This window comes from Ceratotherium simum, chromosome 18, assembly GCF_057802395.1.
Source record: "Ceratotherium simum simum isolate JZ-2026a chromosome 18, ASM5780239v1, whole genome shotgun sequence".
NCBI classification, from domain to species: Eukaryota; Metazoa; Chordata; class Mammalia; order Perissodactyla; family Rhinocerotidae; genus Ceratotherium; species Ceratotherium simum.
The window spans coordinates 17,853,799-17,925,887 of NC_141917.1; the positions used below are offsets into that span (position 1 = coordinate 17,853,799).

Here is a 72,089-nt window from a genome sequence, read left to right on the forward strand (position 1 = left end):
ATATGTTGTTCACAAAAGATATTATAGCTGGATATTATGATTCCTATTCAACGACAACACATTAAACATTATGTAATCTCTAGTTAATTACTTCTATAATAATCAATGTCATTCTCCAATTCATTATTTAAATACGTAAAGGACTAAAGTTAATGTCACTTTTACTTCTTGTGTGTTAATCAGAAATTATCTTGGGTATAGCTATGTACTAATCATTGAATTATTTAGAGAATTATTATTTAAGTATGAAGTTACTTAGTTTTTAAAATTCCTATTTGATGCTCCCAGCCAAGTGTCTTCATAGTTTAATTTTGTCTATATCTAATAAAGAAAAAAAAACAAGCATCAATGTTGTAAAGTGTTATGTCATGTCAATCTCAAAACAGTTGCAAAAATTTCAGGTGCTAGGTTCAAACACAACAGGATAACTAACAGTTCATTGTGACTCAGTGAAATATAGATAGTAATGGATAGGAATTGAAGAAAGAAACATAAGAGAGGATGCACAAAAAAAACTTCACTTAGAAAATCTTTATAGAAGTGGAAATATATTTTGTCTCAAAATTTGAGGTACAATCAAAAATGATAATATTCCATTTCTAAATGAATGTTTATTTTTATAAGCCCCATTTGTATAATGATAGAAAATAATTCAGGAAATATCTGTGCCATTGCCCCTACTTGTTGAAAATTTGATGTGTTTTCTTAAGATGGATTGATGTGACAATGTTACCAAGAATATTTTTTAATACAATCTAAGTTTTTAACTTTTAGGATAAAACATTTGAAATTATAAAATTATGAATAAAATAAAAACATTTAAGAATAATGAGTGAGTTCATTAAAAGTTACCCTTTAAGAAAGAGAAACATTAATGAAATTTTGAAATAGAAAATAGAGCAAGACAGCAAATGAGTTCAGAGATGTAAAGAATATCTTTCCTGTTTGATTAGCTGTCTCTTGGAAGAAATCAGTTTGCAATTGTACTATTATAGATATCTATATAGTTCAACATATCTGATTTGAGGAGCAATATACCTTGACATTCTCAGAGAGAAATAATTCATTCTGTTATTATGGGGCTTCAGAAAATACATCAGAAGAGACCAAAATAACACAAAGTCAATTTTTTAACATTCTTTGAATTAAGAAAATATTTCATACATAAAAATTTCCATCATGTGTAACTTTAAATAATAATATAATCCTAACAGAAAAGATATTAGCAGAACACAATTCTAAATATAATATCCACTGCTACTCACTGTCTGTAATTGATTATCCAATAATTATATATCCTAGAAAGTGCTAGTAGTTAATTTTTCATCATTTCTGAGTTCCTGCAAATAGTTGCAATAGGAAATTTATTTAGCAATGTTTTGCACAGTCATGTACACGATCCTCTTGTTTTCTTCTTATTACATTTTGTTTCATTTTGCTTTATCTAGTTTACTTAGTAGCCAACGTATTCTGTTTGATAATTAATATTTCATTCTTTTGAGAAAACTGAATAATAGCAAACAGTATAAATCCACTCTCAAGACAAAGTTGCATCCTTCACTCGACTATGTGCTTTTTGTGGCATTGTTCATGCTTTGATATATTTTTTTGCATGCTGAGAAAATCATGTTTTCATGATCAATAGGGCAGAGCCACACCTTCTTTCCCAATGGAGTTATCTATTTGTTAGATGACATGTAGATAAGGGTCAAAGTAAAAACCTTGAAGTTACCTCTTATCAGAACCAATTATATATTGTATTGAACCAAGAAAATATCTCAGTATCACTACATGTCAAAGTTATTGAAAGAACCTCTTTTTATAGAAATGCTGTCCTCAATATTAAGTAATCTTCTCTGCCTCAAATTGTTCGACTAAATTCTGGAGATATTTTCGCTAAAATATCTGCTGGTCTGCTCATGTGATACTAACTTTTACTACAATCAGATATCTGCCCCAGTTTGAATCTTTTTTTTATTAAGCCACATTTATTACCCATTTCTTTAGGGTAACAAAATTGTCCTGTTATGTGTATGGTTTCCAATATTTGCCCTTGGCTTAAACAGGAAATGAAAGGAGTGTCCAGTTGAGAAACTGCCAGAGGCATTCAAATGAGCCATATGCCATTAGCAGGCATTATTTACTCATAAATCCCATATTTATTGGGTGCATTTTGCAGTTCCAGAAGTGATCATAAACTTGGCTATGTGTTGCAACAGTAGCAAACAGGAATTGCTCTCATAAAATCACTAGACTGAAGATATGTCTGATGGCCTGAAATAGATACTTATGTTGAAAAGAACATCAAGGACTATGGCCCTCTCCAAGCTACTTGATACAAAGATGGAAAATGGCTAAGTACTCTGTCAAAAATTCATATTGATCTTCCAGGTATATTACAGTAAGAACACTTGGATTGTTTTAGTTGCTTCAGAATGGTTTGAGTGAATTCTATATCCATGTCATACCTTCATTGTGGCAAGCTGTGTTATCCCAGGGTCAATTGGTAGAAACAGAAATATCTCCTCTAGAGCCATCTGCTATCGACTTTGAAGCTAAGTCTCTCAAAATCTCATTCATCAGTAGCCGAGAGAGAGAGAGAGAACACGTACACATATGCACTCTTCTTAAAGTATTCAAATGTTAAAGTATTAAACTAGAGTCACCTGTAAAATGGAGCATTTCCTACCCAGCAAGTGGGAGTGTAATTATTATATACGCATTTTGAAAACCATTTAGAAGTATATATGTTGACTTGTTTGTCAAGAGGCTTAAAAATGAACACAATCATTAATCTAATCATTCCTCTTTTGGAAATCTGTTCAAGTGAAACATTCTTAAAAAATGTTTGATACAAAAAAATTTATTGTAGTGCTTCCTATAGTAAACATAGTTTGAAATACAATAGTGGTAATAATAATAAATTATTAATATTTATTGAGCTCTTATATGATTGATCGTTGTCTATACTTTGCCTTATTTACTCTTGTCCACAACCTAATAAGTTTGATCCAACTATTACATGCATTTTGAAAATGAAGTAACTGTGCCTCAGAAGGCTTATGTAAACTAAGCAAGTCTAGCATATAATATATGATTTGAACACAAATCTGATATTTTTAATATTCATGAGATAAAGAATGCTAATGCCAGTTAGACTACATTGCAAAAGTCTTTAATAATAAAGTTTATTGTAAAACAACAATTGTTGGGTGTGTCTGCTTGTATGCATGTTTCGTATGAATGCTTCTTTATAACTAAAATGTGCAAGAAATATTCACTGTGCTCTTAAAATCAACCAATTGTCTGTCCCCAACTTCATCAAGCAATGTGTGTGATGAATTTATTCTCAGTCATTCATAGGATTTCTCTCTATCTCCAAACAGGATTGGATTTATGGGCGAGCCACTAGTGCAGTAGCACAGGGCCTCACCCTCAGAATGGCCTGAACTTGGAGTTCAACGCTCTGCAGTCTTGAAATTCTTAGTAACGTTATCTTTAAATTTGTATTTTGTAAGCGAATTCTGATGGAACGATGGAGCACGTGTTGGAAGTTTGAAGACACAACTGTCTCACAATCCCATCAGCTGTTCCCTCATGGCCTGGGATTCTGTACCCCAGAGGACCCCAGCCTCACTCCCCTCCCCCAGTGACCTCTGCCCCCTCTTCCTGTGTGTGTTGGTATCTGAGGTAAGGTATAGCAGTGGTAGTCTTTGCCCAGTGCTGGCAGTGCAAAGCTGGGTTTGCTGGATGACTCAGCCAAGTCGAGCCTCTTGCCAACTCCCTGTCCAGGTACTGAGTGCACCGGAGCATGGAAATTCTTGGCTATTATGATGTGAAAAGAAGCAACGTGGCCATAAAATTGTGAATGATGTGGCTTCTGCAAAGACACTAACAGGCACTGGCAAGGATGTTTCTCTGACGTGGCCACACGTCCTATGGCAGAAAATCTCCATGGAGGAAGACCACATACGGTGCAAAGAAAGGATCCCAGCTGCCAATGATGCTAACAGAATAGATGGAGGGTGACATCAGGTCTCACAGCAATCAGGTCCCCAACCATTTTTATGAGAGTGGCCCCTCTTGACATTTCCTCATGCAAAAAAGTGAGATTTTTCTCTTTAATATTTTATGCCCCTTCCAGCTTTTCACTCTCATTATGATTTTTTAAGGAATAGTAATATGAGGAGAGAATGAGGTTAATTTCGGTTTGCCTTTTACAAAAGTTCATTCTAGGGCCGGCCCCATGGCTTAGTGGTTAAGTGTGCGTGCTCCGCTGCTGGTGGCCTGGGTTCGGATCCCGGGCACACCGACGCACTGCTTCTCCGGCCGTGTTGAGGCCGAGTCCCACATACAGCAACTAGAAGGTTATGCAACTATGACATACAGCTATCTACTGGGGCAATGGGGGAAAAAAAAGAAGGAGGATTGGCAATAGATGTTAGCTCAGAGCCAGTCTTCCTCAGCAAAAAGAGGAGGATTAGCATGGATGTTAGCTCAGGGCTGATCTCCCTCACAAAAAAAAAAAAAAAGTTCATTCTAGACACAATGAATGATTATATATATATCTATACATTTATCCCCATATATATTTACAAAGATTGTTACAAAAATATATCAAAAATCCCTATTAACAAAAGTTGCTTGACCTCTTTTCTCTGCTTTCATGTTTCTATGCACTCTGTAATACTTACCACAGCAAAATTTATTTGTGGGGTACTTACCACAAACTCTTGCTTTGTGGTCAAAAAATTCTTATTAACTTCTAACTTTTCAAAATAGTATTAGATTCTCTCTCTCTTCCTTCCTTCACAATTAAATTACCATTAATTATTTATTTCTTTCTCTAAGTTAATATTTTCTTTTTCCTTTTCCTTCCTTTTATTTCTACTTACGTTCAGAATGCTTATATTTTATCATTTAAATATGTTTTTTTCCAAATACATACACACACACACACACACACACACACACACACACAGTCTTTAGCTGCAACTGAGAAGGCTTGAGTAGGAGAGAAGACTGGGAGAGGCCAGTTTGTTTGATATGTCTGCTACATAGTCAAGTAGAAAAAAACAGACTTAGATTAAAAAGAAAAAAGTCTGGAATTTAGGGGAGGACACGCAGTTGGAGATAGAAATGGGAGTCATCATAAAATATTTTATGAGATCCTGGAGAATGGATCATATTTTTCTAGGAAGAAAATATAGATGAAGAAGAGAAGAGAGCTTAGGACAGAGCCCTGTGGTACTCTTCGGTTAAGGACGTGGCTAAGTGAAAAAATCCATCAGAGGAGACTATGAAAGAGTATTCAATGTTGTAGTGGGGGAGGGGGAGAACCAGCAAAAAAACCCACAAAACAGCAAGACCAAAAACAAAAACAAAAAAAAACATAGGTGTGTGAGTCTCAATGAAACCTGAAGAAAACAATATTTCAAGCAAAATGGGGTGATCAACTATGTCAAATGCCACTATGAAGACAAGGATAAAGGAGAGAGAGTAACGATTACAAACGCTGGCAAAATACTAATTATTTGTGAGTTGGATGAGAGTTATTTCAGTGCTCTGTGTGGTCAAATTTGGAATTGTTGGGACAAAGAATAGGTGATGGGGAAGTGGAGACAGTATGTTTATACCGTTCTTACTCTGAGTTTTGTTGTGGAAAGTAGCAGAAAAATGAGGTGGTAGCCAGAAATCCACATGCATGCAAGAGTTTGTTGTTTATTTCTATTTTTCTATTTAAGATGGGGGATATTAGATATGTGCATATGATGATGTGGAAAGAAAGATAATGACTGCAAGAGTGAGGTTCATAAAAAGATAATAAGGGATGAACCCCAGAGCACATTTAGGATGGCTGGGCTTAAATGTGAGAGGACTACCTTTTCCAAGTCACAACAGATGTGCAGAGTACATGGGTTCAGATCCTTATAGGCTGTATCCACATATTCTGCACCTGCTTTGTCTATAAACTATGGTTTGAGCAAAATGGGGTGAAACATTCCTCTGGGGAATAGAAGAAGTAACATACAAGGGAACTGCCAGAGAATTGTCTGGGTTTATGGAGTTCAAATTCAAGAATGTTGTCATAAATTTTAAATGAATCCAGTCTTGATGGTTCCTCTGGCAATAATAATTTACTTAGGTGTAGCTTCATAAAGTGAATAGCTAGGTTTACCCAAGGTCCGTATTTTGCCAGAGGAGAACAACAGAAGAATAAAGAATCCAGGGTAATAAAGAGTGAATAAAGTCAGTGTTTAGAGGGCTGCCCCATGCAACCTATGCCAGGTAATAAGACGAAAATGTAAGGGCCTGTTGAGGCCCCATCTCACATCTTAATTCTAATGTAACCTGCAGTGAGCAGGTCACGTTCATGCTGTCAACTTCCCACTCCAAGTGCCATTGGTTCTCATCTGATCTGCATCAAGTCTTTCTCTAATGCTTCAACAGTTTGCTCAGCTTATCTTCAGCACAATCTGACAGTAAGTGACAAGAATTTAACCCCCAGATGCAGATCTTAATCAATGCGGAGCCATTGAGTAAATTCACCAACTTCTACATCCTTCTATGGAAAATTCTGAAGTGTGCTTCATGCACTTCCACAAAGTATCCCTAGTAAAATTGTGCTCCATTTGTAAAACTGTAAACAGCTCCTTATTGCACACTTTATTGGCTTTTTTCCCTTCACTGGTGCGCTTTCCCCACATCCTTAATTGTTCTTCCTGTGATCACCTCCCAAATAAACTACCTGCACCCAAGTACTTGTCTTACTGTCTGCTTTAATAGATCCCAAAGCAAGACAGATGGTGCTGATGGAAAGTGAAGTGCTAAGTGGATTAGAATTACTGTGGGGTTGAATAACTGATTACCTTGTTGTACTAAATTATGTAACCTGGAAAGGTGGGAAGTGATGCTTGGAGAATGGGAAGTAGGAAAATGAGATTTCAGAGGTGGTGGAACTCCAAAGTTCTACCTCCAAAGATGTTTGCAATATAAAGAGATGAGTATTTTGCTGAGGTGTGGCTGGAAAATCCTGGTGAGAAATACTGGTCAGATGATCTATACGGATGGTGAAGCTGCCAAGAACATAGCAGGGATTTGGTGGTTAAGACATAGAGCTAAAATCATGGTTAGAAGATGGGGATGGCAAGGAAGTTGGTAGAAAATTTAGGCTGATGACATTTGCTTCATAGGAGAGAGGATATATGAAGTGGGAAGAAAGAAAAACTGTTTGAAAGACACAAGAGAAACCAAGAAAGACATCAAATCCAACATGGTGCTCTAAATTATTGGGATGCGGGTTTAAAAAAAATGCTTGCAGTGTGAGTGCTGCTATAGATCAGTGTAGTCTGGAGTCAGGAGACTTCTTGGGGCAGTGGGCTATTCAAGGTGTTCAGATATTATGTCTTGCCCTCAGTGAGAAGCTCATCCATAGCCCACTGCCAGGAATGAAGGCCTGGCAAAGTGGGTATTGGGCTCTGCCGGGAACTTGGGGAGTAGCTGGGTGTAAAATAAGATGTGACGACTCCAAGGCCATTGATCATTTCAATAGGAATGAGCAAAAACTCCGTACCAAGCCATAGGAATTGCAAACAGCAAAGTGTTCACAATAAGATTATGGTTTGGGTTTCATTTAGCAAAAGATATTAAGAGGTCAAAAACAATAATCTTTACTGTGCTACTAATGTGTTGTGATCCTGGGCTAGGTTCTTAATCTTTATTTTTCCTGTTTTATATTCTTCAACTTGTGAAATGTAGATGAGATAATGTTGTGTGAGTTAATTAGTTAGTGCATCTAAAATATAGAACATTGTTAAATCTAGTCAGAAGCACTAATTACTCACATTGATACAAGGGCAAGTTTTGGGTTAGAGGACACTGGGTTTGTGATCAGAGTAGCAACTGGCCTTTAACTTCTTAATTTTATTTAAGTGTCTTTTCTTTGTTAACAAAGATGCCTCGGGCTTTGATGCTGATAAATTGAACAAATCCTACTATCTCATGAACGTTGGTATCATCCAAGTAGACATGTTGTTAATGTTCTCCATATAATCTGATGTAATTAATCCTATGATAATAGACAATGTGATGTGGCAAATAGTGCTTGTGATCTGGGCTCAAAAGAAACAAATGTAGTGCTCCTTAGTTGTGTGACCTTGTATTAATCACTCACATGCTCTGAGATTCTAATTTGTAGTAACTCAAATATGCATAATCTTCTTATTCAGGATAGTTGTAAGACTTTAGTGAAATGCTGTTATCTTAAAATATTTTTTGAATTGCTAATTAACATCCTTACTATATACTTGCTCTGATTCTTCCAATCAAACATAAGAAGAGATTGCTGTGCTTGTCTTATCTTTCCCTGCCCCTTACTTTCCTGAATATTTTTATTACTGTAATAGAGAGAGGGGCTGCATTCATTCATTCATTCAATGATCAAATATTAAATGCTTTAAAATTTTAATAATTGATCATGGGGTAAAGAAAAAAATAATGGACAGGCATGTAAAAAAAAAATGATAATATAATGTACTATTTAAGAGAGGAAAGCACCAGAAAAATTACCCAAGAATATCATGTTAGTGTTTTACATAACAAATTGGTGTGTAACAAATTTCCACAATCTCAGAAGCTTAAAAATACCCACATATATTATCTCATAATTATTGTGAGTCCAGAGTCCAGGCATGATGTAACTGGATTTTCTACTGTGGATCTTACAAACTTGCAACCAAGGTATGTGCCAGGCTGCATTCTTATCTGGAGGTTCAACTGGGGGACAATCTGCTTCTAAACTCATTCAGATCTTTGGCAGAATTTATTTCCTGGTGGCTGTATGATTTAGGGTCCTACTTTTTTGTTGGCTATCAGCAGGAGGCTGCCCACAGTTTCTAGCGAACAATCACTTACTTCATCAAGACAGCAAGGAGGTTTGTCACCTTAGACAGTGTCCTGTTCCTCTCTTTGGAACATTAACCTGATTATGCCAGGCCCACCTAGGATAATCTCCTTTTCGATTCACTCAGAATCATCTGATTTGTAAACTTAATCATCTCTGCAAAATCCCTTCCTGTTTGCCATATGCCACTGACTACAAGCGAGTCACAAGTCCTGCCCACACTCAAAGGGAGAGGATTCTACAGGATGTGAACACCCTGGGAGTGAGCCCGAGGGTCTGGCCACCACAACTGTGGAAGTCTGAGCTTAAAAAAGTGAAACTTCAAGTAATTTTAATATTAACAATAAAAATAACTAATGTTATGAGCCCTTACATTTTGAAAGATAGAGACTAAGTTAATTCAATTTTAAGTTAGTGATATTGAATCTATATCACAATGTTATGTAGTACTATGTAAAAAATAAAATAGGGTGGCACAAGCAGTTAAGTGTGCACGCTCCACTGTGGTGGCCTGGGGTTTGCCAGTTCAGATCCCGGGCCGCACTGGTGCAGTGCTTGGCAAGCCATGCTGTGGCGGCGTCCCATATAAAATGGAGGAAAATGCGCATGGATGTTAGCCCATGGCCAGTCTTCCTCAGCAAAAAGAGGAAGATTGGCAGATGTTAGCTCAAGGCCGATTTCCTCACAAAAAAAATAAAATGAAATAGGAAGGGGATAGGAATGATGTGAGCAGGAGCAGCTCTTGTTTTACACAGGATGATCAGGGGAAGCCTCTCTGACAGTTAGATTTAGGCAGAGACCTTAAGTATGTCATGCCTTCTAGGTTGAGAATTATACTGGATGAGATGTCGCTTGTGGCTGAAGAGGTGTGCAAAATGGAGGAAGTGGTAGGAGATTATGTGATAAAGTGGGTGGGTCATTTTGAACTTGCAGGCCAAGTTTAGGTCTTTGACTTTTACTCTGGAGAAATAGGAAAGCATTGGGGAAGACCATCATGGATTCATAGTCTGGAAGAAAGGGAACGGAGAACATGGGGTTGGAGGGAAGGAGCAGTGAAAGACAAAGCGTTGTGATGCAGAGTGCTAAAGAGAGAGAACTGGAAAGATAGGAGGTGAAAGATTGGAGTGTGGATGCAGAAATGCAGTTACCAGGAATAGCAGAAGAATAATTTAAATTCGGTTATTCCTGGGCCCACACTTCCAATCCAGCATGATGTACTGTTTTACATGTTTACATGATACCAGTGCATCAGGAGGACAAATTCCCCACGGCTCTGTTGCCTCTGGGCCATGCTTGGGGACTCAGGTCACTATGTGTGCTCCTGCACATGGATTCAGCCTCCATACTGCTCAGTTGGATCTTTCACCATAAACTCAAGCCCACTCCCTACCCCACCCCCAGCAAACTGGGGATTAGGATTTTATAAAATATTGGAAAACTCTCTAACTTTAAGCAGCTTCTTTCCACTTCCCTGCAACAAATATCCATTAAGCTAGAAAACAGTAAACCATTATCCGCTTGAAATTGTAGGAGCAAATTTATGTGGGGAAGAATATATAGTTAAATACTGCCCCATCAGCATGCGTATTTCTGATCAGAGCCATTCATATTTGGGGGCAAAGTAATGTGTAGTGATATTCCATACCCTGAAAAAGATTTTCAAACAAGAGACCTCTGAATACTTTGTCAAAGATAACTGCACCTCCATTATTAATTGTTTATTCCTTTGGGCTAACATGAAGTCCCTACTGAAATGCAAATATTTTCTGAGAAAATAGTACTGATATTACCAGTTACTATGCCTTAATGTAGATTAATTTGTCAGCCCCGAGACTACGACCACTGACAGCTAGTAGACTGCAGCTTGTTAAGACTGGATATAAAATAGTGTTTTGCTCGAGGGTGGGGAAGAGGGAGTTTCTGAGCCTAATTGATATTCTTAGCCTAATTCACAGTGTGGTCTTGGGAGCTGTCCCTGTCTTTGGAATAGAAGCATCCAGAGTGTGAAGAATTACAGGCATATTTACTTTCTTCGTTTCTTCTTTAGTTCTAAATATATCTCAATGTCTGAAAATAAAAGGCCATATAATATATTTCAAATTTATCTATATTAAAAGGATCAGTAAAGAATTAATAAAAGCAAATTAAAACATAACCTGTCACAAAAAAAACAATCATTTGTTTCACATTAGTGAACAGCCTGGCTTTTAATATAAAATATTTTTCGAAAGAAAATTACGCTGAATTGCACTCAGAGTAATTAACTTTTCAGATGCAATAGCTTTAAAGTATTTATGTTTCTTGAAAAAGTTACTTCCAAGTAATTTGTTTCAATTTTATGAAGCAGGGCCCAGTTATTATAGGTATTACAGAGGCAGTAGTTGCTGTTCAGCCGAGTGACGACAGTTTGCTCTCTCTGTCCTCTCAGTAACTCCTGGCTGGACTCACAAGGGCACAGAATTGTAGAAAATTTTTAACTGCTCTGCTTTTAACATCTTTACGATGCAGCTGAAAAGGCTGCAAGAGATTATTTTGTAGGCTATGGGAGTCAGGTGAAGAATTTGAACCTACACTGTAAAATCTCTTAGCTCTACCTTCTTTACAATATCTGGAAAATCATTTCTTTCGCTAGGTTTATAGAGAGCCATTTAATAAAGTGAAATGGATATCCTATGGATCAAGATTTAAGAAATGTCTATTACAGTCTAGGGCATCACAGAACTAACTTCCAGCTCTTCTCTCCCAGAGTCTTGTATTCGAGTTGGTGATGTGTACGTCTCTTCACAGTTTCCCATTCCAATAAATTGTAAGGTCCTTGAAATTGAAGGCATGACTTAGCAAAATTTTTTTCAAGGAGCAAGCAGGCATTCAGAATATGAGTGCTGATTACATTTCATAATTAAAGTCTTTTTTTTCCTAATATAAGCATTGTGTCTCTCCTGAGTTTTTGGACTGAGAATGACTGACAAGATTTGACAAAAAACTCACCTCTCTGATTCCATGTTTATTTGCATATTACTTTTCTGATATTAGAATGAACATAGCTAAATACACTTGTGCTGTTTTTTGTACACATGTAGAGAAATGAAAGATAAAGGGTGTTTCTAGAAATGGATGCTGATAGCTGGAGGAAATGCAAGAGGTACTTAAAGGACAGCCACTGTTATTAGTGGTGGAGCTGAGGAGGCTCTGTATTCCAGCGATGTTTGTTTTCATTCTGGTTTTCTTCCTCAAAATTTGTGTGTCTTGGGGACAGCCCTGTGGCATAGTGTTTACATTCAGCATGTTCTACTTTGGCGGGCTGGGTTTGTGGGTTTGTATCCCAGGGGAGACCTACACCACTTGTCAGCCACGCTGTGGCTGACATATAAAGTAGAGGAAGGTTGGCACAGGTGTTGGCTCAGGGCTAATCATCCTCAGGAAAAAAAAAAAGAAACAAGGAAGATTGGCAACAGATGTTAGCTCAGGGCTAATCTTCCTCAACAACAACAACAACAAATTGTGTGTCTTACCAGCAACTCCACCATAGGGTAAGAATTAATTATTAATTATTCACTAATTGTCAATAATTAATTAATGCAACATCTCCATATATTTTGTAACAATTTATTTATATTTTATAAAATATCTTTTAAGTTATTTATTAGTTAAAATATTTTTGTAATCTTGTAAAAAATATAGCAAGCGTTTAAAAGATGATCTAATTTTTTTCTTTATAGCAAATATATCCCAGATTTTTGGGAAAAAGGACCATTTTTATGTATGCAATTTTCCTAAACTGTGGATGTGGGAATCCATGTGAAAATATCAGGCTTGCCCAACTTGTTAGATAAATAAATATATACTAGTTAAGATGTTGCATAATGGTTCAAAATTATGGTGGTTCAGATGGGAACCATGACTAGATGGAGTAGAGGATAATGGTTAGTTAGATAAATATTAACTTTTTCCAAAAACATCTGGAAGTCGGTACCTTGTTAAACAGGACACGCGCAAGAGTGATGTGAAAAGGAATTGTAGTAAAGGGGCTTTTATTTTTCAAATTTGGTTCAAGATTATAAACCAACTCTGGAATCATCTGTGAGTCACACCTAATCATTGCTTGTTGCTCAACCTATTGGACCTAACTCTGAGAAATATATTTTGGAGGGGCAAAAGGAGAAAAAGTTTGCAACACTAGGGTTATGAATTAAGCCTGCTAAGTTCTCTTTAATTTTACTGTATACCAGTATGGTATATTTCAAAGTATTTTATACAAACTGCACACCAAATAATTAACACTGAAATGTAGTTATTGCATTAAAAATATCTTGCCAAAAATGACTCTCCATGGACAAGAAATGAATGCATGTTCCCAAACTTGTAACTCAAAGTAATAACCTTTTAAAATCCTGTGAATGTTGGATGTGACCAGTGTGTAAACTAGATAGTCTCCTATTCAAAGATGATCTGGAGAATTTCCTCAAATAGATGTACTTATTTAGATTTGCTATATTTTCCATTATTCCCTGTCTGATTTTCAGCAATAATCTCATAATTTAACTGACCTGATTTGACCTTTGTCCATCTCCTATGACTTCTCTCTGTGGTAGCCAGAATTATCATTAAAAAACTTAAGTTCAGTCTTTCATTCTTTTGCTAAAAACTTTGAATTAGCTCCCCATTTCACTCTGAGTATAAGCCAAACTTTTTTTTTTTTTTTAATTTTTTGTTTATTGCAGTAACATTGGTTTATGACATTGTAAAAATTTCAGGTGTACATCATTGTATTTCTATTTCTGCATAGATTACATCATGTTCACCACCCAAATACTAATTACAACCCATCACCACACACATGTATCAAATTATCCCTTTCACCCTCCTCCCTCCCCCCTTCCCCTCTGCTAACCACCAAGCCAATCTCTGTCCCTATGTGTTTGTTTATTGTTGTTATTATCTACTACTTAATGAAGGAAATCATATGGTATTTGACCTTCTCCCTCTGATTTATTTCACTTTGCATTATACCCTCAATGTCCATCCATGTTGTCACAAATGGCTGGATTTCATCGTTTCTTATGGCTGAGTAGTATTCCTTTGTGTATATATACCACATCTTCTTTATCCATTCGTCCCTTGATGGGCACTTAGGTTGCTTCCAAGTCTTGGCTATTGTGAATAACGCTGCAATGAACACAGGGGTGCATGTACCTTTACAAATTGGTGATTTCAAGTTCTTTGGATAAATACCCAGCAGTGGAATAGCTGAATCATATGGTAGTTCTATCCTTGAGTTTTTGAGGAATCTCCATACTGTTTTCCATAGTGGCTGCACCAGTTTGCACTCCCACCAGCAGTGTATGAGAGTTCCCTTCTCTCCACATCCTCTCCAACACATGTTGTTTCCTGTCTTGTTAATTATAGCCATTCTGACGGGCGTGAGGTGATATCTCATTGTAGTTTTGATTTGCATTTCCCTGATAATTAGTGATTTTGAACATCTTTTCATGTGTCTGTTGACCATCTGTATATCTTCATTGGAGAAATGTCTGTTCAGGTCGTTTGCCCATTTTTTAATTGGGTTGGTAGATTTTTTGTTGTTGAGATGCATGAGTTCTTTATATATTTTGGAGATTAAGCCCTTATCAGAAGTATGGTTTGCAAATATCTTCTCCCAATTGTTAGGTTGTCTTTTCGTTTTGTTGATGGTTTCCTTTGCTGTGCAGAAGATTTTGAGTTTGATGTAGTCCCATTTGTTTATTTTTTCTATTGTTTCTCTTGCCCGGTCAGTCGTGGTGTTTGAAAAGATGTTATAAGACTGATGTCGAAGAGCGTACTGCCTATGTTTTCTTCTAGAAGTTTCACAGTTTCAGGTCTTACATTCAAGTCTTTAATCCATTTGGAGTTAATTTTTGTGTATGGTGTAAGGTAAGGGTCTACTTTCATTTTTTTGCATGGGGCTATCCAGTTTTCCCAACACCATTTCTTGAAGAGACTTGCTTTTCCCCATTGTATGTTCTTGGCTCCTTTGTCAAAGATTAGCTGTCCATAGATGTGTGGGTTTATTTCTGGGCTTTTGATTCTATTCCATTGATCTGTGTGTCTGATTTCGTGCCAGGACCATGCTGTTTTGGTTACTATAGCTTTGTAGTATATTTTGAAATCAGGGAGTGTGATACCTCCAGCTTTGTTCTTTTTTCTCAATATTCCTTTAGCTATTCGGGGTCTTTTGTTGTTCCATATAAATTTTAGGATTCTTTGTTCTATTTCTGTGAAAAATGTTGTGGAACTTTGATAGGGATTGCATTGAATCTATAGATGGCTTTAGGAAGTATGGACATCTTAACTATGTTAATTCTTCCAATCCAAGAGCACGGAATATCTTTCCATTTCTTTGTGTCGTCTTCAATTTCTTTCAGAAATGTTTTATAGTTTTCGGTGTACAGATCTTTCACCTCTTTGGTTAAGTTTATTCCTAGGTATTTTATTCTTTTTGTTGCAATTGTAAATGGGATGGTATTCTTAATTTCTCTTTCTGCTACTTCGTTGTTAGTGTACAGAAATGCAACTGATTTTTGTATGTTGATTTTGTATCCTGCAACTTTACCATATTCGTTTATTACTTCTAAAAGTTTTCTGGTGGATTCTTTAGGGTTTTCTAATTATAAAATCATGTCATCTGCAAATAGTGACAGTTTCACTTCTTCCTTTCCTACTTGGATACCTTTTATTTCTTTCTCTTGCCTGATTGCTCTGGCTAGGACTTCCATTACTATGTTAAATAGGAGTGGTGACAGTGGGCATCCTTGTCTGGTTCCTGTTCTTAGAGGGATAGTTTTCAGTTTTTCACCATTGAGGATGATATTAGCTGTGGGTTTCTCATATATGGTCTTTATTATGTTGAGATACTTTCCTTCTATACCCATTTTATTCAGAGTTTTTATCATAAATGGATGCTGTATCTTGTCAAATGCTTTCTCTGCATCTATTGAGATGATCATGTGATTTTTATTCTTCATTTTATTAATGTGGTGTATTACGTTGATTGATTTGCGAATGTTAAACCATCCCTGCATCCCTGGAATAAATCCAACTTGATCATGGTGTGTAATCTTTTTAACATATTGTTGTATGCGATTTGCTAGTATTTTGTTGAGGATTTTTGTATCCATGTTCATCAGTGATATTGGCCTGTAATTTTCTTTTTTTGTGTTGTCCTTGTCTGGTTTTGGTATCAGGGTAATGTCAGCTTTGTAGAATGAGTTAGGGAGCTTCCCCCCCTCCTCAAATTTTTGGAAGAGTTTGAGAAGGATAGGTATTAAGTCTTCTTTGAATGTTTGGTAGAATTCACCAGGGAAGCCGTCTGGTCCTGGACTTTTATTTTTGGGGAGGTTTTTGATTACTGTTTCGATCTCCTTACTGGTGATTGGTCTATTCAAATTCTCTACTTCTTCTTGATCCAGTTTTGGAAGGTTGTATGATTCTAAGAATTTATCCATTTCTTCCAGATTGTCGAATTGGTTGGCATATAGCTTTTCATAGTATTCTCTTATAATCTTTTGTATTTCTGAGGTGTCTGTTGTAACCTCTCCTCTTTCATTTCTGATTTTACTTATTTGTGCCTTCTCTCTTATTTTCTTGGTGAGTCTAGCTAAAGATTTGTCAATTTTGGTGATCTTTTCAAAGAACCAGCTCTTGGTTTTATTAATTTTTTCTGTTGTTTTTTTTGGTCTCTATTTCATTTATTTCTGCTCTGATTTTTATTATTTCCCTTCTTCTACTGATTTTGGGCTTGGTTTGTTCTTCTTTTTCCAGTTCCTTTAGGTGCATTGTTAGATTGCTTATTTGAGATTTTTCTTGTTTGTTGAGATAGGCCTGTATCGCTATAAACTTCCCTCTTAGAACCGCTTCTGCTGTATCCCATAAATTCTGGCATGTCGTATTTTCATTTTCATTTGTCCAGGTATTTTTTGATTTCTTCTTTGATTTCTCCGTTAACCCAGTCATTGTTCAGTAGCATTTTGTTCAATCTCCACGTATTTGTGGCTTTTCTGATTTTCTTCCTATACTTGATTTCTAGTTTCATACTGTTGTGGTCAGAAAAGATGCTTGGTATTATTTCAATCTTCTTAAATTTATGGAGACTTGTTTTGTGGCCTTATATGTGATCAATCCTGGAGAATGTTCCATGTGCATTTGAAAAGAACGTGTATTCTTCGGTTTTTGGATGGAATGCTCTGTATATATCTACTAGGTCCATCTGTTCTTGTATGTCGTTTAAGGCCAATCTTTCCTTATTGATCTTCTGTTTGGATGATCTATCCGTTGGTGTAAGTGGAGTGTTGAAGTCCCCTACTATTATTGTGTTACTGTCTATTTCTGTTTTTATGTCTGTTAATAATTGCTTTATATATTTAGGTGCACCTACATTGGGTGTGTAGATATTTACAAGTGTTATATCCTCTTGTTGGATTGTTCCCTTGATCATTACATAATGCCCTTCTTTGTCTCTTTTTACAGTTTTTGTTTTAAAGTCTATTTTGTCTGATCTGAGTAGTGCTACCCTAGCTTTCTTTTCATGGCCATTTGCGTGGAGTATCTTTTTCCATCCCTTCACTTTCAGTTTGTGAGTGTCTTTAGGTCTGAAGTGTGTCTCTTGTATGCAGCATATATATGGGTCTTGTTTTTTTATCCAGTCAGCCACCCTATGCCTTTTAATTGGAGCATTTAGTCCATTGACGTTTAAAGTAGCTGTTGATAAGTATGTACTTACTGCCATTTTTTAACTTTTTTTTTTTTTCTCAGTGTTTTAGTAGTCCTTCTCTGTTCCTTTCTTCTAATATATAGAATTGATGGTCACTTTAGTTTGACCTCTGTCTGAAAGCTGTACTCTTAACTCCCCTCCTCCCTCCTTTTATGTTTTTGATATCATATCTAACCTCTTTTTTGTGTATTTGTATCCATTACGTTCTAATCATGGAAATAGATAATTTTTCCTATTTGTGGTCTTCTCTTTTCCCCTTAAATCAGTCCCTTTAACATTTCTTGTAGCACTGGTTTCTTGGTGACAAACTCCTTTACTTTTTGCTTATCTGGGAATATTTAGATCTCTCCTTCCATTTTGAATGATAACCTTGCTGGGTAGAGTATTCTTGGCTGTAAGTTTTTTCCTTTTAGCACTTTAAATATATCGTGCCATTCTCTTCTAGCCTGTAATGTTTCTGCTGAGAAGTCAGCTGATAGCCTTATGGGGTTTCCTTTGTTTGTAACTTGACATTCTCTTGCGGCTTTTAGGATTCTCTCTTTGTCTTTATTTCCAGACATTTTGATTATGATGTGCCTTGGTTTGGGCCTCTTTGGGTTTATCTTATTTGGGGCTCTCTGTGCTTCCTGTACCTGGATGTCTGTTTCCTTCCTTAGGTTAGGGAAGTTTTCATCTATTATTTCTTGAAATAGATTCTCTGCCCCCTTGTCTCGCTCTTCTCCTTCCGGGACACCTATAACACGGATGTTAGTGCGCTTGATGTTGTCCCAGAGGTCCCTTAGACTGTCTTCACTCTTTTTAATTCTTTTCTCTTTTACCTGTTCACCTTGGGTAATTTCTTCTAGTCTTTCATCCAGCTCACAGATCCGTTCTTCTGTATCCTCTACTCTGCTTTTGAGTCCCTCTAATGAATTTTTCATTTCCAGTATTGTATTCTTCATTTCTGATTGGTTCTTTTTTATATCTTCCATTTCTTTGTTGACATTCTCACTGAGTTCATCTATTCTTCTCCCCAGATCAGTGAGCATCCTTAACACTCTTAGTTTGAACTCTCTGTTGGGTAGGTTGCTCATTTCTGTTTCACTTAGTTCCTTTTCTGGGGTTTTGTCCTGTTCCCTTACTTGGAATGTATTCTTTTGCCTCCTCATTTTGCCTCTTTCCCTGTGCTTGTGTCTACGTATTAGGTAGGTCAGCTACGTCTCCTGCTCTTGGATAGGTGACCTTATGTAAGTGATGCCTTAGGAGGCTTCCAGTGTGCTTCCCTCAGTTCTCAATGTTCCAGAGGTGACCCCTATGTGGGCTACGTGTGTCCTTCTGTTGTGGCTTGTTTGCTCTCCCTGTAGGCACCCAGGGAGGCCGAGTTATGCTCCTGACCAGCTGTTGTAATGCTCAGCTGCTTGTAGTTGTTGTGGGCCCTTCAATCTCTTTATCAGGTGTGGGGAGCCCCAGCACAGTTGGCTGCAAGATCTAATACCACATTTGTGTTGCAGTATTTCTTTTAAGTGAGTAGGCCCCCAGCGTGGCAGGTTGTTAGGCTCAGGGCCTTACAATTGCTGTAAGCCTCTAGCCTATTAGGTCTCTTGTCAGCTCTCTGAGGATTGCAGCTGGGTGGGGCTGGCCTCAGGCACAGGAGCACCCAATTGTTTCAGGCTTTGGAAGGTGGAGCAAACCTCCTATGTGGGTCTTTGAGAAGCACAAGTCTTCTGCAGCTGACAAGCCCTGCCGCCCACAGGTCCACACACACAGTCAACACACTCCTGCCCCGTGTGCGCACCCCGACCTCCCCAAGCAGACCCAGTCTCTCCACGGCGGGAGCCCCACACACTCTGCCACTGCCCCACACTCTCCACCTGCTCCTTGTGCACACCCTGCCCCGCTCAAGTCAGCTCAGTTGCCAGGCTGCAGAGAATCCAGTCACCAATCTATGCAGGCCCACAAGTTGCCTGAGGGCTTGTTGTTGGGTGGGGCCAGTCTCTAGGGTGGGCTGCCTCCCCTGGCTGTGCTGGATTAAATCGGTGCTCTAGTGGGTGGGGCAGACCCTGGGCTAGCAGGCCTCAGGGAGAACTCCAATGGCATCTGTGTCAGCACGCTCACACCAGGCCACAACAATGGCTGCCGCCAATTTCCCAGTCCCTGGAGAGGTCTCACCCCTCACCGAGATGCACTCAGGGCCTATTAGGTGAGTCTCTTTTCACCACAGCACTGTGCACCTTTCTTTCTGGTGATTTTAGGATGCTTTCTGAAACGGGTGAGTTTGCGCGCGGGCCCTTTAAGAGCCAGTTTTAGTTTCTTTGTGAACCGGGTTTTCTGGGGGTCTCCCCAGTGTTTTAGTAGCAGGCAAAGTCAGATATTATGCCGCTGGTCTCGATTGTGCTGGGTCCACACAATGCCCACAGCGGGGGCGCTCCCGGCTCAGGGCCCCGCGCCTCCAGGGAGGGCTGCGGACCTGTGAGCTGCTCCCGGCGGCCGTGAAGCTGGCGGCTTGTGAAGGCGGCATTTTTCCTCTCCAGAAGGGGGTCTCTGCCTCTTCCACCTCAGTTAGGATTGTCCGTTGTTGTAGGAGTTCCTCTTATCCAGTTTTCACTTCTGTCTCAGGGGTAATTTTTCCACGAGTAGTTGTAAATTGGCTGTGTCCGCGGGAGGAGGTGAGTTCTGAGTCTGCTTACTCCGCCATCTTGACTCCGTCCTCCTCTAAGCCAAACTTTTTAAAATGACTTAAAACCCCCACATGATTGCCCCCCACGTTAGTTTTCAGACGTCTGCCATTACTTTCACTCTTGTTTACTCCTCTCCAACCACACTAGACTCATAGCTTTCTCCAAATGTGCCATGCAAGTTCCACTCTTAGGATTTTGTTCCGCATCTGCCTGGACCAATTTTCCCCAAATATCTTCATGGTGAACTCCCTTACCTCTTCAAATTTTTGCTCAAATATCCCCAAAATGGGCATACCCTTATCTGCTTAAATAAAAGTGTAACCCAACCGCAGTCCCCACCTACAATTGCAAGCCTTTTCCTTGCCCTACTTTATCTTTCATCTCACAGAGCTCATCACCTTTTAATATAAAATATCATTTGTGTGTTTATGTTTGTTGTTATCTGTTGCCCCATCACCTCTAGAATATAGGCTCCACGTAGGCTGGTGTTTTTGTTTGGTTCACTGAAGTATCTTTGGTGAATGACATAGAACCTGGCTCACTGTAGGCCATCAGTACAGGTTTGTTTAAGTTGAATTACCAAAAAATCATGCTTTGGGCTAAATATAGATGGAGGTATTAAACTCTCACTTGCCCTTGGAAAGGATTGGACAAAAGTTAAACAATCTTTTTTTTATTTATTTAAAAATTAGCAATTATATAGAATTGAGAATTCACTTTGGGGTACTTACAGTCCATGCGTTGTGTGAATTTTGACTAAGCAGTGTCTTTCTTTGAGTTCACCAAATCAATCAAGCAAGCAAACTTGGGAGTCTAAATCCAGACTTCCTTACAAAGTACATATTAAATGATCTTTGAAATTAAACATTAATGATCATGAACAATGAAGTAAGTTTCAAATGCCATATATCAGAAAGACCTTCAGAAGAAAAAATGTCATTTGACTCATTTCAATAAGCATTATTATGTTCAACAAATCAAGGGATGATATAATTTACTTTTTCATATTAAAGGTTTGCAATTTTCATCTATTTTAATGTTCACAGGCTCTCATAATTTTTGTTCACTTGTATTTTTTAATTAAATCCTTAAGGTATGAAGTTTTCTCTTTAAAGTAAAATCTTCCTTGCATTTTGCAAATAAAAGTTATATGCTGAAGTATTCAAATAACGTATATTATGCATCTGCTCCATCAACCTACTGAGAGATTTGTTGCTGAAATAAAATGGGTTGTTCTCTTGGTTAATCTTAAGCCATATTGAGGATTACATGTGAAAAACTACAAGTAATGATTTGATAGAGTGTCCCCATCTTCCTTTTCCTGTCCTTCCATTCCATTATGATGAAAACTTGAAATATAACTCTGAGCAAGAGCCCACTGCAAAGTCATTCCTTTCCCTTTTGAGTAATGATCTTCTGATTGTGAAATAATGAAAAGGTTAGAATATGCTTTAATTCATTCTTGCAAAGGTTATAATTATGTACGTCATTATTTGGGTCAAAGTCAAATCAATGCTTCCATTCTTCATATGTTAGCCAGGTTAGTATTGGATAAACATGATACAATGTTTGTTTCAACACTTAAGGAAAATATGTTACTGTAAACCTTTAATCTTAATGACTTTCAAATTTACCTCATGCTTGAATATTTATTTCTTTAAATGTCAACCTAAAATTTAAACTATTGGCCATGTAAAACAAAAAGCAGTCTATCTCGTCTCAGGAAATGTTTCTCAGATGGCTGTTTAAACATTGCAATCAGGATGAAAAGGATTTGAAAATCAATTGCATGCTTTCAGAATGTAATCTGCAGCCGTTGTTCAGAAATATCAACCCACAAGCACAGGAAAAGGAAATTGCCTCGATACATTACAGTGATATTTCATAGCATTTTGTATTTCAATACCAATGGGAATCTAAGAAATGTTGCCAGAATGTTAGTGTTAAATGTTTCAGCCTTTAAATGATCTTTCATTTTTCAAAACATATTCAATTCAATTAAAAGAAGTAAGGATTAGCATCTTAGTAAACTGTCACCAATCTATGAATAAACAGATACACTTAGGTCTCCTACCCCTGGGTCAACTACAGCCTTCCTCATTATCTGCATCATTATCTCTTAAATCTTCCGGATATATGACTGTCACCTATGTGCTTGAGACATTGACAATCTAGGTTTATTGTCAAAACATGATAGTAAAAAGAGATTTAATCTATTGAAAACATAAAAAATATTAAATCTAATAGTCTCATGAACAAACTGAAATCCCACCACATGTCAATTAAAACTTCCCATTCTAAACAAATAGATACAGTGGTGCCAAAATGGTAGATTTTCAATTAAATCTGTGTGTGTTTTCTCAAATGAATACTAAGTTCTATATTCTCAAAACTAAAATGTTGTGATCTCATAGTCCTATTTAATAATACTCTATGGTTTCTTATTAACTTTAAATGATTTTAATATTATTTTTATTATTTTATTTTTCCTGGAGGGACCCTTAAGAAACTGGTCAAGTCTCAGGGAATCTCTACATTAAAAGAAAAAATTATCTGCATAGCACACTATATATCAGAATGATCTGTAATTGTAGATATAATAATCTATAAATCATCTTCAATGATCTTTTAATTAGACAACATTTTCCTGTAGCTCTCTTTATTTTGGCCAATTTATCAATTCTATTTTTATATTTGCTTCTCTCTTCTTATGAGGACATCAACTCTAAAGCAAGTTATTAAGATAGGAAGAGGAAATTTCAGCCTCTTCCTCCCGTTTTTCATAAAAAAAAGAGTCCTGTTTGATACTTTTGCTTTATCATCTAAGTGGGCCTAAATATCTTATAAAAAAATTACTACTATACAATATTCTAGTGAGGTATGTTTTCTCACATGCAATATATAAAATATAAGTTTATTTTTACTGATACATTTCAGTGATTTAAGCTGAATAAAGAAAAAAGATAAATATATATTTTATGGAAAAATAAATATATAAAAAAGCAGGTACTGGAGGGGAGTTAACACTTGGAAAGAGGGAAAAACACAAGGTGAAGGCATTTCTCAAAGCTGTGCTTTTAGCCTGAGACTAGTCCAGGCAGGACTGGTCTGAGGGGGAGGGTAAAAATTCAGTAGAAAAACCCACAGCCTCCTTCTTTTGAAGAACTGCAAGACAGAGTTCAGGGCAATCACAGCCACTGGAATCTGAAGGTGAAAATCTCAGAAAGAGGAGAGCCAAGGAGAGGAAGCTCCGAATTCTGTGTACAAATTCTGCCCAAATACCTGGCTGACCCTTGAACCAGACAAACATGGTATTGACTTCAAAAAGGCCAGCTAAAACTCAAAGAATCGGATGTAAATTTGAGCTACCCCCCACTACAAGGAAGAAAGATTTTTGTAATTGAATTAACTGTATAGCTAATTGCATCTTAAAATAAAACAAAGAATATTAGCACTCTTAGGAGGAATATAACAGAACCCAGATTCTCTACATCATAACGTTTAAAATGTCCAGGATCCAACTCAAAATTGTTAAATGTATCAAGAAAAAGAAAAGCATAACCAATTCTCAAGAAAAAAAATAATGAGCAGAGTCAAAATCTAGATGACATAGATGTTGATATTAGAAGATAAGGATCTTAAAACAACTATTTTAACTACTCATCTTGCAAAATTCTTTCTTTTCCCTCAAAGTCAAGCTTTGAGGCTAAGCAGAAGATTCAAAGAAAGGAACCCTACGCAGTCATATATTTATGTTGAAAGGAAAGGAAGAAACTATAATTTTGTTGGTCAGATCTTCTAGTTGGCTTACAATAAGCCTAAAATCTTGCTGATATTCACCCATTCTCTGAATCCCAATCAGCAATAGAAACATTTCAAAACTTTCTTTTGCAGTATGATTTTTACATTCAGTTTCCCTTAAAGTCCAAAAAGCTTACACTTGAAGAAAAAAGGTATTTTCTCCCGGGTCTTGTAGTGACTTGTTCAACTGGATCATGTGATGACAAATGTCGGCTAAGTGAGCTAGCTCTGCAGCTGTTCTCTATCTTCAAAGCACTCAGCAAAATCTGCTTATATTTTTCTTGTATATACTCACGTATTTCACCTTTCAGTTCAATACACTATGGAAAACTCATCTTTTGGTAACCTACCCAATTTCTACGTGTGGCAGGGATTTTATGTCATCTAAGTGAGATTTTCAGGCATTTTTCTTCAATGTGATTAGATCAACTAGTTTTTGTGTAATAAATGGGAGTCTTTTTGTAGCATCATATACAATTTTTAAATTTAATCTCTAAAGGCTTTGGCACTAGTGTATCTCTGCAAAGAAATTGATTTGTTGGGAAGATGCAGGATTTTCTTTATTCTGTAGGAGGTGTAACCCTTCATGGAGCCAATTGTGGATGGAGCACTGTCAGTACAGACGCCAACGCGTTTCCTCCAAGAAAGACCTTTTGTTTCTAGATACGAATAAAACATTAAGTATATCTTTGCCTTTAATTGTTGGGGCCAGCTCTTTGTAGCAAGAAAAATGTATTTTCAGATTTGACCATCATTTAAAAATATTTCAAATGCTAAAGCTTGACATGTTTTGGTGAAATCTGTTGACTTCTCAACCTGGATACAGAAGGGTTTTTTGTTTTGTTTTGTTTTGTTTCTTTCAATGTAATACAAAACATCTCCTCTGTAGGATGTGACATGTCATCAATATATCAACATATAATGCTATTTGAGAGTGAAATATTTTTGCTTCTCTCATACTGCATTGTTTGCTAGCATTTTATTCACTATGCATGCTGGAATTATTAGGTTCTCAAAACCTGACTTTCCTTTATCTGACTATGCTTCAGTTTTACTACTAAATGACTTTCTTTCTAAGCATTTGCACTAATTATAACTTTGTAAATAAAGGCTTCATTCTGAGATTCCAATAGCTCCTTTATTTTTCGAATGGTTGTGAAATATAGTTTAGTGTTTTTAAAATTTTACTGGAGCCATTGCCACATTTACAAGTTGTTCCTAGTCACCTCCTCCCTCAGGTGATTTCCAATGGTATTCAATAACTTGGATTACCAACACATGTAAAACTTATTGATAGGAAGCTTTCATTGGAAAGACTAACTTTTTGGGATCCCTTGGTCATGAGGGCAGTAAAATGACAGAAGACTACAATTCTTCATCACTAAGCATCTCAGCATTGTCTGTAGGCCTCAACACAGAATCCTCCTCTTTCATCTAACACCTTCCTTTAAAAATGACAAAATCGTACTCTAAAACATGTTTGTAAAACATAAACACTTACAGAATATAAAAAGAAGAACACAATAAATAACAAAATGAAAAAAATTCCAAAAAATATGAAAACTTCCTAATGTAATTTACTTTGGATCTATACAGTTCATTGATTTGCGATGTTTACAATAGCAAAATGGTGGGAGACGGGTGGTAATTGGGAGAGCAGCCAAGTTACGGTGCATAAAAAATTCCTTCTTTAGAAATAAAATTTCCCTCCAATTTTCTGTCACACTAATAAAGGTCCTTTGCCCTTGTAAGTCAGTGGGCAGTGCATATGGGGCGGTTGGGAGATGAAATTCAGGAGGGAGAGGCCGATTACAGCAGCCTCCTATTCTCCCCTCTAGGCAATACAACCTTCAGAAACTGAGAACATATTCAACCAAAGCAACACAATCTTACTATAAATTGCGCTATGGGGATGAAATATTTATAACAAAACTACTAATGGGTACCTCTCCATTATTATTCATATTTCCTGATTTAGTACAGCTATTCCATCCACCTGTATTGTTCAGGTTCCCGCTCTCCTCTCACATCCTCAGCGTCGTATTTATTCTACACAGCCCATCAAAATATGTTCTACAAACACGGTTCCTTTCCTAAGAAGAACTCTGAGGTTAATTGTTAAAGTGATAAGACGTTATCTCTCTACCTTACACAAGTTTCATTAACTTCTCTGTAATAACATGTGGGGCTCCATCAGGGCACGTAAGACTTTCAAATGTTGGTACGAGGGGCAGGTTTGCTACTGAAAAAGCCAAAATGTGAATCTTCTTGAACTTAAGGCATGGACTAAATGTTCAGAGTTGCTCCCATTTTCATAGACCCAAAACAAGTGTCTCTTTACAAAAGATACAATTACAGAAATACAGGTTGAAAGCAAGCCAGTGTTTATACAAATATATCACTGGAGTTAATATTTGAAATGATGGAAATCAGTATATATAGGCATGCTAATATGTAATACAAACCACAGATAGGTAAAATATCTGTATAATATATATTTTACATGTTTATATATGTATGTGTATAGTGTACACGCATGGGTGTGTGTGTGTATACAGAATTAGAGAGATAGAAGGGAGGAGAGAGACATTAATTTTCCATTGCCGCTATAAGTAATTACTACAAACTTAGTGGTTTAAAACAACAGAAATTTATTATCTTACAGTTCTCAGTCTGAAATCTCACTGGACTAAACTCAGCAGGGCCACATTCCTTTTGGAGTCTCTAAGGGAGAATCCTTTTCCTTGCCTCTTCCAGTTTTTAGAGAGTGTCCCTGGCTCTCAACCGTGGTTCTTTTTTATTTTTTTTTACAACCATGGAAGAAGCTATATTTGATTTAAAAAATGTCAAAATGTTTTTTTGTGATTACAGTTCAATAATGCAAACTATCACCAACAGATTGTGAAGACAAAATCTATTTACAGCAAAAGTCACTATAGATCATTCCGTGGTTCTTTTCCTCCAGCTTCACAGCCAGCAATGCAGGGTTGAGTCTTTGTAACATCACGTCATTCTGAAACTGCTTCTGTCATCACAGTTCTTTTTCTGACTCCCCTCTTATGCCTACTTCTTCCATTTTTAAGAACCTTTGTGAATATATTAGGACCACACAGGTAATCCAGGACAATCTCGCTATTTTAACATCAGCTGATGAGCAAACTTACTTCTGTCTGCACACTTAGTTTCTCTTTGCCATGTACCTTACCTATTCACAATTTCTGAGGATTAGGACGTGGACATCTTTGGAGGGTCAGGATTTGGTTTACCACAGAATATATTCTACATTTGGGGAAATAAATCCTCTATAAATTTTCTCTTGTTGAAATTCTCAGCACATAGGGAAATTATTGTTGTGTATACTCCTACAGGATGTTGAGGTTTATCCTTATTCAAGCAAATATTGTCCTAAACCTACATAATATTAAAACTATACAAAAAGTCAATTTATGGAAAGAATATGTAAATTATGAGAAAAAATATCTCTGAAGCTCATGCCAAGCTTACTAGACTACTCTATATTTATGAGAAACATTTGTAAACTGTGGAAAATTACATCTCTTTTACGATCCTTCTTCTAAATCTTCAAAGGTGATATACACATACACATATACATATATTCACACACATACATATGTGCATGTGCACAAACATGTTTATGCATGTATATCATAAACACTTATATTCATATACTATACATATTATTATATATACATATGTGCATATACAGTGTACGTGAATACTCATACAATATATATATAAATATATTTATATTCAATCCTCCTTTTTCTCAGATTCTGTATTTGTGAGTTTGCCTACTTGCTAGAATTTATTTGTAACCCCCAAATCAATACTTGCAGTACTATCAAGGGCATTCATGGACATGTGCAGAGCAGCAAATGTTTGAGTTGCCTGACATGCATGGTCTCAGATGAGGTTGAACAAGGCGACACTCAGCCCTCTTTCAGCTTTTGTACTACAAAGAAGTGTTCCTTTTGTGGCCTATTAGTTTTTCTCATTTTTATGCTTTTTCCTGTTTAAAATGGCTCCCAGATGTATTGTTAAATTGCCGTCTAGTGTTCCTAAGCACAAGAAAGCTGTGATGTGCCTTACAGAAAAGATAAGTGTATAAAATAAGATTTGTTTGGTTATAAGTTATAGTGTTGTTGGTAGTGAATTCAGTGTTAACAAAAGCAACATATATATTGAATAGGGTGTCATTAAACAGAAACACACATAAAACAAGGTTATGTATTGAGCAGCTGACAAAAATCTTGTGACCAGAGGCTCTCAGGAACCTAATCCTGTAATTCCCCTAGGAGCAATAGTTCAGTGTTGGCTAATTTAGTGTTTAAAGTGACCTCATAGAATATAACTACCACAAATAATGTGACTTAACTCACTCTATCTCTCTCTATCAATGGCATAATTAATAGCTTAAAATTTGGTAACATAATTGGTACCCTCGATTTTCTAAAAGAAATATAAAATGTAGTTAATTGCCAAGCATATGGGATAATGAAAGGGCTGGAAATTAAGGATGACACCAGTGAGGCTATTGTTGAATCCTTTGCTTCATTTTTTTGCACCATCTAGAGGGAGGTTAGTGGTGGGTAGAGGAGTATGGACTAGAACAGTGCATGGCAAAGTTTTACATCAAATACAATAGAATAAACTTTCCACAATACGTATATACTAAAACAGTATTCTCTGTTTTTTTGGTTTCAATAAACAGACTCCTTTCTTTTAAAAAAATCATATATAGCCTTTGTCAATAGTGTAAATACCCCCTTTTAATTTCAGCAATGACTTACTCCACGATACGAAGAATACATATATGGCACGGAAAAGCAATAGATAAAATAAATACTAAAATATAATTAATCTTTAATCTGTTTAATTTAACCTCATAAATCAGAAATCAACTACTAAGTGTGTTTAGAATCCTTATTTATATTTGAATTGCATTCCCATGGTCTTTTGACCTGATACACATTTTTAAAGTGGAAATTGCCTTATATTAAGAGGAGTTTACTCCCATGTACGTCACCACTTAAGAAAAAACAAACATCAAACAAAGCAATGTTGATTTTTCCTTCTTAGGGATTTTACAAGAAGTAAAAAGAGTTAGATTAAAGAGAAAATGTGGACGTAAATTTTATTTCATTTTGTTTTTTCCTGCCTTGGGCTAATGTAGACTTCAAATTCCATTTCAGAGTGAGTTTGATGTTTCTATTTGAGAAAAAAGAGCTTCAGGAACCAATTAAAAATCTAGTTTGGGGATTTATTCCAGCCTGAGGAAGAGAAGCAATTTAAAGTTAATTCAAGTTACTCCTTCTTTAAAAGTACAATCCGTCTCCTAGGCAATGGGCTTATTGATTTCTTTTGGTTAGATTTAATTTTGCCAAAGACTGGGGATTCACCAAAATTTCAAAGACTTACATTAATTAACCTTTTTCTCATAAAATTTTTTGTTAGGGGGAATATTATTTCTCAAATTGAAATACACCTATACAATCATATACAATCGTTTGATTCTAACTTATAGAGTACACTAGCAAGAAACATCAGAGGCCTCCACTCATTAAAGGTGACCCATGAATCATCTTTTGAATAATGAACTAAAAGAGAAAAGAGACTGCAAAGAGAATGAGGTATATAGTCTTTTATCTGTACGTGGCAACATATAAATTCTCAGAGGTGAAAATAAATGAATTATGTATGAATGAGAGTAAGCTTTCTACAGGACGACGTGCTAGGTAATGATTATATTGACAGAGCAATTGATAGTCCAGTTGTCCTAAGTAAGAAATGATTAATTGGGGCCGCCCCATGGCTTAGAGGTTAAGTGTGCAGCTCTGCTACTGGCCGCCCAGGTTCGGATGCCGGGCGGGCACGGACGCACCGCTTCTCCGGCCACGCTGAGGCCACGTCTCACATACAGCAACTAGAACGATGTGCAATTATGACATACAACTATCTACTGGGGCTTTGGGGGAGAAAAAAAAGAGGAGGATTGGCAATAGATGTTAGCTCAGAGCCGGTCTTCCTCAGCAAAAAGAGGATTAGCACGGATGTTAGCTCAGGGCTGACCTTCCTCACAAAAAAAAAAAAAGAAGTGATTAATTGAAATTATGCTTAAAAATAAATATTGTTCCTGAAAAAATAAATAGAGGCCTTGGGAAAAGAATAAAGTGAATATTTTAAATTTAAAATGATTCAGTTCAGTGAGTGAAATAACGACAGGCTACATAGAGCCACATAACATTTGTTGTCTAATTCAGTTTGGTCAATCCAATTTTATTGAACATCAGATTCCCTGTTAGCCACTAAAAGTTCTTAAATTGGTGATGACATACACTGAAGATCATTTGCCGATATAAGATGGTGATTGTTGTGATAAAAACAAGCAAAAGAAACTACTGAAGCACACAGGGAGTTAACATCTAGATTGGCTTAGAATTTCAGACATGGCTTCCTGGAAGAGACAGCTTCTCTTGTGGCTTGAAGATAAGCAGAGTTAAACTAAAGAAAGTTGGGAAAGATATTCCAAAGAATGGGAAAACAGGAGCAAGAGTATATGGGCTGAAGGGAAATTATAATTGTCAAATTTCTGGAAGACAAAAATGGTAAATACAATAGGGATGCAGTCAGAAACAGCAGAAAAAAGTAAGGGACTGTTTTCTAGGTGAGAATAGAGGTCTTTTTTCTCCCCCTAACGCCTAGTTGGATGATTAAGTGATAGGTTCATTACAAGGAGATTTTTAAAATATGTAAATGATTTTGATATTTAATTTGTTAAGCTGGCTGTCCGAGTGACGTGTAACATAAGGAAGAGCTGAAAATCTAAATTAGAGAAATACGAAACTACAACTGATAATTGAAACAATGAGGTCTAAGTCTTCAAGCAAAGAGGAAAAAATAAGAATGAGTACAAAAATTGGGAGACTGTAGGAAACAGTCATTACAAACCATCTCACATAAGCAGGTAGCATTTGAAACTGGCAAAAGTTATTAAAAGAAGGTGAAATTAAAATGTGAAATTGGAGTAGTTTATTCAAATGTGCATACAAGAAGTCATGTTTTGCTTTCATAAGTGTTTATATGAACCTCTAAATTAAATGAAATCACTCATTTCATTTTCTACAAGCCTTAACTACATTGTTTTCCATCTATTTCACCATAAAATTCTGAGAAAGGAAATATTCTCAATAAATATAATGAAATATATGATTGAGATATATTTGAAAAGCAAAAGAGCAGATCTATTATCTTCTAATTCTACTTTAATCCATTCCGTCTTCCTAAATTTTAGACAAAGGCTTAGAAATCACAGAGGTCATAGCGAGAAACAAATGAAAAAAGACAAACGAGAGTAATCAAATACCAATTTTTGCACAGAACAATTCCTAAAGGTAATTAGTTCCAGCAAACTGCTCTCCTATTCCTTTACAGTCATTAGTCATAACCTTGATTCTCCCAAATCCTTAATATGTATGCAGTGTTTTAAAAAAGACATTGAATATGCAACTCATCATATTATTAAATAAACTGATCATGTTCATTGTATTAATTTGAACCATTGATAATTTGGAAAAGTCATAATCCATATCTATCAAAATAGCAAATTAATATTTTCCTTAAATATGGTAAAATTATAAGAAAATATCATGCAACGACCATATATGTTATTTTGTGATACAAATATTGATGGTGTTACCACTGTTATCTTACCTCATTATTCCCCTCAGTTTCATCTTCTATATATTTTTTACTTTTAATTTAATTACCTCATTGGTTAGGTTTCAGTTGTTGGATAAGATTGGACTTTGTTTATTTGATTTATTTTTGGAAGGGGGTCAGAGATGATGATATAGATCATAGCAATTTACTAAAAAAACATTCAGAAAGAATTCCACATTTCTGGGGTTCTGTACCTTTATTCTATCACAGATACAACTCATATAATCATTAAAAAACTTGTCAACATTCTTACATGTACCATGTTAAATTATACAGTACAAATTAAAATCAACAATCTGCCATTATAATTATTGTTATATTTTTGACACAATTTTGAAATAATAAAAATAAATCCTCACATATTCTAATTTACTGACTATATCAGAATAAATATGTGTATATATATATATGAATAAATCAGAAAATGAGAATTGTGTACCTTTTGAAATAAAAAAATGTACGTATAAAAGAATTTTTTTCCTAATTCAAGTATCCTTTTAACTTTATATTATCAGTCACAGAGATAATAGTTTTTTGTTGTTTTGTATTCATTCAGCTACAATGCTTTTAAATAAGTGTTACTATCTTTGAGCATAATGTTTGTACTTTCTCACAGTGACTTGATTTTATAAAGGCTTGCTTTGTAAATGTGATATTGTCTGGAAATTTACAATGCCAACTTATATTGTGGTTATTAATTTGATTAAATTTCAGAAACTTTAATTTTCAGAAAAATAAACAAATACATTTTAGTTAAGTTATGAAGGATGTGACTGTTAAAACATGGAGTTTACAGCCCCATACTTAAATCAATCTATATGTTCCTTTGATTTGTTACGTTTTCATGAGAGTGGACTACAATGTTATTGCCTGAAGATGTATAGATTGTTTCACATACGCGCACACACACACACCCCCACCATCTGCTCATTTTCACTTACCTTATTACCTTGCTAAAAAATGTGTCTCTTTGTACCAAATTATATTATGAATTGAATATGATAGTCTGGCTTAATTTTCTTCTTTTGCTTTATAGATTTAAATAAAGACAAACAAGAATATTACTGTCTCAATGTCCTTGTGATTATCTTTAAGCAAATATGTCTGTTTTGTAGTTCTTTAAAGTACTAATATATCTGAAAAGAAAATTAACTGCTATCAGAGGTATCTGAAAATATATACTTTAAAAACTCAATATTAATTTCTTAAATATAACACAGAGACATACATATTTTATAAAACAATATTGTGACTACAATTTTTTACACTACCTTTTAAACAAATATTTTAACACTAGCTACGTATTCCCTATAACATGATGAATAAAATATGGATCTTCATTGAGTTAAAATTTTCCAATGATCCAGCATTTTTGTTTGGTTCAAGCTTGCTATAAAGAAATACAGTAGAGGCAGCAACTATAATAACTTAAGACTAACATCAGAATTTGCACTGGTGTTTTATACTGATCTAACAAAGACAATTCAAAGGGAAAAATGGAAGAAAAAACTTGGGTTTACTGAGGGGTCTCTTATATTATAAGTGATTAATGATAAGTAGATTTTATTATTTTTATCATCTACTACACTAGCCAAATTTTATGAAATCTTACTTTTGACCGAAATATTTTTTAATAAGACTTTACATTGATGCAAAGTGATTTTTTATTTCAGATGATTAAAGTAAAAGGCTTTAGTAAATTACAAATAGCTAAAACATATAATACTTTATATGTGTATAATGCTATCCTATTCACTATTTATTTAATCCTCACAATAATCTTTTGAGGTATGTACTATGCCATTTAACAGACGGGAAAACTGAGGCCCAGTTAGGATACTTTCTCAAGGTCCCAAAGCTCATAAGTGATATGGATGCTATTTCAACCCAAGCAGCAAAAAAATTTGTTGCTTTCAGCCAGTATGCAATATGGCAAATTTGATAGCAAGATATTTTTTATATTTCACACCAAGGGTGTTAAGGATCCAAAGAAGATATGTCATTAATAATAGACTGATGGGGGCCGGCCCCCGTGGAGTAGTGGTTAAGTGCGCGTGTTGTGCTTTGCTTGCTGCTGGCGGCCTGGGTTTGGATCCCGGGCGCGCACCAATGCACCATTTGTCAGGCCATGCTGTGATGGTGTCCCGTTTAAAGTGGAAGAAGATGGACACAGATGTTAGCCCAGGGCCAGTCTTCCTCAGCAAAAAGAGAAGGATTGGCATGGATGTTAGCTCTGGGCTGATCTTCCTCACAAAAAAAAACCAAAAAGACTGATGAATATTGTCAAATATAATCTTTTTTGAGGTTTTTCCACAGTCTGACTTTTAGGTGCTTATGTACTTTTATTTGATTATTTTAAAGGATTTTATTTTTTCACTTATTAAGCCAATTCTTTTTAATTAGAGATACAGAGTTTTTACATTTTCCTTTTTAAGGATTGACTCCATAGTTCTATCACAGCCCAGGAACACCCAAGTACTAACTGTATTGCAAAAAGTATTCTGACTCTGGTAAAACAGATCTGCACACAATATTTAGTCACAAAGGACCGTCTTTATGATGTCGAGAGAATCATGAGTAAACTTTCTAATCACGAGTAATCATATGCAGCCTAATGTAAATATTTGTTGTGCAATTATTTCCAATTTTAGATCTACATGGTATCACAATGCTTTTTGTTGGTATTTAAAAACGTCTGCTGTTTGTTTTTAGTTAAATGTTTCTTTAAGAATATCACGTTGTTGTTTGTTTTTAATGGAAATCAAATCTCTATTTATGGTAAACTGGAGCATATTGCAGGATATAATATACTGAAAGATAGTTATGTTTGTGATCCCTGCAAAAAAGCCAACATAAAAACGGTGATTTTAAATAGCAAGTTTAATTACGAACTGAACTTATCTATCTTAAAGTGGCTTTCTTTTGCTTTGCAAAGTTTTACTAATATTGTCACATATACGTTTTAAAAAGAGGGATAAAACAAACTAAAAATGTTCATTAGATAACCTTTTCTTCTTACAATTTTATATTCACTGTCTGTGTAGCAAAGGAAGTGGAGGAAGGATAAAAGACAATTTTAAAATGTGAATTTTTTAATCTAATTTATTGTTTAATTTATGTATTATATTGTTTAATTTAGTAGCAAGTCAATTTATTTAACATAACCAAAGTGCTTTTCATCATAGATATAAATACCAGCTAAAATCTGAAAAGCTGTAGCAAAAAAATAAAAACAAAATACATTAAAATAACTTAATAAACCTAAATGTTCTTTTGGCGCTGTGGCCATAACTAGTACTTGCAATGATTATATCACAGCCTCAAAGTAATTGTCATTTCAGTGGCCCATAATTTGAGAGAGTTTGAAATGTAGTAATGGGTTACTAGGACAGACTCTGAAGTGTGTCTTAGTCAGGAAGCGCTGCGGAAACAATTCACAAATAGGAGAAGGGTGCATGGATCTACCAAATGATTCAATGTTTCTTTCAGTCTCGAGAATTGGTAATTTCAAAATAAAATAAACACTTCGTGATTGTCACTGAAACAAGGAAATTATGCAATCCAATTCTATGATAGGTGAAAAGTAAAATAAAAACCAACAAGACAAAAAAAGCCAGAAGGATTTTGTGTCTCATTTCCTGCTCCATAAAAATGATTTCAGTTGGCGGCCATAGCCCCACATGGCACAGAGTTAGACTTTTAAATCAATTCCAGAGATTATGGGACAATATAAACAGAAGTGCCAATTTTAGGGCACTGATTTTCTAAGTGTCTTGGAAAGATCTAGAGTAGGTGTCTTTGAGCTGGGGAATAGTTGGAGAGTTTTCTTTAACATATTTTCCCTTATATCAACGCTTGAGAGAGTAGGGACTAGAATTAAGTCAAATTCCATCCTTTCCACATTGGCAACACATAACTATAACCCCACTAGTAATCAAAGGCACATTCTTTGAATAGATCAGAATTGAAAACATGCAGATTTTTATATTTTACTGATATATTATTAAAGCCATAAAATGAGCATCGAGGAACGTTTTCAATGTTCCATCTATGGTATCCAAAATAATTTAATTAATATTTTTGAATAGAAAATAAAGAATATGCAAATGAAACCAGTACTGAATTTCTAATAAGGGCAAATCTAGTAAACAAGAAAAGGAAACGTTATTACATGTGTTCAGATGGATTTATACGGCTTACTACGAAAATCTATTTACTGTCGTCAGAGCTAACAGAAGCTTAGCCTGAGACCTGCCAGGTAAAGCCTTTCATCAAACGTGAACACTAATTAAACTTTGATTTTCTATGTGTAAAAAGTCAATATACCAAAGAAATGCAATAGCCTCAATTGTGCTTTAGCAATTTTAAATATTTTCTTGAAATTACTACAAAAACTTTCAACAGTATCTACTAATACATCATATTAGAGAATTTAGTCTCACCAAATTGTAATTAGAGTATAAAGGAGAAATTAAACTTATAGACAATACGGGCATTCTTGTTTATTTATATGCAACTTTAAAAATAAAATACTTGTCAACGAAATTAGAAGGTGAATATTGTAACCTTCATTCAGACATTGTATTTTAAAAACATTGCCTTACAAAAGAGTGAAATCCTTTTTTTTTATTGTTTTTGCAAATACATAGCGTGTACTTGAGGTCCACAAATAATAAACAATTTAATGAGCGTTGACTATTTAGCAAAAGCACATCTTCTAGAAATAGGAACACACTAATAAGGTACAAAAAAGGCACTGCATTTTTCTTCTTTTTTTGGTTTGAGAGTTAGCCTTGCAATTAAAAAAAAAAAACGAAATGCTTAGGTATTCCAGATATATATAAGAATTTACAAGATACAGAATTAGAGCAAAGGAAAGAGCTTAGAACTCTTTGGAAAATTCAAGTAAGTGTTGATTAAAGAAGTTACCTGTTGAGTATGTAATGTTAGTGTGTGTGTTTGACAAGAAAAAAAATTACTCTCCAGGACATTCAAAGGCAAAGAAACAGCGTATGCACAGAACATGACAATTTGTATCCGTTTGGAAAAGTTAGGTTGTGGAAATCATGAATGATGGACAAAAGTTTGCATATAGTATTCAGGAACTTATATCATTTTTGGAAGTATTGAATGAAGTTAAACAGGGAAATATGGGTAGAACGGATAATGCATTTTGTAGGGGATTAGTTTTGGAGCCAGTGACTTGTAAGGATAAGATTAAAATATAATAAAACATTTTATTGGGATCTATACTAAAGATTATATTAAGTTTATGTTAAAGATTATATTAAAACCTATATTAAGACAATATAGATGTGCATAAAAATTTTAATCAATTTGAAATATATTGGAGAAGTAGAATTAAAAGGACTTAGTCTTAACTCCACTCAAACCCAGTACCCATCATGTCCTGTCATTTTCATCTCTCAAATATAATTTCCTCAATACAGCAATCTTTGTATCCTCACAATTTTAGTACAAGCTACAATCATATCTTACCTGAAATCCTGCCCCAGCTACTTTATTGTAGCCACTCTGGCCTCTTCTGAATCTCTGTCCTTATTGCTGATAAAGTACTTTGTACACAACACAAGTGTGATCATTGACTTCCAGTTGTGCATCAATGAAGACCAATCTCCTCAATATAACCATGAAAACCGTTTAGGGTTTGGCTCCTTCCTATCCCCGAAGCTTATCTGCCACATTGTTTCTCTCCAGCCATGCTAGCCTGGCTTTCTCTTTCTCTTTTTCAACACCATGCCCCTCCAACCATAGGGCCTTTGCACATGTTCTTTCCTCTGGAGGGCCAAACTGTCCCTCTTTGTTGAGTCAAATGTTATTTATTCTTCTGTTATTAGCAGAAGCATGGCCCCTTTGAGGAATGATTACTGATACCCCTAGTGAGATTAAATGCCTCTATTTCATATTCTCATAGAATTGGTTCTTCTCCTTTGTAACACGTGTCACCTCTGAAATTTTACATGCATTTATGATGGTTTGATTAATGTTTTTCTCTCTCACTAGAATAAAAGAGGAAATTGTTATGTTTTTGCTAACCAGACCCTATCCCATGCTTGACATAATAGGCACATATTAATTATTGTTGAGTCAATGAGCCTTTTGAGGCTATATTAGTAGTTCATATGTAGTACACTGAAATATTTCTCCTTTTTTTTTTTTTTTAATAAAAATGAGGAGTAGCCAAAAGTTTTGAGCAGGGAAGTTTAAGTGATGAAAGATGCATTGTAAGACAATCTAAAATCAGTATGGAAAATGGATTGAGGTAGAAGAGAGATGTTCCAGAGAACAGAAAGGGCAGGAAACAAAGATTAAACTATCCCAGCTGAAAAGAATGTGGAGACCAAGGATAAAATAAACTATGAAAGTATAATATGACAATTATAATTCGAATGGGAAGGCATAGATAAAAATACTGGGCATAGAATAGGAAAGTACAAATGTTGCAAATCTTATGAATAAAATTAATGAGTATTATTAATAACTTTATATATAGTATATTTGAAAACTTAAATAAAATTCATAAACACAACTTACTAAGACAGAATAAAAAAAAATTAAACTTTGTTTAATAATCATTTAATTTTTAGTAGTTTAAATCTCCTCACAAGGAAATGCCTAGGAATGGTCTTGGCTGAGTGGACCTAGGTGAGTAGGCCTCAGAACGGAGTCATTTGGCCAAAAAAGAAGATCTATGTGTAAGCATGCCAGCTTCAACCTGGGCCTGGATTGCAATGGTGGTTGTGGACCTGAGTATTTACCGCCACTCTCTTCAGAGGTTGCAATGCACTGGCATCAAGTTTGGTGTGTGGAGGGCAACTTTCTGCCATGAGCCCAGCCAGGTAAATCCTTTATGATTTCCTTTGCCTGGGCCTGAAAGATCACATATAAGATTTTGGCCTGGAGCTGAATTCCCCAGTTTTCCTTTCTGTGCTTAATTTTAAGTAGTTTCCATTGAGAAATCTTCAAGTTCACCAATTTTTTCTTCTTTGAGATCTAATTTGCCATTAATACCAATAAAAGCATTGTCTTCATCTTATACACTTTAGTTTTTATCTCTAGTCTATTTGTCTTTTTTAAATTTTTCATACATACTTAAACTTTTGAACATATGGAATATAATGTTTTAATTTTGTTTTCTGCTAATTCCATGTGCTAATGATATGTGTCATTTATGGATCATTTGTACTTGATTATTTTTTTCCTCTTCATTATGGGTCATATTTCATAGCTCCTTTGCATGCCTGGTAATTTTTAATTGGTTTCCAAACTGTGAATTTTGTCTTTCTGGGAGCTATTTTTTTTTTTGCTTTTCTTTAAATATTTGGAGTTTGACTCTAGGACATAGATACATTATTTGGAAATAGGTTGATCCTTTCAGGTCTTGCTTCTAAGATTTGTTAATCCGAATTGAATTAGTCCTCAGTCTAAGGATTCCCCCACTCCTGAGGCAAGACGCTCATGTGTTCTGTATCAATGTTTTGTGAGTGATAGATTTTCTGGAGTATCTAATGGGAACAGGCACTATCCTAGGCACTGTAATCTCAGATTTTTGGATAGTTCTTTTCTTGCACGTGTGCTAATCATTTCTCATCCAAATAATTTAGGTGTATCCCCTGCAGATCTTCAGAGTTCTCTCATTGTGAATCTCTCTCTAGTATTTTCTTTTGCAGAATCTGGGCTCCTAGATCTCCCCAGAATCTCAACTCCATCTCTTCAACACAGAGAGCCCACCAGGCTCCACCTGGCTTCCCCATCCTTGAACTGCATCCTGGAAAATCTCTCAGGTAGTTAAGTTGGGGCAGTGGAAAAGATTAACTCATTCAGTTTCCATCTTCAGTGTCTTCAAAACTGTTCATTTTTTAATATTTTGTCCTTTATTTTTGTTCTTTAAGGTTGGCAGAAGATATGTCTTGTCACGGTTACTTTGTCTCAGCCAGAAATGGAAGGCTGAATACATTTCTCATATGAACATACAAATGTTCCTGACTATTGCTGTGTTAAATAGACCTGACACTTGATTTCTGATTATATCAATATAATGCATTGAATAATATCACTGTGAAAAACATTGCTAGTAAGCTTTAGATTGAGGGAATTTTGCTAGAAGAGTATATGTGGAGAGCAATAGAATGATTTTGATTTCCAATACTAATCAAACATTAGTAATGTTTTACTAGACATAATTTTCAGAACACTGAAAGTCTACAGGTCAGTTTCATTTTGGGGACATATTTTGTTTGTCCAGAAAAATGTTCTTTCTTTACTTTGAATTTTAGTGTTCTGAGACAGGTTGTATACACTCTGATTTGTTCCTTATCCCTCACCTGGCTGCAGCCCCTGTTTATATTACATACCTGGATATTGAAGGCCTTCAAAATTGTAACTGCTTCCTCCAAAACAATAGTATTCTAAACTTTTCCTTGTCCAGTGTCTGTCTCCAACTTTGAAATATTGGAAAAGTCGCTACATAAATGTGCCTAGCTCTAGTGTTTTAAAATATCTTTCCTGTACCTTTGGAAATATTTTAACATACCAAAAGAATAATGGAGATTTCTCCATGTCTGCGTATTCACTGTCAGATCAAAATGTCAGATGCAATTTTTGGTTGCTTCAATTACCTAGACCAATATTCCTAGTAGCCTTTCACTCACAAGACCATCAAAATTGACTTCACATATTTGACCAACTGTATTTTAATTTTCTGAGATTTTTCTGTTGCAATATATTTGATTTTCCGGATATTACATGCTATTTCCCTGAGATAAGCCATTTTTATTAAAGAAAGGAATGGACTAATTTTGAGTAACTGATTGGAATAAGACAAATCCCTGAGGCTAAAAGGTTAATAATACTTTATAAGACAAAAAATTATTCAATTCTAATTAGTAACTATTGCATACAAAAGAAAACAACAGAATATTTTGTAGTATGTGGGTACTTAAAATATTTTATGGTATACGGGTACATTACTATCTAGTAAGGCAGATGTATCTATTACTGTGATTGAAATGAGTTCACCACTTTGTTTGAAATAAATTCTCTGGACAAGTTCCATGGATCAGAATAGTATTATACCTTTCAGTTAAGCCTAAAGTGGCATGTTAAAATAAAGTCTTCTATTGAGTTAATTGCTCTAAGCCAACCTACATTTTGAGAAAAATGATATGAAAATTAATAGCTAATTTCTTCCCAGCTGCTATTTAACTCAAATACGATCTCACTTCATAACTCAGATTAAATTGATATTTGTCCACTTATTATACATTTGTAATTTGCATATTACTCACAGTTCTCATTAATATAATTTGTATAGGTGTTTTTACCATGTCATATCAATAATATAAACAATTAGTGTTACTCTATATTGGCAAAAATAAAATAAGCTATAAATGTGCGCATGTGCATGCGCGCGTGCACGCGCACACACACACACACATCTATATATATGTAATTTTTATCTATTTCAAATAGTCAGCCTGTGTACTGTGGACTGAATCATGTGTTCGCCCCAAAATCATATGTTGAAACTCTAACGCCCAATGTGATGGTATTTGGAGGTGATTAGCATGAGATTAGGTCATGAGGATGGGGCCCTCATTAATGCCCTTATAAAAAGAGGAGGAACACAGGATCTGTGTGTGTGTGAGTGTGTGTGTGTGTCTCTGTGTGTGCACACACCAAGGAAGGCCATGTGAGGACATAACCCAGGTTCTCAACAAGAGCCCAACCATTCTGGCAATCAATTCTTGGACTTCCAGCCTCCAGAACTATAAGAAATAAATCGTCGTGTAAGCCACCCAATCTATGGTATTCTGTTAGAGCAGGCTGAACTGACTGAGACACCATGTATCAATTAAATATCTAGATAATATATGTTGTAATAGGAGTTTCTAATATAATTTATTTTAAATAACTTTAATTTTCTCATATGTATACCATTCACACGATTTAACATATAAGCATAAATGTGATCATTTCTAGTTACTTTTTTGTGTAGTTTTTTTTCTTTGACTTGATTTTCTACCTCAACTTTCTCCCACCACCAAAATAATCCTGCCCCTCATCACTCCTTGCTTCAATACCAAATTTAAATAAGAATATCATATGCATGGTTTATTCAAGTTTTATGAAAGAATCATGTACATATATGTCATATTTTGCTTTATAAAATAAGAATCCTATTATAAGAACTTTAATTAGGTTTTCCTCACCTTCTTTTTACTCAATACTTTGTGGATATCCTTCCACATCAATGGGCATAGAATTCAATTTTTTTCTTTCTTGACTCTTTTTACTACTTTTATCAACTTTATTTAGGTATGATTGACATACAAAAAGCTGTACATATTTAATGTATACAACTTGATGAGTTTGGAGGTAAGTATACATCCATCAAACTATCGCCACAGCCTATGCCGTAAATATATGAACCTGGAGAACATTATACTAAATAAAACAAGCCAGACACAGAAGGACAAATACTACATGATACCACTTATATGAAAAATCTAAAATAGTCAAACTCATAAGAAGCAGAGAGTACAATGGTGGTTTCCAGGAGCTGGGGGGAAAGGAGAAATGGGGAGGTACTAGTCAAAGGGCACAAAGTTTCAGTTATACAAGATGAATAAGTCTTAAGATCTACTGATGTACAGCACAGTGTCTGTAGTTAACAATACTGTATCTACTCAATTTTTAAATGAATGCTTGATAATAAATTCTGCATACATGCCATAATGTATTCAGTCATTCCTTACTGATGAATATTCAGCTGTTTTATTTTCTTTCCAGTGTAAAGATTAATTTGATATTTATTTTTACATATGTCCTTAAATATTAATATGTACTTTTGTTTTTGATGGGATGAATTACCAGGAGCAGAATTTTTCGGAGGAAGGGGATATCTTTTTTTTTTTTTTTGAATTTTTTGGCCAGACTGATTTCTATCAGTAATGCATACGAATAACCTTTCCCTCTTATCCAAAAGAAAAATAGCCTTTAATTTTTTTTTAGTGTTTTGTTTGTGTCCTGGTCAATAACTTATTGTTTCTTTTGAAATTCTCTACTTACTTTGAAATTTGAGATTTTCATACGTTTGATGACTATTGGAATTCATCCTTCCATAAATTTCCTACTTATTTCTTTTACAAATATTGTCATTGGAATATTTGTATGCTTCTTATCAATTTTAAGAACTAATAGTACATTCAAGATATCAATCTCATTTGCCTAGTTCTGACATTTGTCAATTGACTTTGCTTATCTTATGCTTTACCATAAAAGAGTTTTATTTTTATTTATTCAAATATAACTATTTTTTCAAAAACAACTTAACTCTTACAAATGCATGAAACAACCTCACTGAAGAAATAGGAGTGAAAAGGTGCTGATCAAAGTAATTTTGGATACGAGTGACGTCTGTAGAACACACTGTATGTAGGCACAATGCTCTAGTTGATAAAATTGTTTCCCACAGGGTTATGGGTTAAAAATTCTGATACCACTTTATGTGTATGCTAGAATCAAACAATTAAGTAAATTTATGGCCTATGATAGGAGTCAGGTTTTTTATTGTTAGGGTGAGAGTTTACAGATAAGTAAGGGGGAGAGGTTGTAATAATCCACATGATAATGGATTAGAGTTTGAGACGTTAATAGGAACACATGTTTAGATTAATATAGATACTGATGGTGGCACATAGAAATATTGATAAATAGGTGTATATACATGAGTTAGTATACACATATATATTCTCTTGCTCTATCTATTGAGAAGACCTAGAAGCAACAACATCCAGTAGAAAAAAACATATTGAGAGCTCAGATCTCTTTTCTACTACCATTCTGCTATGCAAGGAGGCAAAGCTCCTTTGAGAAATCGTAGCTTTTTAGGACTACGGCAAGAAATACACAAAATGAGCCTGTAGCATCTTGTATTGTCAGAAAATAAAGGAGGTTCAAAAAAGTCCTCAAAAGAAACACACACACACAGATGATAGGGGTATGTCAAGGGGACACAGGTGCCAACTACAAGAGCTTCAAGGGCTATGGCTGGAACAATCTGAGTGCCAATATAAAGTAACATTTAAGTAGTATTAGATTATAATGCAAAATATAAAATAAATATTCATGAATCCAGCATAAATGAAATAAGTGATTAGATAAATAAATAGGAGAGAAAAGATAAATACCAGTGGAGAATTAAAAAAAAATTATGTAGAAACTTTACTGTCAAGGAGATGGAACATAATTCCCTACTCCGTTAGTGTGGGCTGTGCACAGTGATTGCATTCCAAAGAGTATAGTATGAAAAGGAGTGGGGGGTAGATAATTTAAGAGTAGGAAAACACAACAAACACGACTTCAGCCAGAAGATCAAGGTTAATATCCACAGTGATAAGTCACGTTGTAGTATATACCTTTGACATGATGTGATAATGATGCCACTTTCACTCTGTGTTCTTCCTCTCAAAACATATGACACTAGTATAATCATAAGAAAAATAACAGATAAATCCAAATAGAGGAACAGTCTACAAAATATCTGAACAATATTCCATAGAATTTCAATGTTATCAAAAACAAAGTCTGAGAAACTGTCATAACCAAGAGGAGACAAAAGAGATAAAATAACTTAAGTGAATTGTGGTATCTTAGATGAGCTCCTGAAAAACAAAAATGTAAATTAGGTAAAGTTTAATAAATCTGAAAAAAAAAATGCCCTTCAGTAATAATAAAATATCCATTTTAGTTCACTAATTGTAAAAAATGCACCATAATTATGAAAAATATTAATAATAGGAAAATTACAGATCATATTAGAACTCTTTGTACTCTCTCTGTAATTTTTCTATAAATCTAAAACTGTACTAAAGATAAAATTAACTTAGAAAAAACAAAAAATGACTATAAAAATAGTTTCAGAGTTTACAGTTGGTTAAAAATGTATTATCAATGTATGTATTTTCCCGAAAGATTTCTTTTACTTTTTTCCTCCATCTTTCAATATTTAAGTATTTAATCTGTTTGAAATTTACTTCATAGAGTAACCAATGTGCTGTCATATTTTGAATAGTTTCAACATCATTATCAATGCTGAATCAATTAGTATTATACGTTAAAATTTTTGATGTGTCTATTTTTTCATTGTGCGTCACTGAAATTTTATACTAATTCCTCCAAGTTATTGAATTCAAGCATTTTTAGAAAAGTATTAATCTTTATGAGTCTATTATATCCATACATATTCAACAGCGACTGTTACAAGAAGTGCTGACAAATTAACACATACCATCTTAATGTACTATGATGCTGGGGAGCAATTTTGATCCAGTAATGAATGTATTCATAAAATATGTGTGTTCATTTAACCGTATTAAATTCATTCTTCTATTTCTTTCAGAGCCTGTAAAGTAAATTTGTTATCCTGTTTAATACTATAAAAATCTTATAATATTAACATTTTCAGTGTTTTATTTTTCTGTTAAAAGAGACTTAGCAAGGGCCAGCCCCGTGGCTTAGTGGTTAAGTGTGCGCGCCTGCTACTGGCGGTCCAGGTCCAGATCCCAGGCGCGCACCAATTCACTGCTTCTCTGGCCATGCTGAGGCGGCGTCCCACATACAGCAACTAGAAGGATGTGCAACTACGACATACAACGATCTACTGGGGCTTTGGGGGGATAAAAAGGATGAGGATTGGCAATGGATGTTAGCTCAGAGCCGGTCTTCCTCAGCAAAAAAAAAAAAGAGGAGGATTGGCATGGATGTTAGCTCAGGGCTGATCTTCCTCACAAAAAAAAAAAAACAACAAAAAACAAAAAACAAAGACAGCCAACAAATTTTTTTTCAGAAAAAATATTTTAACATTTTATTGAGTGCAAAATGCAAAAGAAAATCCATTTTAGCTATATTCTTTATTGAATGGGAGATTGTACCTATATGCCTCACCCTTCCCCCTACCACTCAGTAAGAGAAGTATTTTAATATTCATTAACTCTCCATCTATGATTCGAGCATGGCAAACTATACAATGACACTGTCGGAATATAAAAGCTTTACATACTTTTCAAAGGTAGATAATAGTCTTCCTGATAGAGGAAATTACACTTGTAATGGTTAGGAAGTGCTGGTTAGGAAGTGCTTTCTTCAAAATACATCTGAAATTACCTGAAATATTCAGCTTTGTCAATAAATACAATGATATTTTTGTTTACTTGTTAGTAGAAATGTTGGATGGCTAATTGTTATTGGACCACAAAGGCACCACTTGCTTGGTTTCACACCTAGAACTGTAATTGTCCTAAAAGGAAACATAATTACTCACTATAGCAAATATATCAGAAGAAATATCACAAGAAAGACTTTTTGCTTTTCCATGATTCTATCTATGGAGCAAGAAGTCAGTTCAACTATGGGCTTTTCAACACAAGCAAAACTCATGAAAATAATATGTTATTTCTAGACACGATTTACAAATTGAGTAAAATCTATTGATTGCCTGCAATGTAGGTTTCACTGACTCTAGGACTAGAAGGAGCTTGGCCTGCAAGTGGCTTAAAGAGTAGACAGGGGTGGAAAGGAATAAATAAAGGGGAAATTGCCTCAATTTTGAGTAAATTAAAATTTAAAAACAATATACCTATCATCAAAATGCATGGAAAGTGTGGCAGCTTGAATTAGCAGTGCTAGTTTTTCAACTTTAGCTGTATATCCATGTCATTTGGAGTGAGACTTCTCAGTCCCTCCAAGGCAGCTAATGAAGTAGCAAAGGTGGACATACTTTCCTACCACTCAAATTTGAGCCCAGCATGTTTTGCTTTGGCTAATGGGATATTAGTATTTGTCATGCAACAAAGGCATAAAATGTACTTGTGTTGTGGTCCTTTAGCTCTTTCACTTCTGCTATTACTGTGAAAATCACCTGCCCCGCTAGTCTATCTGTCCAAAGACAATGAGAGCCGTGTAGGGCAGACCTAGATCTGACTTACATCTTGGAGACAATCACAGCCATTCTAACCTAGATAAATCACTCTCCAAGCGACATGTAGATGCATGAAGGAAAAGGAAATGACTATCATTTAAAGCTAGGGAATTTTATTTAGCATTAAATATTTCCCTCCACTCTATTCTTCCTTGCATGGTTTCTGAGAAGTCAGATGTAATTCTTATCACTACTTCTCTATAGATAAGGTGTTTTTTTTTTTTTTTCCCCTCTGGATTCTTTTAAGAATTTTTTTTTTTAACTTTGGTTGTAACTTGAGAATGATATGCTTAGTGTAGGTCTTTTTTTTTCTTTACACTTATTCTACTTGGTGTTCTCTGAGCTTCTTGGATCTGTGGTTTGGTATGTGACATTAATTGGGGGGGAATTCTCAGTCATATTGTTTCAAATATGTCTTCTATTCCTTTCTGTCTTTCTTCCTATTCTGGTATTCCCATTACATGTATGTTGTACCTTTTGTAGTTGTTCCCCAATTCTTGGATATTCTTTTCTGGGTTTTTTTTTTTTTAATCAGTCTTTTTACTCTTTACTTTTCAATTTTGACAGTTTCTATTGAGATATCCTCATGCTCAGAGAATCTTGTCTCTTCTGTGTCCAGTCTACAAATATTACCATCAAACACATTCTTCATTTCTATTACGATGTTTTTCATCTCTAGAATTTCTTAGGATTTCTATCTCTCTGCTTAAATTGCCCATCTGTTCTTGCATGCTACTTTATACATTAATCTCTTTAGCATATTAATCATAGGTGTTTTAAACTCCTGGTCTGGCAATTCCAATATTCCTGCCATATCTGAATCTGGTTCTGATGGTTGCTCTACGTTTTTTGCCTTTTAGTATGTCTTGTAATTTTTTTTTGATAGTCTGACATGGTGTACTAGGTAAATGAACTACAGTAAATAGGCCTTTAGTAATGTGGTAGTAAGGTGTGGGGAGTGAGGAAGCATTCTTTAGTCCTATGATTAGGTCTCAGCCTTTTAGTGAGTCTCTGCCGGGAGACTGTGCCCCAGCACCATTGCTGCTCAGTCATACCCCCACCGCCATTTAGGTGGGACAAGAGTGGGCTGGAGTCATGTATTTCCCTTCTCCCACGTGGAAAGCTGGAAAAAGCTAGAGTTGGGTATTACCCTTCCTCCAGGTCAGTTAGGTTCTAATAAAATGCCAACAGGTTAAGCTCTGGTTAAATAATTTCTTCTGAGAGCAGACCTTGTTAAGAAGAATAGAACACTCTGGCTTATTTCAAAATGGTTCCTTTTCCCATCCTCCTGCCAGAAGTAGGAGGGGATTTGTCTCTGATATTCAATGTGAGACATGGTAGATTTCCAGGAGGTACAACTCACAAAAGCCTGCCCCTCCAAGACTGAGTCCCCTGGAGTTTTTAACTCTCAGATGTGTCCACACTGAGACTCCAGCAATTCATCAATTACAGGTTAGGTTTTTCTACCCTGACGCTGGTCCCCATGTAGGTTTCTGCTAGTGGGTGTCTGCTCTGGTAAGTTGTGATTCTCTGTATCTACCTGTTTGTTTTTCTGATTTCGGGGGCAGCGGTTTGCCCTCTGACCTAATTTTTCTTAAAGATCTAAGAAAAGCTCTTGATTTTTCAGTTTGTTCAGTTTTTTACTTGTTGTTAGGACAGAGTGGCTACTTCCAAGCTTCTTACACGCTGGACCAGAAACCGGAAGTCTGGAATTTCATTTCATCCCTGCAGCAGGTGGCCACGTGAGAGATGCACTGATTAAGTGACCCCATGCACTGGATGTGGCAGGAGATCTCAGACTTCTGGCAGCCAGAGGGAAGCTAGTGAATTTGAGAGGTGGCCCATTACGCAGAAATATTGTGGAATAACTAATACATTAAGTAATAGAGGATGTATTCTGTTTTCATTTTCACAAAAGAAAAAAGCAATAATAGCCCAAAGTAACCTTAATAAACAATATTTAGAAAACTAGAGTCAGATTCTAAAGGAAAGGAGAAAAATAGAGTAGTCTTCTCTGTGATGGATAGAGGAAGCTTGAGTTAATGAAAAGAGATGGAGGAAGAGAAAATAAGTAAATAGGGAAGGAATCAAAGAATTTTGGAGCTGAAGGGATCTTGGGATACCTCATTTCAACTAATTTCTCACAGAAGAAAATTAATGCCCAGAGTTATTCGTTCTAAATTTTTGCTGTTTAATGTCATGCCTGAACCTGCCAAGTGATTATTTTGATATATTATACTTTCTCTTAAAAGTAAACCCAGTATTATTCAATTATTTTTCCTTATATTTAGTCATATCTTACGGAGTTACAGTTAGCTGAAGTATAACGCTATTTTAATACGATGATGGTTTTAATAAAAGATGAAAAAATTAATTCCATACATGCCATGCCAATTAAACAAAAGATTAGTCCAATAAATCTCTGTCTACTCTTTATGTTGAAAACCTGAATTAAAATTTTAGTTATAGACCAAGACAACTTTTAGATAGCAGATATAGCTTGTTCCATTCTGAAAAATAAAAGGAATAAAACATAATAATCACCAAACAGGAAAACATCCACCTATATCAAGTACATAAAAATAATTTTAAACTCCTTCAAATTTAATTGATGTAATTATTTAATAGGCCATGGTTATATTGCACATATTTATAATATTGAAATAAGCTTTGGAAACAACAACAACAACAAAAAACCAATGCATCCCTTGGCTAGACTGACATGCAAACAAAAAGTGCTAATGATTTTAGAACATCTTAATGATAACATCTCTCCTGTGGTAACTCAATCCAGCAGAAAAGTGAGGAGTTAAAATCACCAGTGATTCTTAAATATAAAAATGGAACATGACTTCACCAGTGACTTGGTTCATTAGATCAAGAAAAGATTCATGAAATTTATCATATATCTAAAAGATATTTTATTTTTTATTTATTTTGTGTGTGAGTGAGGAAGATCAGCACTGAGCTAACACCTGATGCCAATCCTCCTCTTTTTGCTTAGGAAGATTGGCCCTGAGCTAACATCTGTGCCCATCTTCCTCTACTTTATATGGGACACCGCCACAGCATGGCTCTACAAGCGGTGCCTCACTGCGCACCTGGGATTGAAACCCGGGAACCCCGGACCGCCTCAGCAGAGCACGTGCACTTGACCACTTGCACGACCAGGTTGGCCCTCTAAAAGATATTTTAAATAGCATTACTTTTCTTTTTATTCTGGCAAGTATTGACAAATAAGAATTCTTAGACTGCATTGAGATAAAAGGCTGTAAAGAATGAGTCTCTCTCTGTTTTTCTCTCTCTCTCTCCCCCCTTCTCTCACTCCCTTCCCATGCTCATCCTGTAAGTGCTTCTATAGGGTTTCTTCTTTATTATTTGCTAATATATACTTGACTACATGATTCTGTTTTTGTCTGATCCTTTTTTTCCCTCAGATCACTACTAAATGATATTTTCTTCTTGATCCTATGTTACTATGATTAATATTATTGACTTGAGTTTATATGTCCATTCCATTAACCGATCAAATGTTTTACCCTCCATCTTGGATGCCAGGAGTCCTCACTGGCATAAATAGCACATATAATTAATCAAGGGAATAGTCATCAATAAAACAAATCATTAAGCAGAAAACAAAAATGCCAACACATGTACAATCAATTAAATGGAAATGAAGAATGAATATCTAATGCTTACACATGTCACCCTAGCCTTGATTGCAACCATTGTAACTGCTTTCTTTTTACAGCTAGCTATTGCCATTTGTTAGTTATCTAAAATCTCAGAAGCATTTTGAAGCTCAAAAATCAAAATCTTGGCTTTTATCTATTCTTCTTCATCATTCCCTTTCCTTCCCTTCTGAGCTAATTCAGTCCAAAAACTACTATGTGCAACTGAGCAAGGTAGATGTGTATCTGCATGAAGGGGAGGGGTGAAGATCTCCAACAGCCTAGTGGAAATTTAGAGGCCCAGCTGAGTGTAGAGGACTTTTGAGTGCAAGGCTGATCCAGTAGATGGGATATCTGAGGTCATAGAGAGAAAGGAGAGTGTCACTGAGGTGGGAAGGACAAAGGTGGATGTTGGGGTGTTGGAACATGAATGGGGTCACCAGGGAGTTTGCAGAGGGTAGACTGCAGGTGTCACCTACAAGAGGAGATTGGTTACATACAGCAGGATTGGTGAAATAAGCCATATGTGATTTTTTTTTTTTTGTAATTTTCACATTTCCAATTGATCAAATTTGCTTTTTTAGTATTTATAAATATCTTGCAGTCATATGTCTGCTGAGTTGAATAGTATTGACTGCCATTTGGGACTTCCTGCTCTTCTCTACTTCCTATTAGGAAATAAATTCTGCCAAGACTTGCTTTCCTGGCTGTTTACACCCATCTAAATATGGTGCAAGATCCCCTCCTAGTAACACTGCACCTGTATATTGGAAGTGGGGGATGGATCACTTACCGCTCTCCCACTAAAACAGGCCTCCAGCATTTTTCAAGTATATAATTTCTCAGTCACAGAACTGCTGAGCAAGAGCAAAAACTTCACAGTGTACTATTGCAGTGTTGAGAAACTGAAGAAACTGGCATACAGGAAAAATTTGAGAGCAACAAAATTTCAGTTAAAAAAAATGGTTTCTCAATACTTTCAGTAGAATAGAATAATAACCTTTTAAAAGCCCTTCTCAATAAGCTGTTATGTAACACCACACTAGTTCAACTTACAAAGACCTAGGGTCACCATTTGTGTCTTACCATCCATCTCATCTTTATCACTTTAGCGATTTTCTCCTTTCAAACGTCCTAAATATTGAATTCCAATTTCCTCCTTAAAAACAAATTTCTCATGAAGATATGCAAACAGTTACACTGTGGTTGTTTGGGAGGAATTCATTATAGTCCATTATTGAACTCACAGTGAAGGTACAAACACTTGTGGACCAGACAAGAAGGTCTATTGAGTAAACTGTTGCCGTAGTTCCTATGTGGGAAGTTTCTAAATAGAAGTTATATTTCTGGGTAGCATGTTTTGGTATGATGTATTTAAAAGCTTTCCACTATCTTCTTACAATTTCTTTGTATGTTATCACACATATATGAACTGCATTTTATGGAATGCATCATGCTTACATCACAAAAACAGAGGATGGGTGGGCTTTGAGAAGGACAAATGCAAGAAAGCACATTTTCTTTCAATTTAAAAAAAATCTATGCTCATCTCTGTTGAAAAATGCACATTACATAGTGCATGACATTTATGCTGAAATCAGGTATGAGGAATGTAAGAAGGGAGGTTGAGTTTTGAGAGAAGATTGTGCATTTATTACCTCTTTCTAAAGAAAGGTAATGAAGCAAGAAATAGTCACAAATAATAAGCAGCACTTGAATACACAACTATCTCCAATATCCTCTAAACTTTCAATCTCTATAGAGAAATATGCAGGCCTTCCAGTCTTGTATAAATGTATGTAAAGCAGTCTCCATTTTTTGAAGATTCTTTCTTATATGACCTTCAAATGTCAGATGTTTCTCTGTAACTCTAGATAATGCATATAATTTGAGCTTTGACCCACCACTTGATATTAATTCAGACTCAGCTCCCATAAATGATTCATTCATTCTTGGATTTACTAATCTCTGTCCCTATAAATGGTTCTTATGTGGGCCAGTTAATTAGAGCACTATATTATTGACATCCTTTAGTGATAAGTTTGTAACGCTTATAGGTAATTTAGTGTCGAAGAAAGAAAACCTTTTTTGCCGGAGAAAACATACATGACCAGCCATTAAATAAAGGAACATCCTTGGAGAAATAACAAAAATGGTTTTTATCGCCACAAACCTAGATATGGATAAAGTGAAATATTTTTAAATTTATTTAAATCCAGTTTCTTTAACTCCAAAACTACATTGTAAAGAGCTGATGGGAAATTTAATCCTGGTTATGACTGAGACTTTCTACTTAGGAATTATACAAAAATGCTAGGTTCTTACACACATCTCCAAAGCACTTTGATGCTTTTTTGATCATGACGATCAGTCCCCACTGACTACCTCCAAGAAATATATTGTCCCATCTGGAAAGCTTTCAACAGGTTCTGGGAATCTTCTGTTTCCAGGCAATTCATGGGCAAGGGAAGCTTTGATGACGCTGGGAAACATTGAAGGTCCTGTCATCCATCTGGATGCTGTCCAGTAGAAAGACGTGTAGATCTCTATGTTGGGGAGACCCAGTGGCAAGGAACTGAAGGCACCTCTTCCCAACATGTGGCTAGGGATTGAGGGTGGCCTCAAGCTGACAACCCACGAGGAGCTGAAGCCCTCAATTCAACAACCCACAAAGAACTCAATTTGGCCAACAACTGCATGAGCTTGGAAGCAGAGTCTTTTCCAGTTGACACTCAAATGAAACCATAAGCCTGGCCAGAACCTTCATTACAACCTTGTGAGAGACCCTGAAGCAAGGGACCAAAGTGTGGACTCTTGACCCGCAGAAACTGTGAGATAAATAAATGTGTTTTTTTTTAGCTGCTAAATTTTCTGAAATGTGTTATACAGCAGTAGATAACTAATATATTCCTGAACATAGTTTCTTACCTTAGTTACGACAAATTTATATACATCCTTGATTTTGTGTTGATCATATAAACATGAACATCCCTAATCCTTTTACTCAGTGTCAGCTCTCGTCCTTTTAGAATTACAGATGTAGAATACTTTGAGACAGAAAGCAATCTTAATCCAAAAATATCTTCATTATAAGCATATAATTCTTACAAAAAAACAGGTCTCTTAAATGTTTAATGAGTAATGGGGTCCTCAAATTTTTTAAAGTTTAAACCAGGTGTCACTGACATTTCGTGTCAGAAATTTCCTTGTTTTTGGGGGTTGTCCTATACATACGTATATATATATATAATGTAGATATATCACATATAATTAACACATACATACCTACACAAACATGTGTTTGTGTATGCATATTTTATACATACACACAGGTGCATTTTTATATATATACAAAATACATATACATAAGGATATCTGTTTTATGAAAAACTCTATCCATATAAAATTATCTATTTATGATAAATGCATGCTAAAAAATGTGTTGTATTAAAAATGTAAACCATAGCCATGATTGTTTTCTTAAAATTATTTAGCATTGCAAATGCTAACAGAAGTCAGTATTACTGGACATTTTATCATCCATGCCCAAACAGAAAATTATGTTTCTATTTTAAGTCTGACACATATGGTACCAGCCTTTGTGTGACAATCTTGCTCACATTCAGCATTTGCGACACCAGATTGCCGCTTTCTCTGGAATTTAAGATGACGTGAATAGTAATTTTGAATTAAATATAAGTCAGTGGACCATCAATCCTGAGTAGGCCTTCTATTCACCTGCTTGAAAGTCCAGATGTCAATGCCATGATGTTTAATCCCTTTTTGTAGACTGGGATGGAAACTACTATTTTTCTTTTCCCTTCTCTCCTTTTCAAATTTTAATAACTCTATCGAAGCACAGAGGCAGTAATTCATGTCATGGAGTGTTTCAGCAGAGAGCTCTGTCATTTTCAAGCTTCCAAAATTCCATTTCTTTCACCAAATGCTGAAATAGCTGTGTTTATGATTTTGTCCTTCCCTCCTCTCTCATTCAAATATGAGAAGGAAGTAATGTTTAATTGTAAATATACATGTGTTTACGTATGTGTGTATACATATGTGTGTGTATGTGCAGTTTTTCCCAAAGGATCTATTCAGGGAATGTTATAGAACGTTTAGTATAACAAAATATAATGTAAATGTCTGCCTTCAGATTTATGGGTGTGAGAATTTGAGTAATGGAAAAACTCTGTGGTGGGATATTGCAAATATATACTTTAGATTCTCAATCAGAAATATCAAAATGTAAGATTTTTGGTAAACTTCAAGAATCTTGAAACAACCATATGGGAGACAGTATTAACAACCAGAAGGCAATAAGTCTGGTATGTGTTCCTAGAAAGCTTTGGGTGAAAAAATTTTCTCGTATTTTTTTAATGAAATTTTAAACAAAGGTTGAAAACTAATAACAATGAGTATGCATATATCCTTCAGCTAAACTCAAGAATTTTAAGTTTTCTTCATATACTTAATCTTTCTAATTAACTATACATCATTTGTTTTTTGTTTTTTTTTTGTGAGGAAGATCAGCCCTGAGCTAACATCTGCCAATCCTCCTCTTTTTGCTGAAGAAGACTGGCCCTGAGCTAACATCTGTGCCCATGTTCCTCTTCCTCCACTTTATATGGGACGCCGCCACAGCATGGCTTGCCAAGCGGTGCGTCGGTGCACGCCCGGGATCCGAACTGGCGAACCCCGGGCCCCCGCAGCGGAGCACGTGTACTTAACCACTTGCACCACCAGGCCGGCCCTATACATCGTTTGTTTTGCTATCCCCTGAAAATAGTTTGCCAAAAAATATTTCAGCACATCCTAAGAAAAAACAGTTTCCCACATAATTTACGAATCACATATAACACCTATAAAAATAAACAAAAATTCTGTCATGTCATTTAATATCCAGATAACGTTTAAATTTCCTCAATACTCACAAAATTCTCAAACTATTTTATTTGTCTCTGAATTAAAATGTAATTGAGATTGACACACTACATTTGGTGATTGTGTCACTTCAGGACCAGGGCCTCTAATGAACCAGCTGTGAGAATTGTCAATTGCTCATATAACTATCAAAAAACCCACTGTTGAAGCAAAGATAATTTATTAGGTTTATCGCAGTAAGAAACCACCTTGACAGATTTTGGTATTGTTTTAAAATGGGAAAATTAGGTGAGGATATTTATGTGTTTGAGGATCTCCTTGAATATCAAGGAACTGAATGGGAGCTGGCAGTTTAAGACATGAACGCTTTGCACTGGTCAGGCCCAATGAGATGAGATCTTGAAGTGAACTTGGGTGAGCAAGTTGCTAGTCCTGAGAACTAAGCTAGTTTGGTTGGTTCATAATCTTATCTTCTAAGAGCTAGTATTTCCTGAAGCAAACAGCTAAGCTTTTTTGTTTTTTTCCTTCTTTTTTTTTTTTTGCCTGGACCCAGAATTGTTTAGCACAGACACAAGAAAATGCATTGGTTTCAATTCTCAGAAACTATTGAAGCCCAGAGGACAATGAATCTGGTAGGCAGATTCAAAAAGATCTTGGTAGGAAAAGTTTTCCCCAAATCTTTTTATTATACATATTTTCAAGCACATAAAAATATAGAATGGTACAATTATCACTTATTACATACCACATAGATTCAAAAATTATAAAATGTTGTTATATTTATGTATTTTCTCTACTTTAGCATGTCCTAAGAAAAGCACATCTCTACATATCAGAAAGCTAATATTACACCTAGGAAAATCAACATAATCCATAATATCACCTAATATTCAGTGTAAACTCAAATTTTATCAATAGTCTTAAAATGAATTTAAAGCTTAGTTAATTTTCTCGCAAACTAAGATCTGATTTTAGTTCTTACATTATATTTGGTTCACTTTAGATTCTTTTATTCTAGAACAATCTCTCAACTTGGTTGAACAATTTGCTGTAATTAAGTGTTGTAATCATCTGAGAGCATCCTTATATACTGATATTTCTATGGAATTCCATAGAAGCAAATATAAATTTCTTCTAAGAATATTTTTAGAATAAGTGTTAAAAAATGCATTTCTGTATGTTGCATTATTGTGACACACTGAAGGGTCATTTGAGACTGTAAATACCAGAAAATTAATTAAATTGTTAACAAAAAATTAAGATCACAAATATAGATTTTATACTGCAATTTGCTTTTCTTAGAAGCACATGTTTTACTAAATTTATTCCAACAATTAACATTTTTTTAATGGAACATATTTCTTATTCTAAATTGTCTGTAAAACCATGTAAAAATTATCTGGCATACAATTAATTTCTTGAGGAAATACACCCATCAGAAATTTTCTAAGTTATAGTTTGCATGACTGAAAGAGCTTATGAAGCCATCTCTGTAATTTTCAAGCAAATTTTAAAAATTACATCTATAATGTCTAATAGATAGTGTTTATTAAATGCCTGACACGGAAAGGTCACTGTAAAGGCACTAGGGACAACCAGCAGATAGTCTCTAATGGTCTGGTCTAAGAAAGTCTTCATTCCCCTCTCCGAGAGATGGAGTTTGTTTTCCTTTCCCATACTGCTGCTCCCAAAGGTCTTCACCTGTATCCTGGGAACATGTGATTGACTGCCCTTTATCCAGCTGCTGAAAGGCCCCCCACCTCCTCCCACCTCTCCCCCACCCCGCCACTCCCCTCACCTGTAGAGGAGAAGGATCTATGCTCAGGGCTATGGCCATACTCTTCCCATATCTGGACCACCGATGGAAGCTTTCTTGGCTTTGAATCTTTCTCAGGCTCAGTGAAAATCTGTTAAGATGAGCCTGAAAGTGGGTACAGAATATTTATGTGTCTGTAGCACCCAGAGTTTATCCATCCCCTGCCCCTCATTCATCCTTTAGCCATCCCTTAGAAAGCGTCATGTGACCTCTTACAATGTTGTGTGGTCAGCCATCTTCTTCCCATAGTCTAATCTGGGTGAGTCAGTGCTCAAATCCTTTCCTTCCTTGAAGTTGCCTTTAGATTAGATTAGATTAGATTTCAGGCTAATTGGTAGCTTTGTGAACTCAGTTCTCTGTTGGATTCAAGAAAAATTATAATTTTATAGATTAGCCACTTTTTAGTTTTTGTTAGCTTGGAATCTATGTTCTTTCCGGATTTCTATATTCTAGGCGGTAGTTGGAGGTCTGTGTTGTTTTAATTGTGTTGTTTGTCTTCTTAGTGTGTTATGACAGTTGAGTTTGTTTTAATATATTCTGGATATAAATGCTTTGTAAGGCATATACATTTTAAATATTTTTCAAATTTGGTGTCTTGCTTTATTATTTATCATTTTCCTAAACTGAGTCCTCCATAAAGTAGAATTTTTACATTTCAGTGAAGTTTGATTTATTCTTTTAAATTGTATTTTTTTTTTTATAATCTAAGAAACTTCTGCTTACATCAAAGAAACAAAGATTACATCCTATTACTTCTAGAATTTTTGTACCTTTACCTTTAATGTTTAAGTCCATTACCCATTTCAATAATTTTATTTATTGTGTGAGGTAGGCATGAAATTAATTTTTTATATATATGTATATATATCTCCAGTTGTTCCAGCATCATTTGTTGAAATGGCTATCATTCCCCACTGAATTTCTTTGATAAATCAATTTGCCGTAGTATTAGTTACCTCAGGCTACTGAAACAAAGTATCACAAACCGGGTAGCTTAAACAACAGAAACATTGCTCCTCGGTCCTAGAGGAAAGAAGTCTGAAATCAGGATGTCAGCACAGTTGGTTCTTTCTGAGTGCTGTGAGGAAGAATCTGTCCCAGCCTCTCTACTAGCTTCTGGTAGCCTCAGGCATTCCTTGACTGGTAGATGGCATTCTCGCTGTGTCTTCGCATTATCTTCTCTCCATGCGCATCTATGTCTGTGTCTAAGTTTACTCTTTTTATAAGGACACAGTCATATTGGATTAGGGACCATCCTAATAAGCTCATCTTAATTTTGTTATCTGCAAAGACCATATTTTCAAATAAGATCACATTCCCAGTTACTGGGGGTTAAGACTTCAACTCTTTTGGGCAGACACAATTCAGACCATAACACTATGTATGTATTGGTTTATTTTTGGACTCCTCATTCAGTTTTATTTATCTATATATTTATCCTTCCACCAACAGTACAATGTCTTTATTCCTATAAATTCTCAATAGGGAATGATATTAGGTATACATTTTAGAATCATATTGTCAATGTCTTCACACATATACACGTACTCACAAGCCTGCTGGATTTTCATTATGATTGTATTTACAGTACAGATAAATTTGGGGAGAATTGATATATTAATAACAAATCTTCCAATCTGTGGGAAGATGCTTTATCTCATTTATTTGAGTTTAATTTCTCTCAAAATGGTCTATAGTTTCCAATGGACAGGTTGTGGAGGTTTTAGCATATGCCCACAAATCGTTTGATACTCTTCTCTTCAAAAGGTGGAAACTAATTTACCTCCCATTGAATGGGTGCTGGACTTTGAGATATATGTAAACAAAGAGAATGTGGTTAAAGGAATGTTATGTGACTTTTGAGTTGAGATCAAGAAAAGAAGAGCTCTGTGTGCCCCTCAGTGTCTTGGATCACTCATTCTAAAGGAATCCAGCTACCATGCCAGGAAGATAATAGAGAAGCCCATGAATGGAAGAACTAAGGCTTCCAACTAACACCTCATACCAATTTGTCAATCATGTAACACACGAATAAATGAAGGATAATAATGGCACTTTATAGTTATTAAGTTTTGAAGGGTTATGTCACACGAGAATGGATAACTAATACACAGGTCTTATAGATAGTTTGTTAAGTGTGTGCCTAAATTTTTATATTTTTTATGCTAATGTAAAAGAGATTTTGAATTTCAATTTTAATGGTTCATATTTTGTAAAGTAGCTTATTGTCTATGTTCATGAGGAATACTGTTTGGTAGATAGATTTCTTTCCTCTCCCTTAATATTGCACACATAGAATTTGGTTTAATGCGACAGAAAATCCAACACAAATATTTTTCCACAACACATAAAATAATTACATTTATATAATGGAAAGATATTTTATTTTTTGAAATCACAATGAAATCTCATTTTAATCATAACAAAAATATTGACCAGTATGTATTAGTTGAGCTTACTATGTACTCTATACTTTTATGTTACTTCATTGATTCCTCACAAATATCCCTGCTTAAGTATTTTAAAATATCCATGAAATAGAAAATATTATGCCATTTTACTGATAAGGAAACTAAAGCACAGAAAGTCTATGACATTTTCCCAATGTCACATGGCTAGTAATTGTAGAGACAAGATTTATATGTAGATTTAGCTAAATCCAGAATCCACATCTTTAACTACTGCATTAGACTCCATCATGTATTTCATAAGAAAGGAAGATGCAGAAATAAAATTGTAAATATTTCTATGGTATAGGAGTTAAAAAAGAACTGTTTCCTTGACATCATTTTGTAACACATCAACTTAGAAACAACGTTATAGCACTAGATACTTTAAATATCTGCATCCAGAAATGTTTTTATTTATTTCTTTGTATTTTCAACTGAACATCAGTTTCTTTAAAAATAACTTCATTAGTGAAAAAAAATGATAGTGTATTGTATGCATAATATTTTTGTTATAAATAGAAAATCTAATATATTTTCTCTCAGGCTTGGATGATCACAGTAGAAGTTGGTTTATTGGCAATTCAATATATTTATATCTGTATCTATCTATCTACCTACCTATCTATCAGTAGCCAATATTAGCTGTAAACAACTCACAGTTATTTGTTTCTATTGGGTTAGTAATAATTCAAGTTGAGAATGGCTGTATGAGTTGCATTACTGGTTTGATTTTGGCTAACAAAAAATTAAATTTTGAACTTTAAAATGAGATAAGGGAACCATTTATTTTCCAATATAAAAAATGACATCAAATAAACCATATGATTAAGATGTTTAATTTATAGAAAAATGCCTATAACTAGACTAACAAGACCAGGTAATACTCATATAACAACAAACACTTACAGCCTTTTACATTTTCCAAAACTGTTTTAAGTCCTTTATCTCATTTATCCCTCAGACTGTATGTGAGATTGAGATATTTTATGTTGGACTTCCTAAACATAGCTGATTCACACATGAATGTAAGATTTAGCCCACTCATTTAACTAAACATTGTTGAACACATTATTATCTAGACTATCTTCTCTCCACTGGGGATTTAGTTGGTTGCAACAAAATGTTCACTTGTCAAGCTTAATGTTCAGCACTCACTGGTACTTTGGGGTTTCAACGTTTGCCAATTTTGAAGGCATCTTGGGGGCACATCTAAGATTTTGAGACTTAGTTCAAGTGTATACATATAGATCCTACATATTGTTATTCTAAAATAAAGCACATAAAGATTTCATTTTGAAATTAACTTTAATATTTATTTATTAAAATAAGGACAATATGATGTTCTAATTGAAAACTAACAAAATAGAGCCAGCCCTGATGGTCTAGTGGTTAAAGTTCAGCATTCCCACTCGGCAGACTGAGTTCATTTCCCGGTCGCGGAACCACACCACTCCTCTGTCAATTGCCATGCTGTGGCAGCAGCTCACGTAGAAGAACTAGGATTTACAACTAGGATATACAACTGAACACTGGGGCTTTGGGGAGAAAAAAAAAAAAGTGGAAGATTGGCAACAGATGTTAACTCAGGGCAAAGCTTTCCCTGCAAAAAAAAAAAGGAAAAGAGGGCGAGCCTGGTGGCGCAGTGGTTGAGTTCATGCACTCCACTTCTGGCAGCATGGGGTTCATGGGTTCAGGTCCTGGGCGCAGACCTACGCACCACACATCAAGCCATGCTGTGGTGGCATCCCATGTACAAAATGGTGGAAGATGGGCACAGATGTTAGCTCAGGGCCAATCTTCCTCAGCAAAAAGAGGAAGATTGGCAATGGATGTTAGTTCATGGCCAGTATTCCTCACCAAAAAAAAAAAAAAAAAAAAGAAAAGAAAAGAAAGCTAACCAAATAAATCAGATCTATATTTGAAAATGGGCTCTACCATTTATATTGTGTGTGACTTTCTCTAGTAATCCTGTCATAATGGTTAATTTTATGTGTCAATTTAACTTTCAGCTATGGTTCCTATTTTTTTGGTTAACACTTGTCTAGATGTTGCTATGAAGGTATTTTGTAGATGTGATTAACATTTACAATTGACATTAAACAAAGGAAATTACCCTCTACAATATGGGTGAGCCTCATCCAATCAGTTGAAAGCCCTGAGAACAAAAACTGAGGTTTCCTGAAGAAGGAATTCTAACTGAAGACTGTAACACAGAAATCCTGCTGAGTTTCCAGCCTGCTGGAATATATATCCTATTGATTCTGTTTCTCTGGAGAACACAGACTGATACACCTACATAACTTCATGTTTCTGATCTATAAAATTATCTTAATAATGGGATATCTACTGCATAACATTTTTGTGATGATGAAATGTAAAGGACGTAAGGCAAAGGACTTAGCACAAAGGTGTCCACTAATAATTTTTTGTATTGACTTGACATTCAAGGTTTTCCAGGGGATGCTGACAGCACAGGATACAACAATATTTAAGAGGATAATATGTCAACATGAAGCTTTGTAACAAAAATCGTAAAAAGTTTAAATGTGAAACCAATCGGCATCTGCTTAAGTGAAAATAATGGCAAGACTTCTAGCTTCAGATAATCACATAATAGAAGCCTGCACCAAGCCTCCTGCTGGAGAAAACTTGCTGGTGGAAGCCTCTTAAAGTCTGCTTTAGAGGATCAGAGATTTTATAGGGAGAGAATTACAGTCACTCGTCACTGAATGACGAGGATACATTCTGAGAAATGCATTGTTCGACTATTTTATCGCTGTGATAATGTTATGTAGTATAGTAAAGGGGAACAAAATTTACCACCCTAAAATGTTGTCTATCTTGGTCCCATTATCCAGTATTGATTTGGTTTATACTATCCCTCTCTAGTCTTTCAGTAATTAATTATATGGTGGTTTTCAAACGTCTCGGAATAATTTGATAATTCTCTCTTCATGAAATTTGGTCTATACTATGTCCTCCCCTTAAATCTGTACTGGCATTCTATTAATTAAAAACAAATAAAATCTAAATAAAGAAAGAAATATTCCCTGTTTATGGATAGGAGTCAATATTGGTAAGACGTCGGTTCATTCCAATTTGTTCTATAGATTTGGTGCAATCTCTGTCAAAGTCCTGGAAAGTTATTTTGTGGATATCAACAAATTGATGCTAAAGTTTATATGGAAAGGCAAAAGGCCCTGAATAGCCAGTACAATACTGAAGAACAAAATTGGAAGACCCGACTTCAAGGCTTATTTTAAAGCTATAGTAATAAAGAAAAGTGTGGTATTGGCGAAAAAAAATAGACAAATAGATAAATGGAACCAAACAGAAAGCCCAGAAATAGACCCACACAAATACAGTCTGCTGACCTTTGAGGAAGGGGCAAAGCCAATTCAATGGAGAAAGGATAGTACTTCCAAAATATTACGCTTGAACAGACATCTACGTGAAGAAAAAAAAAAAAGGAAAAAACAGTATCTAGACACCAGCCTTCACTGTTCACAGAAAGTAACTCAATTGAATCATAGACCTAAATATGAAATGCAAACCTATAAAACTTTTGGAAGCTAGCATAGGAGAAAATCTAGATGACTTTGGGTTTGGTGATGAGTTTTTAGGTATAACACCAAAAGCACAATCCGTGAAAGAAAAAAATCCTAACTTAAAACTGTGTAAAATTAAAGTTTTCTGCTTCACAAAAAGGCACTTAATGAAATAATAAAAAGACAAGCCACAGACTGGAAGAAAATATTTACAAAATGTGTAGCTGATAAAAGACTGGTATCCAAAATATACCAAGAATGTTTATAATTCAACAATAAAAAAACAAACAATCCAACTAAGAAATGGACAAAATGTATGAGTAGACACCCCACAAAAGAAGATATATAGATGGCAAATAAACATCTGAAAATACACCCAACATCATATGTCATTAGGGAATTGCAAATTAAAACAACAATGAGCTACCACTACCTGTGTATTAGAATGACTAAAATCTAAAAACCTAATAATACCAAATGCCAGTGAAGATGCAGAACAGGAACTCTCATTCATTGCTGGTGGGAATGCAAAATGATACAGCCACTTAGGAAGACAGTTTGGAAGTCTCTTACAAAGCTAAATGTAGTCTTACCATACGATCCACCTATTATACTCCTATACATTTATCCAAATGGGTTGAAAATTTATGTTCATACAAAAACCTAGCTATGAATGTTTATAGTAGCTTTATTCATAATTGCTAAAAACTGGAAACAACCAAGATGTCTTTCAATAGGTGAATGGATAATCTGTGGTACATCCAGTCAATGGAATATTATTCAGCAATAAAAATAAATTAGCTATCAAGACACAAAAAGACATGGAGGAACATTAAACGCATGTTGCCAGGAAACCAGTCTACAAATGTTACATACTGTATGATTCCAACTGCATGATGTTCTTCAAAAAGCACAAGTTTACAAACTAAAAAAGATCAGTGGTTGCTTGGGGTTCAGAGAAGAGGGCGAGAGGGATGAACAGGTGAAGCCCAGAGGATTTTTAGGGCTGTGAAACTATTCTATACAGTACTGTGATGGTGGAAACATGATATGCATTGGTCAAAGCCCATAGAACTGTACAGCACAAGGATTTAACCCTAAAGTAAACTATGGACTTTAGTTAATTATAAACTATCTATATTGGTTCATCAATTATAACAAATGTGCCACATTAATGCAAAATATTTATAATAGCTTAACTGTATTTAGGTGGTGGCGTGAAGAAGGAGTATATGAGAATTCTCTCTACTATCTGTTGAATTTTTATGTAAATCTAAAACTGCTCTAAAAAAGATCTATTATTATTATTATTATTTTAATTAGAATCACTAGTCCATATGAACACATTCCTAGGGCACCTTCCAAGGCTTTGAAAGGGGCAGTGCCGTGAGGTGCAGTACATGTAGAAAATCTTCCAATTCCTCCTACTAACTCCTCACAGCATTCATGACAACTCCAAGAGAGTAATGCCACATACATCGTGCTTCTGTTTCATCCTCGGTAGGGCAAGAACTCAGGAAATATATGCCAAAGAGATAATTGGAAGAATAAATGATTAATTAAATGAATGAAAACAAATTATCAAATATTAGAGCAATTTACTTTTTCTTTCCTTTATGGCAACCACAGTCTTGTCCTCAATGCCACAGTTATACCAAATTACTCATAATTTCCTATCTTCATCCTTATTACTTTCCCAGTGTTTCCCCCTCTGTCCTTCTGTTTATCTGATCTGTATGCTTTCTCACTCCTCAGTCTCACCTCAAATAGCTTCATTGCAATTGCTCACTGTCTGGTGCTCCTTCAGTAGGTTGTAATTGTCCCAAGTTCTACTGCATCTTTTTAGCAATATAGTATAATCATGTTAGCGTCTCTTTCTTCTACAGAAGTGTGAGCTAATCAAGACAAATGCAACATCTTATTTATTATGGTTTACCTGACTCTTTTCATGGTGCCTGACAGAATTCTAAATTAATTATTGGTACTGTGAATAAACTATGAATGTTGCTGCCTTCGCATGAATCTTGTGGTAGAAAATCTCTGCCTACTCACTTTAATAAAAGTAGTCAATTGCAGAACAGCCTAAGGCAGTAGGCAGGATTTGTAGTGAAGTAAACAAGACATCATTGCTGGAAGGCAAAATCATGTAATTGAATGTGCATAGGCTTTATATTAAAAAATATCTCACTTTACTATTACAATTACGTACTTTATGACCTTGGAAAGTACAGATAATCACTCCCCATTTTCTCTATACAGGAAAATAATATCTTTTTCACTTAGTTGTTGTGAGATGGAGGTAACCAAATGTGAAAGACTCTAATAGTGCCTGGCATTTAGGAAGTGCTCAGAAGATGTTATGTCAAATCTCTTTAACTTTTTTGAGAAGGCTTGGAAACTTGGGGTCTAATGTTGACTCTGTCGTTTACAAGTGGTTGACCTTGAGAGTTATGTAAAATCTTGGATTCTTACTTTTTATCATCTACAAAAGAATCATAATGGCATTATATGGATGCCATGGGCATTAAACTAGATAGCATGTGTAAAGAGCTTAGCAGAATTCCTATCATATGTAATAGCTCGTCAAAGTATTAACCGGTTTAGTGTAAAAAGATGTTAACAAAAAACTTGTTGGGCTGTGACCTCAAAGATGGAGAACAATTGAGCAGGTACCAAGTACCTCCACATCCTAAAGTATGGCGCCAGACCAGCTGGTCAGGAAGTACCGGGCTTGGTAGAGTTGGTCTGGCCAGCATTAGTCTAGCACCTACGTGAACCATATAGGAGTTGAGATTGAAGATGCTGAGGAGAAGATTTGATTGCAAAGATTTTCAGTATGCTTGCATTACTCTTCAGCCCTTGGAGGTGGGGAAAACAGGAATGGATCCCCAGTATATTGTACTTTAAGTGATGGGAGAGGCACTCAAAGAGACTATTTGGAGCAGCTGACATGGGTGCCCTGGGGATTGAAGGATGTAGGAAAACCATACCTGACTCCTCATCTGGTGAATCTGAGGATAGAGTTTCTCCTTACTGGGGGCAGAGTGAAGAGTAGGCTTCATTAGGAGTGCACTGTGTTTCCACTGATGGATAGATAAAGCTTTGTGAGCGCACTGTGTTTCCACTGATGGATAGATAAAGCTTTGTGCCTTTGGAAGCCAAGTGAATACGAGAGAGAGAGAGAGAGAGAACGAGGGAGAGAGAGATGCTCAGATCCAGAGGACAACCTGGAGATAGGATGCGACTCCAGCTATCAGAGGGGACCACAGAACACTGAGAACTAAGGGGGAAGGTCATAAGGTGCTGGCTTGAAGCATTGCTAGAACCAAAAGAGCTGTGACAAATGATGTCCTTGCATGGATTGTCCAAGTAGTCTGTTTAAGTGCCAGCACTGGCAGCCCCGATTATAAGAAACCCAATCACATTAGGTTACATTCATCTCCTTTAAGTCCCTACTCCCTCCCCCAAGCTCACAAAATTGTGCCTAAGTTGGATGAGAGTTTAAGATATTCAATATTGTAGTGGACTGAATTGGATTTCTTATTTTAGACTGGTATTGACGTGTTTAAAACCAAAACAAATAGAACATTTATGTAATCATTACAAATAACTGATAAGACTAATTAGGGCTCTGTTTTGTTCTTGTTTTTTTTTTAATCCATAACTTGTAAAAAGAAGAAATTGACAGAGCAGAAATGACAAAATTGATTATTAAATTCACAAATTATGATTTCCATTTCATTCAATGAATTAATTATTTGTGTTAGTGGTATATCATAGATATTGTAAGAGATGTATGACAATAAATGTTTCTTTTGAGTTATAGTTTTCTAAAGAGAGTATTTAATCAATAAATGTGCTTAATTCTGAATGTTTCAGTATACTCCAACTGTGCTTTTCTTGTAGAAGTCATCAGTGTTTTACTAAGGTTAGATGAGTTTTGCAACTATTGGAATCATAAACCATGTGGCAATGAAGGTAGAGTCAATCAACCCTTGACTGGCTAGATCTGCACCAAGGAAATGTTCATTACAATGACATTTTGATTTTACAACCCTATTTGGGTTTAATTAAAATGAAAGTGGAAAAAAGAAATAAAGATGGAGTGAAGGGGGAAGGGAGAATATAAGTTTAGGTGGTTTGACAAAAATTCAGACCCTAGATGACAAAAAATCTAAATAGTTTTACTGTTTTTAGAACATCAGTCCCCTTGCATCTTATTTTCTTGTGTGTACTGACGTATCTCTAGCTTTCTCAAAGATCTGTGTGTTCATTGACGAGTTATGTATATACGTATATGTTTGTATATATGTATACATATATATATATAGAAGGATGACTATAAGAAATATATACATATGTATTTCTCCTTCTTGCTAGTTCTTGTTCTTGATGGAGGTGGTGGGAGTGGGTGTGGGTGCGTGTTTTTTAGTTTGAATTTTTTTTTTGGTGTTATAAAGGGGAGTATCCATTCCATTGAAAGTTATTGACATGTGGATATTATTTGGGGTCTTTTCATAGAATAAATTTAACCAAACAGCATCTGGTACTAGTGACTATTTAGAAAGTTCATTAGCTCCATAGGAAAAGAGGCATTTATTTTAAAGCATAGGTCATGTAGCTATTCCAAGTCTTTTTATTTGCTTTTACAATCCAAACCACTGCTGGGACATGTCTCAGAAAAAGAATTATCATTGCCTATAATTAGGCATTTAATACACTTTCTCATGAGAAGCTTTTGGACATCCAAGGCATCAATGAGTCAATTATACTTCTAATCTTTATAACACCACTAAAACAGTGCTGCTGAGAATCGTTACTTTTGATTAATAGCAAAGCATAATTATTAGAAGAAAAAGCCTATATTTCTCTTTGATTTCTAACTGCATGCACATATTCCAATTGCCACAGAGAGTTTATTCAGCTGGACATTTGGGATATGTGGGCTACATTTTTACAGCTGCTCCAGACAGAAAATCTTCTCAATATCTATATATTCAATACAGCCAAGCAACAAAAAGGACAATTTACAGCTGGCAGACTGTCTAAACTTTCCTTCCCTCCTTGATACATCTTAGTGGAATCTATAGCACGAGGAGCTTCAGTTCCCATAAGTAAGCCTTTCAGAATGAAATTGTTTTTATTTTTATTTCAAGTTCCACATTTTCTTTGCCCAGAAATTTACAAAAATAAACTTTGGGGAAAATTGTGATTTCTCTACCATATTGTCTCTATCCCCTAAACTGATGACATTTAGCTTATACTGCATCATCCAATTCTCATTTGTATTGAAAAGCTCTACTACTGACTTTGTAATAGCAAATGAGGCTTACAGAAAACTCCATCCAGAGAGTCATGTTCTTCTGTAAACGTGATAATTGCCCCCATTTGCCTACTGATTCATTTGGCCTTCATACGGGTAATTAAGAAACACAGAACTGTGGTAATCACCTAACCACATGGTATTCTGAACATTTGTATCATCCTGTTTAAAGCATATCAATTAAATTAAATACATTCTGCAAAAGCTTTTGTTAAATCAAAAGGTGATTTTTTTTTTTTAATTTACACTTACAGGTTGAAGGCAGCTATTATATTGTTCCTTGGTCAAATATTATAATCAGTCATAATGTGGTGCCATGTTAATTAATTAATAACTTAGTTGTGCCTCATTTTACTATGTGAGTGGAAATTTCTTCTAGTTGTTTATATAAAAAATGTAGAATTTCAGAAATAGATCTTTTTTTTGAAATATATAACAAAGAAGCTTTTACTTGATATTAGATGTTTCTTTTACATGCCTGCCAAAAGAAAAAGAAAGGAATACTTTGTTCATAAAGGATAAAATCATCAAAGAGTTCAATTGTGTTGGCAACATTACTTTTCTAAGAGATTCTATTTGATTAGTTGGTTAAATTGATTTTGATAATGTTTCAGTTTTCGTTTATGTTAGAATAATTCAACATAACCGCAAGTTGAATTATATTACTATTTTGCATTTGTATGAAACAATATTTGCAGACTTCAGCATTTCACTCTATCCATAAATTAATAATATTACATTTATTCCAAAAACTTAAATCTCCAACATAAGAAGTCAAATGAATTGGGGTGGGGAGGAAAAGATGAGTTGATAAACATTATTTGATCTCTTAACTTCCTTGCCAAAATATCTCTGATTTTTTTTCCCCTTTTCAGATATACAGAGAGCAACAATGAGGTCAGGATGGTTTGCTCCAACAGCTCCAGGGGATAAACTCTGATGGTTATCAGAATTTATCTATTTATCAGAGTTTATCTCCCCTTTATCTATTATTAATTTAGGGTTGGGAAGATGATGAAATTCTAGCTACTGAGACATCAGAAGACATCTGATGTGGCGCCTCTGGGAAAGATTATAGTAACATATCAAAATATAACTAGAGAAACCTAAAAAGACCACTTAATTGCTTTGGGGTAATGAATGCTGTCACATGAAGACTTGGAGCAGTGGCAGCTCTATTGCAACAATGACATAAATCCAAAAAAGTTCACCCAAGATAGTCACAGGAATTTGAAATCTCCCATTGTTGAACTACTGAATTAAATGCTCTGAAACTACCTTCCTCCAGAACTTTTATTCAGTGAGATAATCAACAACTTTAATGATTGACACATTTTAAGTGAATATTCTATTCCCTGTAGACAAAGGTGGTGAAAAGTCAGAGATATCATAGAAATACATATCAGACATTGGTTTACAGGGAATTTCCTCTGATTATGCCACTAGCCTCTCTCTGCCCCTGAAAGGGAGCAGTGACTTATCTAATTGATATATTTTGGAGAAAGGTAACTCTACCTGATCAATTGAGCTCCATCTTTTTCCTCTTGGGAAGGAGGATGTCCCTGTCCATCCTGTCACTGGGTGGGTGAGTCTGTCTAATCTGGGGTTCAGGGTTAGGAAGTGTTTTTCGGCTCCCATCCTCCAATTATGCCCTGTTCTATTTTCTGTTAGATACTTTGGTCTCCATCAACTCCTCCTTCTTTTGCCTGACAATTAATTTAGAACCCTGCTGGGGAAGCAAAATGTTTTGATTGGTGCATTGTCAGTGGCAACAATGGGCTGAGTTAATGACAAAAACTGAAATAAGACTCCAGTTGAATTTTTGCAGTCTGCTTTGAACATACATATGGATTTCTTAAGAGATGACATTTTCAAGGCAAGAAACAGTTTCTCCTCAATATTCAATGCCCCATACAAGCTCAGGTGTGAAAGGAGATTTCTCTCCCTTATCTGGCTTGATTCTTCAGAATCATTTTTTCTCTTCCCTCTCCATCATCCTCTTTATATATCACAAAACCTTGTCTCTTTTGTCTGTAGAATATTCTTTGAAGATTTCCTTCTCTTTTGCCACTTCAACTATTTTTCTCTAGCTTTACCGTGTAAACCACTGCAGCAAACTCCTATATCCACAAAAATAAATAAATAAATAAATAAATAAGAAATCTTGGATTTAGATTTATAAGTGGCTGCTAATCTTTATTGTACCAATAACTAGTTGTATGACTTTGATGTCTAAGCCCATGATTTCTCTGCCTTAAATACCATCCCCCACTCAATTCTAACCTGCATTTTGCTCCAACAGTACCCTGCATAGAATACTTTAATATAACCTGCTACACTTAAATAAAATTTTGTTTTAATAAAATTTAAGACTCTTAAGGATATAGATCTCATATTATTTGACTTTGTACTTCCAGCATCTGTTGCTGTGTTTAACCTGTAATAAGTCTTCAACAAATAGTTCCTGGATTAATACATAAAATTTTAATCTTTATTAGTCTCATATATCTATTAGTAAAAAGGAATATTGATATCTATTCTATTTACTAATATCACTAAATTCTCAATTCAAAGGTAAAATGGGCAACAAGGACAAAATTAGGCATCAGAATTGGGGACATTATTTCTAATGTGACAAAGAAAGGTATTATACACATAAATATAGACAGAAATAAATTCTCCATTGGTCATTTGTATGATCCTTTCTGTTTTTAAATAGAATGCCAATAGATGTTAGCTCAGGGCCAGTCTTCCTCAGCAAAAAGAGGAGGATTGGCATGGATGTTAGCTCAGGGCTGAGCTTCCTCACAAAAACAAAAAATAAAAATAGAATGCCAAATGTCAAGTGATGGTGCTCAGGGCAAGCTACCCCAGGAAGCACCACTCTGGTATGCGGATTATTTCGAGCTGAAGACAATAAGGACTCAGAGAACTCAGGAAGAATATTTGAGTTTCCCCTCCCCAAACTGCCTAAAGAATTTAAAACAAAAGATCTGTTTCAGGAAGGAGTTATTATCATGACTGCTATAAAGATAATGTAGGATAGAGGTTACAATAGAAAAGGCACCAACAAGCCCATCTTATCAGAAGTTCTGTCTCTCTGGCCACATGCTCTGGATGGCCCTGCGAAGAGTTACCAGACAATCATTTACAAGGGAAGTCTCCATTTCTAAAGGTATCTCCCTCTCTGTATTGGGAAGAGGGGGGATGAACTCATTTCTAGAGATTTATCAATGTGGAAGGTGAGGCCTTAAAACTGCATAATAAACCTTACTCTTGTTTACAGTGCTTTAGTGATAATCTCCTGTAACTGACACTCCCACCCCCAACATCCTCCTTGTCTTTGGTTGAACATGGTATTTAAGACGAGAATTTCTGCTATTGTGTTGAGAAACGCAGTGTCCCTGCTTTCTCCCATGTATACATGTTATTAAACTTGGTATTATTTTCTCCTGTTAACCTGTCTTGTTACTTATTTGGCCAGCCATAAGAACCTTAAGGAAAAGGGCAGAGGGAGATTCCCCCTCTTCCCCCGACACAAGTAGGATACTGA

General features: G+C 35.3%; 1 long non-coding RNA gene across 1 annotated transcript; it reads left to right on the top strand.

The window, feature by feature from the left end:
- Positions 1 to 19,680: 19,680 nt before the first annotated feature.
- On the top strand, positions 19,681 to 40,089 carry LOC147914587 (uncharacterized). Its single transcript, XR_015555048.1, has 3 exons — positions 19,681 to 19,827; positions 39,538 to 39,651; positions 39,760 to 40,089. It is a non-coding gene; the product is annotated as an uncharacterized LOC147914587 (long non-coding RNA).
- The last annotated feature ends 32,000 nt before the right edge of the window (positions 40,090 to 72,089 follow it).